The sequence below is a fragment of the Hypanus sabinus genome, chromosome 6, assembly GCF_030144855.1.
Source record: "Hypanus sabinus isolate sHypSab1 chromosome 6, sHypSab1.hap1, whole genome shotgun sequence".
NCBI lineage: Eukaryota > Metazoa > Chordata > Chondrichthyes > Myliobatiformes > Dasyatidae > Hypanus > Hypanus sabinus.
In genome coordinates this window covers 120,887,220-120,959,308 of record NC_082711.1, presented here as the reverse complement: position 1 = coordinate 120,959,308, position 72,089 = coordinate 120,887,220, and positions in this window count along the sequence as shown.

The window sequence follows — 72,089 nt, the reverse complement described above, 5'->3', positions numbered from 1 at the left end:
CCGGGGTACTGTGACACTGGGGTTCTGTGACACCGGGGTTCTTTGACACCGGGGTTCTGTGACACGGGGGTTCTGTGTCACCAGGGTTCTGTGACACCAGGTTTCTGTTACACCGGGGTTCTGTGACATCGGGGTTCTGTGACACCAGGGTTTTGTGACACGGGGGTACTGTGACACCGGGGTTCTGTGACACCGGGATACTTTGGCACTGGGATTTTGTGACACCAGGGTATTGTGACACCCGGGTATTCTGACACCGGTGTTCTGTGACACCGGGGTTTTGTGAGAGAGGGGTATTGTGACAACGGGGTTTTGAGACACCGGGGTACTGTGACACTGGGGTTCTGTGACACCAGGGTTTTGTGACACCGGGGTACTGTGACACCGGGGTACTTTGGCACCGGGGTTCTGTGACACCGGGGTACTGTGACACACGGGTATTCTGACACCGGTGTTCTGTGACACCGGGGTTTTGTGAGAGAGGGGTATTGTGACAACGGGGTTTTGAGACACCGGGGTACTGTGACACTGGGGTTCTGTGACACCAGGGTTTTGTGACACCGGGGTACTGTGACACCGGGGTATAGTGACACCGGGGTTCTGTGACACCAGGGTTCTGTGACACCGGGGTTCTGTGACACCAGGGTTCTGTGACACGGGGTTTCTGTGACACCGTCGTTTTGTGACACCAGGGTTCTGAGACACCGGACTTCTGTGACACCAGGGTTCTGTGACACCGTCGTTTTGTGACACCAGGGTTTTGTGACACCGGGGATACTGTTACGCTGGGGTACTGTGACACCGGGATATATTGGCACTGTGGTTTTGTAACACCGGGGTACTTTGGCACTGGGGTTTTGTGACACCAGTGTACTGTGACACCGGGCTACATTGGCACCGGGGTTCTGTGACACTGGGGTTCTGTGACACCAGGGTTTGGTGACACCGGGATACTGTGACACCAGGGTCCTGTGACACCGGGGTTCTGTGACACCAGGGTTCTGTGCCACGGGGGTTCTGTGACACTGTCGTTTTGTGACACCAGGGATCTGAGACACCGGACTTCTGTGACACGGGGGTTCTGTGTCACCAGGGTTCTGTGACACCAGGTTTCTGTTACACCGGGGTTCTGTGACACCGGGGTTCTGTGACACCAGGGTTTTGTGACACCGGGGTACTTTGGCACCGGGGTTCTGTTACACCGGGGTACTGTGACACCCGGGTACTCTGACACCGGGGTTCTGTGACACCCGGGTTTTGTAACAGAGGGGTATTGTGACAACGGGGTTTTGTGACACCGGGGTACTGTGAAACCGGGGTTCTGTGACACCAGGGTTTTGTGACACCGGGATACTATGACACCAGCGTCCTGTGACACCGGGGGTCTGTGACACCAGGGTTCTGTGACACGGGGGTTCTGTGACACCGTCGTTTTGTGACACCAGGGTTTTGTGACACCGGGATACTGTGACGCGGGGGAACTGTGACACCGGGATATATTGGCACTGTGGTTTTGTGACACCGGGGTACTTTGGCACTGGGGTTTTGTGACACCAGGGTTTTGTGACACCGGGGTACTGTGACACCGTCCATTTGTGACACCAGGGATCTGAGACACCGGACTTCTGTGACACGGGGGTTCTGTGTCACCAGGGTTCTGTGACACCAGGTTTCTGTTACACCGGGGTTCTGTGACACCGGGGTTCTGTGACACCAGGGTTTTGTGACACCGGGGTACTTTGGCACCGGGGTTCTGTTACACCGGGGTACTGTGACACCCGGGTACTCTGACACCGGGGTTCTGTGACACCCGGGTTTTGTAACAGAGGGGTATTGTGACAACGGGGTTTTGTGACACCGGGGTACTGTGAAACCGGGGTTCTGTGACACCAGGGTTTTGTGACACCGGGATACTATGACACCAGCGTCCTGTGACACCGGGGGTCTGTGACACCAGGGTTCTGTGACACGGGGGTTCTGTGACACCGTCGTTTTGTGACACCAGGGTTTTGTGACACCGGGATACTGTTACGCTGGGGTACTGTGACACCGGGATATATTGGCACTGTGGTTTTGTAACACCGGGGTACTTTGGCACTGGGGTTTTGTGACACCAGTGTACTGTGACACCGGGGTACTTTGGCACCGGGGTTCTGTACACTGGGGTTCTGTGACACCAGGGTTTGGTGACACCGGGATACTGTGACACCAGGGTCCTGTGACACCGGGGTTCTGTGACACCAGGGTTTTGTGACACCGGGGTACTGTGACACCGGGGTACAGTGACACTGGGGTTCTGTGACACCAGGGTTTTGTGACACCGGGGTACTGTGACACCGGGATACAGTGACACCGGGGTTCTGTGACACCGGGGTTCTGTGACACCAGGGTTCTGTGCCACGGGGGTTCTGTGACACCAGGTTTCTGTGACACCGGGGTTCTGTGACACCGGGGTACTGTGATACCAGGGTTTTGTGACAACGGGGTACTGTGACACCGCGGTACTGTGACACCGGGGTTTTGTGACACCGGGGTACTGTGACACTAGAGTTCTGTGACACAGGGGTTCTGTGACACCAGGGTTTTGTGACACCGGGGTACTTTGGCACCGGCGTTCTCTGACACCGGGGTACTGTGACACCGGGGTACTGTGACACCAGGGTTCTGTGACACCGGGGTTCTGTGACAAAGGGGTTTTGTGACACCGGGGTACTGTGAAACCAGGGTTCTGTGACACCAGGTTTCTGTGACACCCGGGTTCTGTGACACCGGGGTTCTGTGACACCAGGGTTTTGTGACAACGGGGTACTGTGACACCAGGGTTTTGTGACAACGGGGTTCTGTGACACCAGGGTTCTGTGACACCGGGGTTCTGTGACACCAGGGTACTGTGACACCGGGGTTCTGTGACACCAGGGTTTTGTGACACCGGGATACTGTGACACCGGGGTCATGTGAGACCAGGGTTCTGTGACACCAGGGTTTTGTGACACCGGGGTACTGTGACACCGGGGTACAGTGACATCGGGGTTCTGTGACACCAGGGTTCTGTGACACCGGGGTTTTGTTTCACCAGGGTTCTGTGACACCAGGGTACTGTAGCACCGGGGTACTCTGATACTGGGTTTCTGTAGCACCGGGGTACTGTGACACCGGGTTTCTGTAGCACAGGGGTGCTGTGACACCGGGTTTCTGTAGCACAGGGGTACTGTGACACCGGCGTACAGTGATGCCAGGGTTCTGTGACACCGGGATACTTTGGCACTGAGATTTTATGACACCGGGGTACTGTGATACCGGGGTTCTGTGACACAAGGGTTCTGTGACACGGGGGTTCTGTGACACCGTCCTTTTGTGACACCAGGGTTTTGTGACACTGGGATACTGTGACGAGGGGGAACTGTGACACCGGGATATATTGGCACTGTGGTTTTGTGACACCGGGGTACTTTGGCACTGGGGTTTTGTGACACCAGGGTTTTGTGACACCAGTGTACTGTGACACCGGGGTACTGTGACACCGGGGTACTGTGACACCGGGGTTATGTGACACCGGGGTTCTGTGACACGGGGGTTCTGTGTCACCAGGGTTCTGTGACACCAGGTTTCTGTTACACCGGGGTTCTGTGACACCGGGGTTCTGTGACACCAGGGTTTTGTGACACCGGGGTACTGTGACACCGTCCATTTGTGACACCAGGGTTTTGTGACACTGGGATACTGTGACGCGGGGGAACTGTGACACCGGGATATATTGGCACTGTGGTTTTGTGACACCGGGGTACTTTGGCACTGGGGTTTTGTGACACCAGGGTTTTGTGACACCAGTGTACTGTGACACCGGGGTACTTTGGCACCGGGGTTCTGTGACACCGGGGTACTGTGACACCGGGGTACTGTGACACTGGGGTTCTGTGACACCGGGGTTCTTTGACACCGGGGTTCTGTGACACGGGGGTTCTGTGTCACCAGGGTTCTGTGACACCAGGTTTCTGTTACACCGGGGTTCTGTGACATCGGGGTTCTGTGACACCAGGGTTTTGTGACACGGGGGTACTGTGACACCGGGGTTCTGTGACACCGGGATACTTTGGCACTGGGATTTTGTGACACCAGGGTATTGTGACACCCGGGTATTCTGACACCGGTGTTCTGTGACACCGGGGTTTTGTGAGAGAGGGGTATTGTGACAACGGGGTTTTGAGACACCGGGGTACTGTGACACTGGGGTTCTGTGACACCAGGGTTTTGTGACACCGGGGTACTGTGACACCGGGGTACTTTGGCACCGGGGTTCTGTGACACCGGGGTACTGTGACACCCGGGTATTCTGACACCGGTGTTCTGTGACACCGGGGTTTTGTGAGAGAGGGGTATTGTGACAACGGGGTTTTGAGACACCGGGGTACTGTGACACTGGGGTTCTGTGACACCAGGGTTTTGTGACACCGGGGTACTGTGACACCGGGGTATAGTGACACCGGGGTTCTGTGACACCAGGGTTCTGTGACACCGGGGTTCTGTGACACCAGGGTTCTGTGACACGGGGTTTCTGTGACACCGTCGTTTTGTGACACCAGGGTTCTGAGACACCGGACTTCTGTGACACCAGGGTTCTGTGACACCGTCGTTTTGTGACACCAGGGTTTTGTGACACCGGGGATACTGTTACGCTGGGGTACTGTGACACCGGGATATATTGGCACTGTGGTTTTGTAACACCGGGGTACTTTGGCACTGGGGTTTTGTGACACCAGTGTACTGTGACACCGGGCTACATTGGCACCGGGGTTCTGTGACACTGGGGTTCTGTGACACCAGGGTTTGGTGACACCGGGATACTGTGACACCAGGGTCCTGTGACACCGGGGTTCTGTGACACCAGGGTTCTGTGCCACGGGGGTTCTGTGACACTGTCGTTTTGTGACACCAGGGATCTGAGACACCGGACTTCTGTGACACGGGGGTTCTGTGTCACCAGGGTTCTGTGACACCAGGTTTCTGTTACACCGGGGTTCTGTGACACCGGGGTTCTGTGACACCAGGGTTTTGTGACACCGGGGTACTTTGGCACCGGGGTTCTGTTACACCGGGGTACTGTGACACCCGGGTACTCTGACACCGGGGTTCTGTGACACCCGGGTTTTGTAACAGAGGGGTATTGTGACAACGGGGTTTTGTGACACCGGGGTACTGTGAAACCGGGGTTCTGTGACACCAGGGTTTTGTGACACCGGGATACTATGACACCAGCGTCCTGTGACACCGGGGGTCTGTGACACCAGGGTTCTGTGACACGGGGGTTCTGTGACACCGTCGTTTTGTGACACCAGGGTTTTGTGACACCGGGATACTGTTACGCTGGGGTACTGTGACACCGGGATATATTGGCACTGTGGTTTTGTAACACCGGGGTACTTTGGCACTGGGGTTTTGTGACACCAGTGTACTGTGACACCGGGGTACTTTGGCACCGGGGTTCTGTACACTGGGGTTCTGTGACACCAGGGTTTGGTGACACCGGGATACTGTGACACCAGGGTCCTGTGACACCGGGGTTCTGTGACACCAGGGTTTTGTGACACCGGGGTACTGTGACACCGGGGTACAGTGACACTGGGGTTCTGTGACACCAGGGTTTTGTGACACCGGGGTACTGTGACACCGGGATACAGTGACACCGGGGTTCTGTGACACCGGGGTTCTGTGACACCAGGGTTCTGTGCCACGGGGGTTCTGTGACACCAGGTTTCTGTGACACCGGGGTTCTGTGACACCGGGGTACTGTGATACCAGGGTTTTGTGACAACGGGGTACTGTGACACCGCAATACTGTGACACCGGGGTTTTGTGACACCGGGGTACTGTGACACTAGAGTTCTGTGACACAGGGGTTCTGTGACACCAGGGTTTTGTGACACCGGGGTACTTTGGCACCGGCGTTCTCTGACACCGGGGTACTGTGAAACCAGGGTTCTGTGACACCAGGTTTCTGTGACACCCGGGTTCTGTGACACCGGGGATCTGTGACACCAGGGTTTTGTGACAACGGGGTACTGTGACACCAGGGTTTTGTGACAACGGGGTTCTGTGACACCAGGGTTCTGTGACACCGGGGTTCTGTGACACCAGGGTTCTGTGACACCGGGGTTCTGTGACACCAGGATACTTTGGCACTGGGGTTTTGTGACACCGGGATACTTTGGCACTGGGGTTTTGTGACACCAGGGTTCTGTGACACAGGGGTACTTTGGCAACGGGGTTCTGTGACACCGGGGTACTGTGACACCCGGGTACTCTGACACCGGGGTTCTGTGACACCGGGGTTTTGTGACAGAGGGGTATTGTGACAACGGGGTTTTGTGACACCGGGGTACTGTGACACCGGGGTTCTGTGACACCAGGGTTTTGTGACACCGGGATACTGTGACACCGGGGTCATGTGAGACCGGGGTTCTGTGACACCAGGGTTTTGTGACACCGGGGTACTGTGACACCGGGGTACAGTGACATCGGGGTTCTGTGACACCAGGGTTCTGTGACACCGGGGTTTTGTTTCACCAGGGTTCTGTGACACCAGGGTACTGTAGCACCGGGGTACTCTGATACTGGGTTTCTGTAGCACCGGGGTACTGTGACACCGGGTTTCTGTAGCACAGGGGTGCTGTGACACCGGGTTTCTGTAGCACAGGGGTACTGTGACACCGGCGTACAGTGATGCCAGGGTTCTGTGACACCGGGATACTTTGGCACTGAGATTTTATGACACCGGGGTACTGTGATACCGGGGTTCTGTGACACAAGGGTTCTGTGACACGGGGGTTCTGTGACACCGTCCTTTTGTGACACCAGGGTTTTGTGACACTGGGATACTGTGACGAGGGGGAACTGTGACACCGGGATATATTGGCACTGTGGTTTTGTGACACCGGGGTACTTTGGCACTGGGGTTTTGTGACACCAGGGTTTTGTGACACCAGTGTACTGTGACACCGGGGTACTTTGGCACCGGGGTTCTGTGACACCGGGGTACTGTGACACCGGGGTACTGTGACACCGGGGTTATGTGACACCGGGGTTCTGTGACACGGGGGTTCTGTGTCACCAGGGTTCTGTGACACCAGGTTTCTGTTACACCGGGGTTCTGTGACACCGGGGTTCTGTGACACCAGGGTTTTGTGACACCGGGGTACTGTGACACCGTCCATTTGTGACACCAGGGTTTTGTGACACTGGGATACTGTGACGCGGGGGAACTGTGACACCGGGATATATTGGCACTGTGGTTTTGTGACACCGGGGTACTTTGACACTGGGGTTTTGTGACACCAGGGTTTTGTGACACCGGGGTACTGTGACACCGTCCATTTGTGACACCAGGGTTTTGTGACACTGGGATACTGTGACGCGGGGGAACTGTGATACCGGGATATATTGGCACTGTGGTTTTGTGACACCGGGGTTTTGTGACACCAGTGTACTGTGACACCGGGGTACTTTGGCACCGGGGTTCTGTGACACCGGGGTACTGTGACACCGGGGTACTGTGACACCGGGGTTCTGTGACACCGGGGTTCTGTGACACCGGGGTTCTGTGACACGGGGGTTCTGTGTCACCAGGGTTCTGTGACACCAGGTTTCTGTTACACCGGGGTTCTGTGACATCGGGGTTCCGTGACACCAGGGTTTTGTGACACGGGGGTACTGTGACACCGGGGTTCTGTGACACCGGGATACTTTGGCACTGGGATTTTGTGACACCAGGGTATTGTGACACAGGTGTACTGTGACACCGGGGTACTTTGGCACCGGGGTTCTGTGACACCGGGGTACTGTGACACCCGGGTATTCTGACACCGGTGTTCTGTGACACCGGGGTTTTGTGAGAGAGGGGTATTGTGACAACGGGGTTTTGAGACACCGGGGTACTGTGACACTGGGGTTCTGTGACACCAGGGTTTTGTGACACCGGGGTACTGTGACACCGGGGTACAGTGACACCGGGGTTCTGTGACACCAGGGTTCTGTGACACCGGGGTTCTGTGACACCAGGGTTCTGTGACACGGGGTTTCTGTGACACCGTCGTTTTGTGACACCAGGGTTCTGAGACACCGGACTTCTGTGACACCAGGGTTCTGTGACACCGTCGTTTTGTGACACCAGGGTTTTGTGACACCGGGGATACTGTTACGCTGGGGTACTGTGACACCGGGATATATTGGCACTGTGGTTTTGTAACACCGGGGTACTTTGGCACTGGGGTTTTGTGACACCAGTGTACTGTGACACCGGGCTACATTGGCACCGGGGTTCTGTGACACTGGGGTTCTGTGACACCAGGGTTTGGTGACACCGGGATACTGTGACACCAGGGTCCTGTGACACCGGGGTTCTGTGACACCAGGGTTCTGTGCCACGGGGGTTCTGTGACACTGTCGTTTTGTGACACCAGGGATCTGAGACACCGGACTTCTGTGACACGGGGGTTCTGTGTCACCAGGGTTCTGTGACACCAGGTTTCTGTTACACCGGGGTTCTGTGACACCGGGGTTCTGTGACACCAGGGTTTTGTGACACCGGGGTACTTTGGCACCGGGGTTCTGTTACACCGGGGTACTGTGACACCCGGGTTTGGTGACACCGGGATATTGTGACACCAGGGTCCTGTGACACCGGGGTTCTGTGACACCAGGGTTTTGTGACACCGGGGTACTGTGACACCGGGGTACAGTGACACTGGGGTTCTGTGACACCAGGGTTTTGTGACACCGGGGTACTGTGACACCGGGATACAGTGACACCGGGGTTCTGTGACACCGGGGTACTTTGGCACCGGCGTTCTCTGACACCGGGGTACTGTGAAACCAGGGTTCTGTGACACCAGGTTTCTGTGACACCCGGGTTCTGTGACACCGGGGATCTGTGACACCAGGGTTTTGTGACAACGGGGTACTGTGACACCAGGGTTTTGTGACAACGGGGTTCTGTGACACCAGGGTTCTGTGACACCGGGGTTCTGTGACACCAGGGTTCTGTGACACCGGGGTTCTGTGACACCAGGATACTTTGGCACTGGGGTTTTGTGACACCGGGATACTTTGGCACTGGGGTTTTGTGACACCAGGGTTCTGTGACACAGGGGTACTTTGGCAACGGGGTTCTGTGACACCGGGGTACTGTGACACCCGGGTACTCTGACACCGGGGTTCTGTGACACCGGGGTTTTGTGACAGAGGGGTATTGTGACAACGGGGTTTTGTGACACCGGGGTACTGTGACACCGGGGTTCTGTGACACCAGGGTTTTGTGACACCGGGATACTGTGACACCGGGGTCATGTGAGACCGGGGTTCTGTGACACCAGGGTTTTGTGACACCGGGGTACTGTGACACCGGGGTACAGTGACATCGGGGTTCTGTGACACCAGGGTTCTGTGACACCGGGGTTTTGTTTCACCAGGGTTCTGTGACACCAGGGTACTGTAGCACCGGGGTACTCTGATACTGGGTTTCTGTAGCACCGGGGTACTGTGACACCGGGTTTCTGTAGCACAGGGGTGCTGTGACACCGGGTTTCTGTAGCACAGGGGTACTGTGACACCGGCGTACAGTGATGCCAGGGTTCTGTGACACCGGGATACTTTGGCACTGAGATTTTATGACACCGGGGTACTGTGATACCGGGGTTCTGTGACACAAGGGTTCTGTGACACGGGGGTTCTGTGACACCGTCCTTTTGTGACACCAGGGTTTTGTGACACTGGGATACTGTGACGAGGGGGAACTGTGACACCGGGATATATTGGCACTGTGGTTTTGTGACACCGGGGTACTTTGGCACTGGGGTTTTGTGACACCAGGGTTTTGTGACACCAGTGTACTGTGACACCGGGGTACTTTGGCACCGGGGTTCTGTGACACCGGGGTACTGTGACACCGGGGTACTGTGACACCGGGGTTATGTGACACCGGGGTTCTGTGACACGGGGGTTCTGTGTCACCAGGGTTCTGTGACACCAGGTTTCTGTTACACCGGGGTTCTGTGACACCGGGGTTCTGTGACACCAGGGTTTTGTGACACCGGGGTACTGTGACACCGTCCATTTGTGACACCAGGGTTTTGTGACACTGGGATACTGTGACGCGGGGGAACTGTGACACCGGGATATATTGGCACTGTGGTTTTGTGACACCGGGGTACTTTGACACTGGGGTTTTGTGACACCAGGGTTTTGTGACACCGGGGTACTGTGACACCGTCCATTTGTGACACCAGGGTTTTGTGACACTGGGATACTGTGACGCGGGGGAACTGTGATACCGGGATATATTGGCACTGTGGTTTTGTGACACCGGGGTACTTTGGCACTGGGGTTTTGTGACACCAGGGTTTTGTGACACCAGTGTACTGTGACACCGGGGTACTTTGGCACCGGGGTTCTGTGACAGCGGGGTACTGTGACACCGGGGTACTGTGACACCGGGGTTCTGTGACACCGGGGTTCTGTGACACCGGGGTTCTGTGACACGGGGGTTCTGTGTCACCAGGGTTCTGTGACACCAGGTTTCTGTTACACCGGGGTTCTGTGACATCGGGGTTCCGTGACACCAGGGTTTTGTGACACGGGGGTACTGTGACACCGGGGTTCTGTGACACCGGGATACTTTGGCACTGGGATTTTGTGACACCAGGGTATTGTGACACCGGGGTACTTTGGCACCGGGGTTCTGTGACACCGGGGTACTGTGACACCCGGGTATTCTGACACCGGTGTTCTGTGACACCGGGGTTTTGTGAGAGAGGGGTATTGTGACAACGGGGTTTTGAGACACCGGGGTACTGTGACACTGGGGTTCTGTGACACCAGGGTTTTGTGACACCGGGGTACTGTGACACCGGGGTACAGTGACACCGGGGTTCTGTGACACCAGGGTTCTGTGACACCGGGGTTCTGTGACACCAGGGTTCTGTGACACGGGGTTTCTGTGACACCGTCGTTTTGTGACACCAGGGTTCTGAGACACCGGACTTCTGTGACACCAGGGTTCTGTGACACCGTCGTTTTGTGACACCAGGGTTTTGTGACACCGGGGATACTGTTACGCTGGGGTACTGTGACACCGGGATATATTGGCACTGTGGTTTTGTAACACCGGGGTACTTTGGCACTGGGGTTTTGTGACACCAGTGTACTGTGACACCGGGCTACATTGGCACCGGGGTTCTGTGACACTGGGGTTCTGTGACACCAGGGTTTGGTGACACCGGGATACTGTGACACCAGGGTCCTGTGACACCGGGGTTCTGTGACACCAGGGTTCTGTGCCACGGGGGTTCTGTGACACTGTCGTTTTGTGACACCAGGGATCTGAGACACCGGACTTCTGTGACACGGGGGTTCTGTGTCACCAGGGTTCTGTGACACCAGGTTTCTGTTACACCGGGGTTCTGTGACACCGGGGTTCTGTGACACCAGGGTTTTGTGACACCGGGGTACTTTGGCACCGGGGTTCTGTTACACCGGGGTACTGTGACACCCGGGTACTCTGACACCGGGGTTCTGTGACACCCGGGTTTTGTAACAGAGGGGTATTGTGACAACGGGGTTTTGTGACACCGGGGTACTGTGAAACCGGGGTTCTGTGACACCAGGGTTTTGTGACACCGGGATACTATGACACCAGCGTCCTGTGACACCGGGGGTCTGTGACACCAGGGTTCTGTGACACGGGGGTTCTGTGACACCGTCGTTTTGTGACACCAGAGTTTTGTGACACCGGGATACTGTTACGCTGGGGTACTGTGACACCGGGATATATTGGCACTGTGGTTTTGTAACACCGGGGTACTTTGGCACTGGGGTTTTGTGACACCAGTGTACTGTGACACCGGGGTACTTTGGCACCGGGGTTCTGTACACTGGGGTTCTGTGACACCAGGGTTTGGTGACACCGGGATACTGTGACACCAGGGTCCTGTGACACCGGGGTTCTGTGACACCAGGGTTTTGTGACACCGGGGTACTGTGACACCGGGGTACAGTGACACTGGGGTTCTGTGACACCAGGGTTTTGTGACACCGGGGTACTGTGACACCGGGATACAGTGACACCGGGGTTCTGTGACACCGGGGTTCTGTGACACCAGGGTTCTGTGCCACGGGGGTTCTGTGACACCAGGGTTTTGTGACACCGGGATACTGTGACACGGGGTCATGTGAGACCGGGGTTCTGTGACACCAGGATTTTGTGACACCGGGGTACTGTGACACCGGGGTACAGTGACATCGGGGTTCTGTGACACCAGGGTTCTGTGACACCGGGGTTTTGTTTCACCAGGGTTCTGTGACACCAGGGTACTGTAGCACCGGGGTACTCTGATACTGGGTTTCTGTAGCACCGGGGTACTGTGACACCGGGTTTCTGTAGCACAGGGGTGCTGTGACACCGGGTTTCTGTAGCACAGGGGTACTGTGACACCGACGTACAGTGATGCCAGGGTTCTGTGACACCGGGATACTTTGGCACTGAGATTTTATGACACCGGTGTTCTGTGACACCGGGGTTTTGTGAGAGAGGGGTATTGTGACAACGGGGTTTTGAGACACCGGGGTACTGTGACACTGGGGTTCTGTGACACCAGGGTTTTGTGACACCGGGGTACTGTGACACCGGGGTACAGTGACACCGGGGTTCTGTGACACAGGGGTTCTGTGACACGGGGGTTCTGTGACACCGTCCTTTTGTGACACCAGGGTTTTGTGACACTGGGATACTGTGACGAGGGGGAACTGTGACACCGGGATATATTGGCACTGTGGTTTTGTGACACCGGGGTACTTTGGCACTGGGGTTTTGTGACACCAGGGTTTTGTGACACCAGTGTACTGTGACACCGGGGTACTTTGGCACCGGGGTTCTGTGACACCGGGGTACTGTGACACCGGGGTACTGTGACACCGGGGTTATGTGACACCGGGGTTCTGTGACACGGGGGTTCTGTGTCACCAGGGTTCTGTGACACCAGGTTTCTGTTACACCGGGGTTCTGTGACACCGGGGTTCTGTGACACCAGGGTTTTGTGACACCGGGGTACTGTGACACCGTCCATTTGTGACACCAGGGTTTTGTGACACTGGGATACTGTGACGCGGGGGAACTGTGACACCGGGATATATTGGCACTGTGGTTTTGTGACACCGGGGTACTTTGGCACTGGGGTTTTGTGACACCAGGGTTTTGTGACACCGGGGTACTGTAACACCGTCCATTTGTGACACCAGGGTTTTGTGACACTGGGATACTGTGACGCGGGGGAACTGTGACACCGGGATATATTGGCACTGTGGTTTTGTGACACCGGGGTACTTTGGCACTGGGGTTTTGTGACACCAGGGTTTTGTGACACCAGTGTACTGTGACACCGGGGTACTTTGGCACCGGGGTTCTGTGACAGCGGGGTACTGTGACACCGGGGTACTGTGACACCGGTGTTCTGTGACACCGGGGTTCTGTGACACCGGGGTTCTGTGACACGGGGGTTCTGTGTCACCAGGGTTCTGTGACACCAGGTTTCTGTTACACCGGGGTTCTGTGACATCGGGGTTCTGTGACACCAGGGTTTTGTGACACGGGGGTACTGTGACAGCGGGGTTCTGTGACACCGGGATACTTTGGCACTGGGATTTTGTGACACCAGGGTATTGTGACACAGGTGTACTGTGACACCGGGGTACTTTGGTACCGGGGTTCTGTGACACCGGGGTACTGTGACACCCGGGTATTCTGACACCGGTGTTCTGTGACACCGGGGTTTTGTGAGAGAGGGGTATTGTGACAACGGGGTTTTGAGACACCGGGGTACTGTGACACTGGTGTTCTGTGACACCAGGGTTTTGTGACACCGGGGTACTGTGACACCGGGGTACAGTGACACCGGGGTTTTGTGACACCAGGGTTCTGAGACACCGGACTTCTGTGACACCAGGGTTCTGTGACACCGTCGTTTTGTGACACCAGGGTTTTGTGACACCGGGGATACAGTTACGCCGGGGTACTGTGACACCGGGATATATTGGCACTGTGGTTTTGTAACACCGGGGTACTTTGGCACTGGGGTTTTGTGACACCAGTGTACTGTGACACCGGGCTACATTGGCACCGGGGTTCTGTGACACTGGGGTTCTGTGACACCAGGGTTTGGTGACACCGGGATACTGTGACACCAGGGTCCTGTGACACCGGGGTTCTGTGACACCAGGGTTCTGTGCCACGGGGGTTCTGTGACACTGTCGTTTTGTGACACCAGGGATCTGAGACACCGGACTTCTGTGACACGGGGGTTCTGTGTCACCAGGGTTCTGTGACACCAGGTTTCTGTTACACCGGGGTTCTGTGACACCGGGGTTCTGTGACACCAGGGTTTTGTGACACCGGGGTACTTTGGCACCGGGGTTCTGTTACACCGGGGTACTGTGACACCCGGGTACTCTGACACCGGGGTTCTGTGACACCCGGGTTTTGTGACAGAGTGGTATTGTGACAACGGGGTTTTGTGACACCGGGGTACTGTGAAACCGGGGTTCTGTGACACCAGGGTTTTGTGACACCGGGATACTATGACACCAGCGTCCTGTGACACCGGGGGTCTGTGACACCAGGGTTCTGTGACACGGGGGTTCTGTGACACCGTCGTTTTGTGACACCAGGGTTTTGTGACACCGGGATACTGTTACGCTGGGGTACTGTGACACCGGGATATATTGGCACTGTGGTTTTGTAACACCGGGGTACTTTGGCACTGGGGTTTTGTGACACCAGTGTACTGTGACACCGGGGTACTTTGGCACCGGGGTTCTGTACACTGGGGTTCTGTGACACCAGGGTTTGGTGACACCGGGATACTGTGACACCAGGGTCCTGTGACACCGGGGTTCTGTGACACCAGGGTTTTGTGACACCGGGGTACTGTGACACCGGGGTACAGTGACACTGGGGTTCTGTGACACCAGGGTTTTGTGACACCGGGGTACTGTGACACCGGGATACAGTGACACCGGGGTTCTGTGACACCGGGGTTCTGTGACACCAGGGTTCTGTGCCACGGGGGTTCTGTGACACCGTCGTTTTGTGACACCAGTGTACTGTGACACCGTGGTACTTTGGCACCGGGGTTCTGTGACACCGGGGTTCTGTGACACCGGGGTTCTGTGACACGGGGGATCTGTGTCACCAGGGTTCTGTGACACCAGGTTTCTGTTACACCGGGGTTCTGTGACACCGGGGTTCTGTGACACCAGGGTTCTGTGACACCGGGGTTCTGTGACACCAGGGTTCTGTGACACGGGGTTTCTGTGACACCGTCGTTTTGTGACACCAGGGTTCTGAGACACCGGACTTCTGTGACACCAGGGTTCTGTGACACCGTCGTTTTGTGACACCAGGGTTTTGTGACACCGGGGATACTGTTACGCTGGGGTACTGTGACACCGGGATATATTGGCACTGTGGTTTTGTAACACCGGGGTACTTTGGCACTGGGGTTTTGTGACACCAGTGTACTGTGACACCGGGCTACATTGGCACCGGGGTTCTGTGACACTGGGGTTCTGTGACACCAGGGTTTGGTGACACCGGGATACTGTGACACCAGGGTCCTGTGACACCGGGGTTCTGTGACACCAGGGTTCTGTGCCACGGGGGTTCTGTGACACTGTCGTTTTGTGACACCAGGGATCTGAGACACCGGACTTCTGTGACACGGGGGTTCTGTGTCACCAGGGTTCTGTGACACCAGGTTTCTGTTACACCGGGGTTCTGTGACACCGGGGTTCTGTGACACCAGGGTTTTGTGACACCGGGGTACTTTGGCACCGGGGTTCTGTTACACCGGGGTACTGTGACACCCGGGTACTCTGACACCGGGGTTCTGTGACACCCGGGTTTTGTAACAGAGGGGTATTGTGACAACGGGGTTTTGTGACACCGGGGTACTGTGAAACCGGGGTTCTGTGACACCAGGGTTTTGTGACACCGGGATACTATGACACCAGCGTCCTGTGACACCGGGGGTCTGTGACACCAGGGTTCTGTGACACGGGGGTTCTGTGACACCGTCGTTTTGTGACACCAGAGTTTTGTGACACCGGGATACTGTTACGCTGGGGTACTGTGACACCGGGATATATTGGCACTGTGGTTTTGTAACACCGGGGTACTTTGGCACTGGGGTTTTGTGACACCAGTGTACTGTGACACCGGGGTACTTTGGCACCGGGGTTCTGTACACTGGGGTTCTGTGACACCAGGGTTTGGTGACACCGGGATACTGTGACACCAGGGTCCTGTGACACCGGGGTTCTGTGACACCAGGGTTTTGTGACACCGGGGTACTGTGACACCGGGGTACAGTGACACTGGGGTTCTGTGACACCAGGGTTTTGTGACACCGGGGTACTGTGACACCGGGATACAGTGACACCGGGGTTCTGTGACACCGGGGTTCTGTGACACCAGGGTTCTGTGCCACGGGGGTTCTGTGACACCAGGGTTTTGTGACACCGGGATACTGTGACACGGGGTCATGTGAGACCGGGGTTCTGTGACACCAGGATTTTGTGACACCGGGGTACTGTGACACCGGGGTACAGTGACATCGGGGTTCTGTGACACCAGGGTTCTGTGACACCGGGGTTTTGTTTCACCAGGGTTCTGTGACACCAGGGTACTGTAGCACCGGGGTACTCTGATACTGGGTTTCTGTAGCACCGGGGTACTGTGACACCGGGTTTCTGTAGCACAGGGGTGCTGTGACACCGGGTTTCTGTAGCACAGGGGTACTGTGACACCGACGTACAGTGATGCCAGGGTTCTGTGACACCGGGATACTTTGGCACTGAGATTTTATGACACCGGTGTTCTGTGACACCGGGGTTTTGTGAGAGAGGGGTATTGTGACAACGGGGTTTTGAGACACCGGGGTACTGTGACACTGGGGTTCTGTGACACCAGGGTTTTGTGACACCGGGGTACTGTGACACCGGGGTACAGTGACACCGGGGTTCTGTGACACAGGGGTTCTGTGACACGGGGGTTCTGTGACACCGTCCTTTTGTGACACCAGGGTTTTGTGACACTGGGATACTGTGACGAGGGGGAACTGTGACACCGGGATATATTGGCACTGTGGTTTTGTGACACCGGGGTACTTTGGCACTGGGGTTTTGTGACACCAGGGTTTTGTGACACCAGTGTACTGTGACACCGGGGTACTTTGGCACCGGGGTTCTGTGACACCGGGGTACTGTGACACCGGGGTACTGTGACACCGGGGTTATGTGACACCGGGGTTCTGTGACACGGGGGTTCTGTGTCACCAGGGTTCTGTGACACCAGGTTTCTGTTACACCGGGGTTCTGTGACACCGGGGTTCTGTGACACCAGGGTTTTGTGACACCGGGGTACTGTGACACCGTCCATTTGTGACACCAGGGTTTTGTGACACTGGGATACTGTGACGCGGGGGAACTGTGACACCGGGATATATTGGCACTGTGGTTTTGTGACACCGGGGTACTTTGGCACTGGGGTTTTGTGACACCAGGGTTTTGTGACACCGGGGTACTGTAACACCGTCCATTTGTGACACCAGGGTTTTGTGACACTGGGATACTGTGACGCGGGGGAACTGTGACACCGGGATATATTGGCACTGTGGTTTTGTGACACCGGGGTACTTTGGCACTGGGGTTTTGTGACACCAGGGTTTTGTGACACCAGTGTACTGTGACACCGGGGTACTTTGGCACCGGGGTTCTGTGACAGCGGGGTACTGTGACACCGGGGTACTGTGACACCGGTGTTCTGTGACACCGGGGTTCTGTGACACCGGGGTTCTGTGACACGGGGGTTCTGTGTCACCAGGGTTCTGTGACACCAGGTTTCTGTTACACCGGGGTTCTGTGACATCGGGGTTCTGTGACACCAGGGTTTTGTGACACGGGGGTACTGTGACAGCGGGGTTCTGTGACACCGGGATACTTTGGCACTGGGATTTTGTGACACCAGGGTATTGTGACACAGGTGTACTGTGACACCGGGGTACTTTGGTACCGGGGTTCTGTGACACCGGGGTACTGTGACACCCGGGTATTCTGACACCGGTGTTCTGTGACACCGGGGTTTTGTGAGAGAGGGGTATTGTGACAACGGGGTTTTGAGACACCGGGGTACTGTGACACTGGTGTTCTGTGACACCAGGGTTTTGTGACACCGGGGTACTGTGACACCGGGGTACAGTGACACCGGGGTTTTGTGACACCAGGGTTCTGAGACACCGGACTTCTGTGACACCAGGGTTCTGTGACACCGTCGTTTTGTGACACCAGGGTTTTGTGACACCGGGGATACAGTTACGCCGGGGTACTGTGACACCGGGATATATTGGCACTGTGGTTTTGTAACACCGGGGTACTTTGGCACTGGGGTTTTGTGACACCAGTGTACTGTGACACCGGGCTACATTGGCACCGGGGTTCTGTGACACTGGGGTTCTGTGACACCAGGGTTTGGTGACACCGGGATACTGTGACACCAGGGTCCTGTGACACCGGGGTTCTGTGACACCAGGGTTCTGTGCCACGGGGGTTCTGTGACACTGTCGTTTTGTGACACCAGGGATCTGAGACACCGGACTTCTGTGACACGGGGGTTCTGTGTCACCAGGGTTCTGTGACACCAGGTTTCTGTTACACCGGGGTTCTGTGACACCGGGGTTCTGTGACACCAGGGTTTTGTGACACCGGGGTACTTTGGCACCGGGGTTCTGTTACACCGGGGTACTGTGACACCCGGGTACTCTGACACCGGGGTTCTGTGACACCCGGGTTTTGTGACAGAGTGGTATTGTGACAACGGGGTTTTGTGACACCGGGGTACTGTGAAACCGGGGTTCTGTGACACCAGGGTTTTGTGACACCGGGATACTATGACACCAGCGTCCTGTGACACCGGGGGTCTGTGACACCAGGGTTCTGTGACACGGGGGTTCTGTGACACCGTCGTTTTGTGACACCAGGGTTTTGTGACACCGGGATACTGTTACGCTGGGGTACTGTGACACCGGGATATATTGGCACTGTGGTTTTGTAACACCGGGGTACTTTGGCACTGGGGTTTTGTGACACCAGTGTACTGTGACACCGGGGTACTTTGGCACCGGGGTTCTGTACACTGGGGTTCTGTGACACCAGGGTTTGGTGACACCGGGATACTGTGACACCAGGGTCCTGTGACACCGGGGTTCTGTGACACCAGGGTTTTGTGACACCGGGGTACTGTGACACCGGGGTACAGTGACACTGGGGTTCTGTGACACCAGGGTTTTGTGACACCGGGGTACTGTGACACCGGGATACAGTGACACCGGGGTTCTGTGACACCGGGGTTCTGTGACACCAGGGTTCTGTGCCACGGGGGTTCTGTGACACCGTCGTTTTGTGACACCAGTGTACTGTGACACCGTGGTACTTTGGCACCGGGGTTCTGTGACACCGGGGTTCTGTGACACCGGGGTTCTGTGACACGGGGGATCTGTGTCACCAGGGTTCTGTGACACCAGGTTTCTGTTACACCGGGGTTCTGTGACACCGGGGTTCTGTGACACCGGGGTTCTGTGACACCAGGGTTTTGTGACACCGGGGTACTGTGACACCGGGATACTTTGGCACTGGGATTTTGTGACACCGGGGTATTGTGACACAGGTGTACTGTGACACCGGGGTACTTTGGCACTGGGGTTTTTTGACACCAGGGTATTGTGACACCTGTGTACTGTGACACCAGGGTAATTTGGCACCGGGGTTCTGTGACACCGGGGTACTGTGACACCGGGGTACTGTGACACCGGGGTTCTGTGACACCGGGGTTTTGTGACACCGGGGTACTGTGACACCGGGGTTCTGAGACACCAGGGTTTTGTGACACCGGGATACTGTGACACCGGGGTACTCTGACACCGGGGTTTTGTGACACCGGGGTTCTGTGACCCCAGGGTTTTGTGACACCGGGGTACTGTGACACCGGGGTACTGTGACACCGGGGTTCTGTGACACCAGGGTTCTGTGACACCGGTGTTTTGTTTCACCAGGGTTCTGTGACACCAGGGTACTGTAGAACCGGGGTACTGTGATACTGGGTTTCTGTTGCACCGGAGTACTGTGACAGCGGGTTTCTGTAGCACCTGGGTGCTGTGACACCGGGGTACTGTGACACCGGGTTTCTGCAGCACTGGGTTTCTGTGACACTGGCGTACAGTGATACCAGGGTGCTGTGACACCGGGATACTTTGGCACTGGTGTTTTTTGACACCGGGGTACTGTGACACCTGGGTTCTGTGACACCAGGATACTTTGGCACTGGGGTTTTGTGACACCAGGGTACTTTGGCACTAGGGTTTTGTGACACAAGGGTATTGTGACACCAGTGTACTGTGACACCGGGGTACTCTGACACCGGGGTTCTGTGACACAGGGGTTTTGTGACAGCGGGGTATTGTGACACCGGGGTATTGTGCCACCGGGGTACTGTGACACCGGGGTTCTGAGACACCAGTGTTTTGTGACACCGGGATACTGTGACACCGGGGTACTGTGACACCGGGGTCTGTGACACCAGGGTTTCGTGGCACCGGGTTACTGTGACACTGGGGTTCTGTGACACCGGGGTACTGGGACATCAGGGTTCTGTGACACCGGAGTTCTGTGACCCCAGGTTTCAGTGACACCGGGGTACTGTGACACCGGGGTACTGTGACACCGGGGTACTGTGACACCGGGGTTCTGTGACAGCAGGGTTTCGTGACACCGGGGTACTGTGATTCTGGGGTTCTGTGACACCAGGGTTTGTGACACCGGGGTTTTGTGACACCGGGGTTCTGTGACCCCAGGTTTTAGTGACACCGGGGTACTGTGACACCGGGTTAATGTGACACCGGGGTTCTGTGACACCAGGGTTCTGTGACACCAGGGTACTGTAGCACCGGGGTACTGTGACATCGGGTTTCTGTAGCACCTGGGTACCGTGACACCGGGTTTCTGCAGCACTGGGTTTCTGTGACACGGGCGTACAGTGATACCAAGGTGCTGTGACACCAGGATACTTTGGCACTTGTGTTTTTTGACACCGGGGTACTGTGACACTGGGGTACTGTGACCCCGGGGTACTGTGACACCAGGGTACTGTGACACCGGGTTTCTGTGACACCAGGGTACTGTGACACCGGGGTACTGTGACACCGGAGTACTGTGACACCGGGTTTCTGTAGCACCTGGGTACTGTGACACGGGCGTACAGTGATACCAGGGTGCTGTGACAACGGGATACTTTGGCACTGTTTTTTTTTGACTCCGGGGTACTGTGACACTTGGGCTCTGTGACACCAGGATACTTTGGCACCGGGGTACTGCGACACCGGGGTACTGTGACACCGGGGTACTGTGACACCGTGTTTCTGCAGCACTGGGTTTCTGTGACACGGGCGTACAGTGATACCAGTGTGCTGTGACAACGGGATACTTTGGCACTGGTGTTTTTTGACCGTGGTACTGTGACACCGGGGTACTGTGACACCGGGTTTCTCTGACACCGGGGTACTGTGATACCGGTGTTCTGTGATACCGGGATACTTTGGCACTGGGGATTTATGACACCGGAATACTGTGACACAGGGGTTCTGTGACACCGGGGTTCTGTGACACCAGGGTTCTGTGACACGGGGTTTCTGTGACACCGGCGTTTTGTGACACCAGGGTTCCGTGACACCGGGGTTCTGTGACACCGAGGTTCTGTGACACCAGGGTTTTGTGACACCGGGGTACTGCGACACCGGGTTGCTCCGACACCGGGGTTCTGTGACACCGGGGTTCTGTGACACCAGGGTTCTGTGACACGGGGTTTCTGTGATACCGGCGTTTTGTGACACCAGGGTTCCGTGACACCGGGGTTTTGTGACACCGGGGTACTGTGTCACCAGAGTTCTGTGACACCAGGTTAATGTTACACCGGGGTTCTGTGACACCGTGGTTCTGTGACAGCAGGATACTTTGGGACTGGGGTTTTGTGACACCGGGGTACTTTGGCACTGGGGTTTTGTGACACCAGGGTTTCGTGACACCGGGGTACTGTGACACTGGGGTTCTGTGACACCGGGGCACTGGGACATCAGGGTTCAGTGACACCAGGGTTCTGTGACACCGGGGTTCTGTGACACCGGGGTTCTGTGACCCCAGGTTTTAGTGACACCGGGGTACTGTGACACCGGGTTAATGTGACACCGGGGTTCTGTGACACCAGGGTTCTGTGACACCAGGGTACTGTAGCACCGGGGTACTGTGACACCGGGTTTCTGTAGCACCTGGGTACCGTGACACCGGGTTTCTGCAGCACTGGGTTTCTGTGACACGGGCGTACAGTGATACCAAGGTGCTGTGACACCGGGATACTTTGGCACTGGTGTTTTTTGACACCGGGGTTCTGTGACACCGGGGTTCTGTGACCCCAGGGTTCTGTGACACCAGGGTACTGTAGCACCGGGGTACTGTGACACCGGGTTTCTGTAGCACCTGGGTACCGTGACACCGGGTTTCTGTGACACGGGCGTACAGTGATACCAAGGTGCTGTGACACCGGAATAATTTGGCACTGGTGTTTTTTGACACCGGGGTACTGTGACACCGGGGTTTTGTGACACCAGGGTACTGTGACACCGGGGTACTGTGACACCGGAGTACTGTGACACCGGGTTTCTGTAGCACCTGGGTACTGTGACACCGGTGTACTGTGACACCGGGTTTCTGCAGCACTGGGTTTCTGTGACACGGGCGTACAGTGATACCAGTGTGCTGTGACAACGGGATACTTTGGCACTGGGGTTTTTTGACACCGGGGTACTGTGACACCGGGTTTCTCTGACACCGGGGTACTGTGATACCGGGGTTCTGTGACACCGGGATACTTTGGCACTGGGGATTTATGACACCGGAATACTGTGACACAGGGGTTCTGTGACACCGGGGTTCTGTGACACAAGGGTTCTGTGACACGGGGTTTCTGTGACACCGGCGTTTTGTGACACCAGGGTTCCGTGACACCGGGGTTCTGTGACACCGAGGTTCTGTGACACCAGGGTTTTGTGACACCGGGGTACTGCGACACCGGGTTGCTCCGACACCGGGGTTCTGTGACACCGGGGTTCTGTGACACCAGGGTTCTGTGACACGGGGTTTCTGTGATACCGGCGTTTTGTGACACCAGGGTTCCGTGACACCGGGGTTTTGTGACACCGGGGTACTGTGTCACCAGGGTTCTGTGACACCTGGTTAATGTTACACCGGGGTTCTGTGACACCGTGGTTCTGTGACAGCAGGATACTTTGGCACTGGGGTTTTGTGACACCAGGGTTTCGTGACACCGGGGTACTGTGACACTGGGGTTCTGTGACACCGGGGCACTGGGACATCAGGGTTCAGTGACACCAGGGTTCTGTGACACCGGGGTTCTGTGACACCGGGGTTCTGTGACCCCAGGTTTTAGTGACACCGGGGTACTGTGACACCGGGTTAATGTGACACCGGGGTTCTGTGACACCAGGGTTCTGTGACACCAGGGTACTGTAGCACCGGGGTACTGTGACACCGGGTTTCTGCAGCACTGGGTTTCTGTGACACGGGCGTACAGTGATACCAAGGTGCTGTGACACCGGGATACTTTGGCACTGGTGTTTTTTGACACCGGGGTTCTGTGACACCGGGGTTCTGTGACCCCAGGGTTCTGTGACACCAGGGTACTGTAGCACCGTGGTACTGTGACACCGGGTTTCTGTAGCACCTGGGTACCGTGACACCGGGTTTCTGTGACACGGGCGTACAGTGATACCAAGGTGCTGTGACACCGGGATAATTTGGCACTGGTGTTTTTTGACACCGGGGTACTGTGACACCGGGGTTCTGTGACACCAGGGTACTGTGACACCGGGGTACTGTGACACCGGAGTACTGTGACACCGGGTTTCTGTAGCACCTGGGTATTGTGACACCGGTTTCTGCAGCACTGGGTTTCTGTGACACGGGCGTACAGTGATACCAGGGTGCTGTGACAACGGGATACTTTGGCACTGTTTTTTTTTGACTCCGGGGTACTGTGATACCAGGGTTCTGTGACACCGGGATACTTTGGCACTGGGGATTTATGACACCGGAATACTGTGACACAGGGCTTCTGTGACACCAGGGTTCTGTGACACGGGGTTTCTGTGACACCGGCGTTTTGTGACACCAGGGTTCTGTGACACCAGGTTTCTGTTACACCGGGGTTCTGTGACACCGTGGTTCTGTGACACCGGGGTTCTGTGACACCGGGGTTCTGTGACACCAGGGTTTAGTGACAACGGGGTACTTTGACACCGGGGTTCTGTGACACCAGGATACTTTGGCACTGGGGTTTTGTGACACCGGGGTACTTTGGCACTGGGGTTTTTTGACACCAGGGTATTGTGACACCAGTGTACTGTGACACCAGGGTAATTTGGCACCGAGGCTCTGTGACCCCAGGGTTTTGTGACACCGGGGTACTGTGACACCGGGGTACTGTGACACCGGGGTTCTGTGACACCAGGGTTCTGTGACACCGGTGTTTTGTTTCACCAGGGTTCTGTGACACCAGGGTACTGTAGAACCGGGGTACTGTGATACTGGGTTTCTGTTGCACCGGAGTACTGTGACAGCGGGTTTCTGTAGCACCTGGGTGCTGTGACACCGGGGTACTGTGACACCGGGTTTCTGCAGCACTGGGTTTCTGTGACACTGGCGTACAGTGATACCAGGGTGCTGTGACACCGGGATACTTTGGCACTGGTGTTTTTTGACACCGGGGTACTGTGACACCTGGGTTCTGTGACACCAGGATACTTTGGCACTGGGGTTTTGTGACACCAGGGTACTTTGGCACTAGGGTTTTGTGACACAAGGGTATTGTGACACCAGTGTACTGTGACACCGGGGTACTCTGACACCGGGGTTCTGTGACACAGGGGTTTTGTGACAGCGGGGTATTGTGACACCGGGGTTTGTGACACCGGGGAACTGTGACACCGGTGTTCTGAGACACCAGTGTTTTGTGACACCGGGATACTGTGACACCGGGGTACTGTGACACTGGGGTTCTGTGACACCGGGGTGCTGGGACATCAGGGTACTGTGACACCGGGGTTCAGTGACACCAGGACACTTTGGCACTGGGGTTTTGTGACACCGGTGTACTTTGGCACTGGGGTTTTGTGACACCAGGGTATTGTGACACAGGGGTACTGTGACACCGGGGTACATTGGCACGGGGTTTCTGTGACACCGGTGTACTGTGACACCCGGGTACTCTCACACCGGGGTTTTGTGACAGAGGGGTATTGTGACAACGGGGTTTTGTGAACCGGGGTACTGTGACACCGGGGTTCTGTGACACCAGGGTTTTGTGACACCGGGATACTGTGACACCGGGGTTCTGTGACACCAGGGTTTTGTGACACCGGGGTACTGTGACACCGGGGTACTGTGACACCGGGTTTCTGCAGCACTGGGTTTCTGTGACACGGGCGTACAGTGATACCAGTGTGCTGTGACAACGGGATACTTTGGCACTGGTGTTTTTTGACACCGGGGTACTGTGACACTTGGGTTCTGTGACACCAGGATACTTTGGCACAGGGGTTCTGTGACACCGGGGTACTGTGACACCGGGTTAATGTGACACCGGGGTTCTGTGACACCAGGGTTCTGTGACACCAGGGTACTGTAGCACCGGGGTACTGTGACACCGGGTTTCTGCAGCACTGGGTTTCTGTGACACGGGCGTACAGTGATACCAAAGTGCTGTGACACCGGGATACTTTGGCACTGGTGTTTTTTGACACCGGGGTTCTGTGACACCGGGGTTCTGTGACCCCAGGGTTCTGTGACACCAGGGTACTGTAGCACAGTGGTACTGTGACACCGGGTTTCTGTAGCACCTGGGTACCGTGACACCGGGTTTCTGTGACACGGGCGTACAGTGATACCAAGGTGCTGTGACACCGGGATAATTTGGCACTGGTGTTTTTTGACACCGGGGTACTGTGACACCGGGGTTCTGTGACACCAGGGTACTGTGACACCGGGGTACTGTGACACCGGAGTACTGTGACACCGGGTTTCTGTAGCACCTGGGTATTGTGACACCGGTTTCTGCAGCACTGGGTTTCTGTGACACGGGCGTACAGTGATACCAGGGTGCTGTGACAACGGGATACTTTGGCACTGTTTTTTTTTGACTCCGGGGTACTGTGATACCAGGGTTCTGTGACACCGGGATACTTTGGCACTGGGGATTTATGACACCGGAATACTGTGACACAGGGCTTCTGTGACACCAGGGTTCTGTGACACGGGGTTTCTGTGACACCGGCGTTTTGTGACACCAGGGTTCTGTGACACCAGGTTTCTGTTACACCGGGGTTCTGTGACACCGTGGTTCTGTGACACCGGGGTTCTGTGACACCGGGGTTCTGTGACACCAGGGTTTAGTGACAACGGGGTACTTTGACACCGGGGTTCTGTGACACCAGGATACTTTGGCACTGGGGTTTTGTGACACCGGGGTACTTTGGCACTGGGGTTTTTTGACACCAGGGTATTGTGACACCAGTGTACTGTGACACCAGGGTAATTTGGCACCGGGGCTCTGTGACCCCAGGGTTTTGTGACACCGGGGTACTGTGACACCGGGGTACTGTGACACCGGGGTTCTGTGACACCAGGGTTCTGTGACACCGGTGTTTTGTTTCACCAGGGTTCTGTGACACCAGGGTACTGTAGAACCGGGGTACTGTGATACTGGGTTTCTGTTGCACCGGAGTACTGTGACAGCGGGTTTCTGTAGCACCTGGGTGCTGTGACACCGGGGTACTGTGACACCGGGTTTCTGCAGCACTGGGTTTCTGTGACACTGGCGTACAGTGATACCAGGGTGCTGTGACACCGGGATACTTTGGCACTGGTGTTTTTTGACACCGGGGTACTGTGACACCTGGGTTCTGTGACACCAGGATACTTTGGCACTGGGGTTTTGTGACACCAGGGTACTTTGGCACTAGGGTTTTGTGACACAAGGGTATTGTGACACCAGTGTACTGTGACACCGGGGTACTCTGACACCGGGGTTCTGTGACACAGGGGTTTTGTGACACCGGGATACTGTGACACCGGGGTACTGTGACACTGGGGTTCTGTGACACCGGGGTGCTGGGACATCAGGGTACTGTGACACCGGGGTTCAGTGACACCAGGACACTTTGGCACTGGGGTTTTGTGACACCGGTGTACTTTGGCACTGGGGTTTTGTGACACCAGGGTATTGTGACACAGGGGTACTGTGACACCGGGGTACATTGGCACGGGGTTTCTGTGACACCGGTGTACTGTGACACCCGGGTACTCTCACACCGGGGTTTTGTGACAGAGGGGTATTGTGACAACGGGGTTTTGTGAACCGGGGTACTGTGACACCGGGGTTCTGTGACACCAGGGTTTTGTGACACCGGGGTTCTGTGACACCAGGGTTTTGTGACACCGGGGTACTGTGACACCGGGGTACTGTGACACCGGGTTTCTGCAGCACTGGGTTTCTGTGACACGGGCGTACAGTGATACCAGTGTGCTGTGACAACGGGATACTTTGGCACTGGTGTTTTTTGACACCGGGGTACTGTGACACTTGGGTTCTGTAACACCAGGATACTTTGGCACAGGGGTTCTGTGACACCGGGGTTCTGTGACACCAGGGTTCTGTGACACGGGGTTTCTGTGACACTGGAGTTTTGTGACACCAGGGTTCCGTGACACCGGGGTTCTGTGACACCGGGGTTCTGTGACACCGGGGTTCTGTGACACCAGGGTTTTGTGACACCGGGGTACTGCGACACCGGGTTGCTCTGACACCGGGGTTCTGTGACACCGGGGTTTTGTGACACCGGGGTACTGTGTCACCAGGGTTCTGTGACACCAGGTTAATGTTACACCGGGGTTCTGTGACAGCAGGATACTTTGGGACTGGGGTTTTGTGACACCGGGGTCCTTTGGCACTGGGGTTTTGTGACACCAGGGTATTGTGACACCAGTGTACTGTGACACCAGGGTAATTTGGCACCGGGGTTCTGTGACACCGGGGTTCTGTGACACCAGGGTTTTGTGACACCGGGGTACTGTGACACAGGGTTCCTCTGACACCGGGGTTCTGTGACACCGGGGTTTTGTGACACCGGGGTACTGTGTCACCAGGGTTCTGTGACACCAGGTTTCTGTTACACCGGGGTTCTGTGACACCGTGGTTCTGTGACACCAGGGTTTTGTGACAACGGGGTACTTTGACACCGGGGTTCTGTGACACCGGGGTTCTGTGACACCAGGGTTTTGTGACAACGGGGTTCTTTGACACCGGGGTTCTGTGACACCAGGATACTTTGGCACTGGGGTTTTGTGACACCGGGGTACTTTGGCACTGGGGTTTTTTGACACCAGGGTATTGTGACACCAGTGTACTGTGACACCAGGGTAATTTGGCACCGGGGTTCTGTGACACCGGGGTACTGTGACACCGGGGTACTGTGACACCGGGGTTCTGTGACACCGGGGTTTTGTGACACCGGGGTACTGTGACACCGGGGTTCTGAGACACCAGGGTTTTGTGACACCGGGATACTGTGACACCGGGGTACTGTGACACCGGGGTTTTGTGACACCGGGGTTCTGTGACCCCAGGGATTTGTGACACCGGGGTACTGTGACACCAGGGTACTGTGACACCGGGGTTCTGTGACACCAGGGTTCTGTGACACCGGTGTTTTGTTTCACCAGGGTTCTGTGACACCAGGGTACTGTAGAACCGGGGTACTGTGATACTGGGTTTCTGTTGCACCGGAGTACTGTGACAGCGGGTTTCTGTAGCACCTGGGTGCTGTGACACCGGGGTACTGTGACACCGGGTTTCTGCAGCACTGGGTTTCTGTGACACTGGCGTACAGTGATACCAGGGTGCTGTGACACCGGGATACTTTGGCACTGGTGTTTTTTGACACCGGGGTACTGTGACACCGGGTTTCTCTGACACCGGGGTACTGTGATACCGGGGTTCTGTGACACCGGGATACTTTGGCACTGGGGATTTATGACACCGGAATACTGTGACACAGGGGTTCTGTGACACCGGGGTTCTGTGATACAAGGGTTCTGTGACACGGGGTTTCTGTGACACCGGCGTTTTGTGACACCAGGGTTCCGTGACACCGGGGTTCTGTGACACCGAGGTTCTGTGACACCAGGGTTTTGTGACACCGGGGTACTGCGACACCGGGTTGCTCCGACACCGGGGTTCTGTGACACCGGGGTTCTGTGACACCAGGGTTCTGTGACACGGGGTTTCTGTGATACCGGCGTTTTGTGACACCAGGGTTCTGTGACACCAGGGTTTTGTGACACCGGGGTACTGTGACACAGGGTTCCTCTGACACCGGGGTTCTGTGACACCGGGGTTTTGTGACACCGGGGTACTGTGTCACCAGGGTTCTGTGACACCAGGTTTCTGTTACACCGGGGTTCTGTGACACCGTGGTTCTGTGACACCAGGGTTTTGTGACAACGGGGTACTTTGACACCGGGGTTCTGTGACACCGGGGTTCTGTGACACCAGGGTTTTGTGACAACGGGGTTCTTTGACACCGGGGTTCTGTGACACCAGGATACTTTGGCACTGGGGTTTTGTGACACCGGGGTACTTTGGCACTGGGGTTTTTTGACACCAGGGTATTGTGACACCAGTGTACTGTGACACCAGGGTAATTTGGCACCGGGGTTCTGTGACACCGGGGTACTGTGACACCGGGGTACTGTGACACCGGGGTTCTGTGACACCGGGGTTTTGTGACACCGGGGTACTGTGACACCGGGGTTCTGAGACACCAGGGTTTTGTGACACCGGGATACTGTGACACCGGGGTACTGTGACACCGGGGTTTTGTGACACCGGGGTTCTGTGACCCCAGGGATTTGTGACACCGGGGTACTGTGACACCAGGGTACTGTGACACCGGGGTTCTGTGACACCAGGGTTCTGTGACACCGGTGTTTTGTTTCACCAGGGTTCTGTGACACCAGGGTACTGTAGAACCGGGGTACTGTGATACTGGGTTTCTGTTGCACCGGAGTACTGTGACAGCGGGTTTCTGTAGCACCTGGGTGCTGTGACACCGGGGTACTGTGACACCGGGTTTCTGCAGCACTGGGTTTCTGTGACACTGGCGTACAGTGATACCAGGGTGCTGTGACACCGGGATACTTTGGCACTGGTGTTTTTTGACACCGGGGTACTGTGACACCGGGTTTCTCTGACACCGGGGTACTGTGATACCGGGGTTCTGTGACACCGGGATACTTTGGCACTGGGGATTTATGACACCGGAATACTGTGACACAGGGGTTCTGTGACACCGGGGTTCTGTGATACAAGGGTTCTGTGACACGGGGTTTCTGTGACACCGGCGTTTTGTGACACCAGGGTTCCGTGACACCGGGGTTCTGTGACACCGAGGTTCTGTGACACCAGGGTTTTGTGACACCGGGGTACTGCGACACCGGGTTGCTCCGACACCGGGGTTCTGTGACACCGGGGTTCTGTGACACCAGGGTTCTGTGACACGGGGTTTCTGTGATACCGGCGTTTTGTGACACCAGGGTTCCGTGACACCGGGGTTTTGTGACACCGGGGTACTGTGTCACCAGGGTTCTGTGACACCTGGTTAATGTTACACCGGGGTTCTGTGACACCGTGGTTCTGTGACAGCAGGATACTTTGGGACTGGGGTTTTGTGACACCGGGGTACTTTGGCACTGGGGTTTTGTGACACCAGGGTTTCGTGACACCGGGGTACTGTGACACTGGGGTTCTGTGACACCGGGGTACTGGGACATCAGGGTTCAGTGACACCAGGGTTCTGCGACACCGGGGTTCTGTGACACCGGGGTTCTGTGACCCCAGGTTTTAGTGACACCGGGGTACTGTGACACCGGGTTAATGTGACACCGGGGTTCTGTGACACCAGGGTTCTGTGACACCAGGCTACTGTAGCACCGGGGTACTGTGACACCGGGTTTCTGCAGCACTGGGTTTCTGTGACACGGGCGTACAGTGATACCAAGGTGCTGTGACACCGGGATACTTTGGCACTGGTGTTTTTTGACACCGGGGTTCTGTGACACCGGGGTTCTGTGACCCCAGGGTTATGTGACACCAGGGTACTGTAGCACCGGGGTACTGTGACACCGGGTTTCTGTAGCACCTGGGTACCGTGACACCGGGTTTCTGTGACACGGGCGTACAGTGATACCAAGGTGCTGTGACACCGGGATAATTTGGCACTGGTGTTTTTTGACACCGGGGTACTGTGACACCGGGGTTCTGTGACACCAGGGTACTGTGACACCGGGGTACTGTGACACCGGAGTACTGTGACACCGGGTTTCTGTAGCACCTGGGTATTGTGACACCGGTTTCTGCAGCACTGGGTTTCTGTGACACGGGCGTACAGTGATACCAGGGTGCTGTGACAACGGGATACTTTGGCACTGTTTTTTTTTGACTCCGGGGTACTGTGATACCAGGGTTCTGTGACACCGGGATACTTTGGCACTGGGGATTTATGACACCGGAATACTGTGACACAGGGCTTCTGTGACACCAGGGTTCTGTGACACGGGGTTTCTGTGACACCGGCGTTTTGTGACACCAGGGTTCTGTGACACCAGGTTTCTGTTACACCGGGGTTCTGTGACACCGTGGTTCTGTGACACCGGGGTTCTGTGACACCGGGGTTCTGTGACACCAGGGTTTAGTGACAACGGGGTACTTTGACACCGGGGTTCTGTGACACCAGGATACTTAGGCACTGGGGTTTTGTGACACCGGGGTACTTTGGCACTGGGGTTTTTTGACACCAGGGTATTGTGACACCAGTGTACTGTGACACCAGGGTAATTTGGCACCGGGGCTCTGTGACCCCAGGGTTTTGTGACACCGGGGTACTGTGACACCGGGGTACTGTGACACCGGGGTTCTGTGACACCAGGGTTCTGTGACACCGGTGTTTTGTTTCACCAGGGTTCTGTGACACCAGGGTACTGTAGAACCGGGGTACTGTGATACTGGGTTTCTGTTGCACCGGAGTACTGTGACAGCGGGTTTCTGTAGCACCTGGGTGCTGTGACACCGGGGTACTGTGACACCGGGTTTCTGCAGCACTGGGTTTCTGTGACACTGGCGTACAGTGATACCAGGGTTCTGTGACACCGGGATACTTTGGCACTGGGGATTTATGACACCGGAATACTGTGACACAGGGGTTCTGTGACACCGGGGTTCTGTGATACAAGGGTTCTGTGACACGGGGTTTCTGTGACACCGGCGTTTTGTGACACCAGGGTTCCGTGACACCGGGGTTCTGTGACACCGAGGTTCTGTGACACCAGGGTTTTGTGACACCGGGGTACTGCGACACCGGGTTGCTCCGACACCGGGGTTCTGTGACACCGGGGTTCTGTGACACCAGGGTTCTGTGACACGGGGTTTCTGTGATACCGGCGTTTTGTGACACCAGGGTTCCGTGACACCGGGGTTTTGTGACACCGGGGAACTGTGACACCGGTGTTCTGAGACACCAGTGTTTTGTGACACCGGGATACTGTGACACCGGGGTACTGTGACACTGGGGTTCTGTGACACCGGGGTGCTGGGACATCAGGGTACTGTGACACCGGGGTTCAGTGACACCAGGACACTTTGGCACTGGGGTTTTGTGACACCGGTGTACTTTGGCACTGGGGTTTTGTGACACCAGGGTATTGTGACACCGGGGTACTGTGACACCGGGGTACATTGGCACGGGGTTTCTGTGACACCGGTGTACTGTGACACCCGGGTACTCTCACACCGGGGTTTTGTGACAGAGGGGTATTGTGACAACGGGGTTTTGTGAACCGGGGTACTGTGACACCGGGGTTCTGTGACACCAGGGTTTTGTGACACCGGGATACTGTGACACCGGGGTTCTGTGACACCAGGGTTTTGTGACACCGGGGTACTGTGACACCGGGGTACTGTGACACCGGGTTTCTGCAGCACTGGGTTTCTGTGACACGGGCGTACAGTGATACCAGTGTGCTGTGACAACGGGATACTTTGGCACTGGTGTTTTTTGACACCGGGGTACTGTGACACTTGGGTTCTGTAACACCAGGATACTTTGGCACAGGGGTTCTGTGACACCGGGGTTCTGTGACACCAGGGTTCTGTGACACGGGGTTTCTGTGACACCGGAGTTTTGTGACACCAGGGTTCCGTGACACCGGGGTTCTGTGACACCGGGGTTCTGTGACACCGGGGTTCTGTGACACCAGGGTTTTGTGACACCGGGGTACTGCGACACCGGGTTGCTCTGACACCGGGGTTCTGTGACACCGGGGTTTTGTGACACCGGGGTACTGTGTCACCAGGGTTCTGTGACACCAGGTTAATGTTACACCGGGGTTCTGTGACAGCAGGATACTTTGGGACTGGGGTTTTGTGACACCGGGGTCCTTTGGCACTGGGGTTTTGTGACACCAGGGTATTGTGACACCAGTGTACTGTGACACCAGGGTAATTTGGCACCGGGGTTCTGTGACACCGGGGTTCTGTGACACCAGGGTTTTGTGACACCGGGGTACTGTGACACAGGGTTCCTCTGACACCGGGGTTCTGTGACACCGGGGTTTTGTGACACCGGGGTACTGTGTCACCAGGGTTCTGTGACACCAGGTTTCTGTTACACCGGGGTTCTGTGACACCGTGGTTCTGTGACACCAGGGTTTTGTGACAACGGGGTACTTTGACCCCGGGGTTCTGTGACACCGGGGTTCTGTGACACCAGGGTTTTGTGACAACGGGGTTCTTTGACACCGGGGTTCTGTGACACCAGGATACTTTGGCACTGGGGTTTTGTGACACCGGGGTACTTTGGCACTGGGGTTTTTTGACACCAGGGTATTGTGACACCAGTGTACTGTGACACCAGGGTAATTTGGCACCGGGGTTCTGTGACACCGGGGTACTGTGACACCGGGGTACTGTGACACCGGGGTTCTGTGACACCGGGGTTTTGTGACACCGGGGTACTGTGACACCGGGGTTCTGAGACACCAGGGTTTTGTGACACCGGGATACTGTGACACCGGGGTACTGTGACACCGGGGTTTTGTGACACCGGGGTTCTGTGACCCCAGGGATTTGTGACACCGGGGTACTGTGACACCAGGGTACTGTGACACCGGGGTTCTGTGACACCAGGGTTCTGTGACACCGGTGTTTTGTTTCACCAGGGTTCTGTGACACCAGGGTACTGTAGAACCGGGGTACTGTGATACTGGGTTTCTGTTGCACCGGAGTACTGTGACAGCGGGTTTCTGTAGCACCTGGGTGCTGTGACACCGGGGTACTGTGACACCGGGTTTCTGCAGCACTGGGTTTCTGTGACACTGGCGTACAGTGATACCAGGGTGCTGTGACACCGGGATACTTTGGCACTGGTGTTTTTTGACACCGGGGTACTGTGACACCGGGTTTCTCTGACACCGGGGTACTGTGATACCGGGGTTCTGTGACACCGGGATACTTTGGCACTGGGGATTTATGACACCGGAATACTGTGACACAGGGGTTCTGTGACACCGGGGTTCTGTGATACAAGGGTTCTGTGACACGGGGTTTCTGTGACACCGGCGTTTTGTGACACCAGGGTTCCGTGACACCGGGGTTCTGTGACACCGAGGTTCTGTGACACCAGGGTTTTGTGACACCGGGGTACTGCGACACCGGGTTGCTCCGACACCGGGGTTCTGTGACACCGGGGTTCTGTGACACCAGGGTTCTGTGACACGGGGTTTCTGTGATACCGGCGTTTTGTGACACCAGGGTTCCGTGACACCGGGGTTTTGTGACACCGGGGTACTGTGTCACCAGGGTTCTGTGACACCTGGTTAATGTTACACCGGGGTTCTGTGACACCGGGGTACTGTGACACCGGGGTACTGTGACACCGGGGTTCTGTGACACCGGGGTTTTGTGACACCGGGGTACTGTGACACCGGGGTTCTGAGACACCAGGGTTTTGTGACACCGGGATACTGTGACACCGGGGTACTGTGACACCGGGGTTTTGTGACACCGGGGTTCTGTGACCCCAGGGATTTGTGACACCGGGGTACTGTGACACCAGGGTACTGTGACACCGGGGTTCTGTGACACCAGGGTTCTGTGACACCGGTGTTTTGTTTCACCAGGGTTCTGTGACACCAGGGTACTGTAGAACCGGGGTACTGTGATACTGGGTTTCTGTTGCACCGGAGTACTGTGACAGCGGGTTTCTGTAGCACCTGGGTGCTGTGACACCGGGGTACTGTGACACCGGGTTTCTGCAGCACTGGGTTTCTGTGACACTGGCGTACAGTGATACCAGGGTGCTGTGACACCGGGATACTTTGGCACTGGTGTTTTTTGACACCGGGGTACTGTGACACCGGGTTTCTCTGACACCGGGGTACTGTGATACCGGGGTTCTGTGACACCGGGATACTTTGGCACTGGGGATTTATGACACCGGAATACTGTGACACAGGGGTTCTGTGACACCGGGGTTCTGTGATACAAGGGTTCTGTGACACGGGGTTTCTGTGACACCGGCGTTTTGTGACACCAGGGTTCCGTGACACCGGGGTTCTGTGACACCGAGGTTCTGTGACACCAGGGTTTTGTGACACCGGGGTACTGCGACACCGGGTTGCTCCGACACCGGGGTTCTGTGACACCGGGGTTCTGTGACACCAGGGTTCTGTGACACGGGGTTTCTGTGATACCGGCGTTTTGTGACACCAGGGTTCCGTGACACCGGGGTTTTGTGACACCGGGGTACTGTGTCACCAGGGTTCTGTGACACCTGGTTAATGTTACACCGGGGTTCTGTGACACCGTGGTTCTGTGACAGCAGGATACTTTGGGACTGGGGTTTTGTGACACCGGGGTACTTTGGCACTGGGGTTTTGTGACACCAGGGTTTCGTGACACCGGGGTACTGTGACACTGGGGTTCTGTGACACCGGGGTACTGGGACATCAGGGTTCAGTGACACCAGGGTTCTGCGACACCGGGGTTCTGTGACACCGGGGTTCTGTGACCCCAGGTTTTAGTGACACCGGGGTACTGTGACACCGGGTTAATGTGACACCGGGGTTCTGTGACACCAGGGTTCTGTGACACCAGGCTACTGTAGCACCGGGGTACTGTGACACCGGGTTTCTGCAGCACTGGGTTTCTGTGACACGGGCGTACAGTGATACCAAGGTGCTGTGACACCGGGATACTTTGGCACTGGTGTTTTTTGACACCGGGGTTCTGTGACACCGGGGTTCTGTGACCCCAGGGTTATGTGACACCAGGGTACTGTAGCACCGGGGTACTGTGACACCGGGTTTCTGTAGCACCTGGGTACCGTGACACCGGGTTTCTGTGACACGGGCGTACAGTGATACCAAGGTGCTGTGACACCGGGATAATTTGGCACTGGTGTTTTTTGACACCGGGGTACTGTGACACCGGGGTTCTGTGACACCAGGGTACTGTGACACCGGGGTACTGTGACACCGGAGTACTGTGACACCGGGTTTCTGTAGCACCTGGGTATTGTGACACCGGTTTCTGCAGCACTGGGTTTCTGTGACACGGGCGTACAGTGATACCAGGGTGCTGTGACAACGGGATACTTTGGCACTGTTTTTTTTTGACTCCGGGGTACTGTGATACCAGGGTTCTGTGACACCGGGATACTTTGGCACTGGGGATTTATGACACCGGAATACTGTGACACAGGGCTTCTGTGACACCAGGGTTCTGTGACACGGGGTTTCTGTGACACCGGCGTTTTGTGACACCAGGGTTCTGTGACACCAGGTTTCTGTTACACCGGGGTTCTGTGACACCGTGGTTCTGTGACACCGGGGTTCTGTGACACCGGGGTTCTGTGACACCAGGGTTTAGTGACAACGGGGTACTTTGACACCGGGGTTCTGTGACACCAGGATACTTAGGCACTGGGGTTTTGTGACACCGGGGTACTTTGGCACTGGGGTTTTTTGACACCAGGGTATTGTGACACCAGTGTACTGTGACACCAGGGTAATTTGGCACCGAGGCTCTGTGACCCCAGGGTTTTGTGACACCGGGGTACTGTGACACCGGGGTACTGTGACACCGGGGTTCTGTGACACCAGGGTTCTGTGACACCGGTGTTTTGTTTCACCAGGGTTCTGTGACACCAGGGTACTGTAGAACCGGGGTACTGTGATACTGGGTTTCTGTTGCACCGGAGTACTGTGACAGCGGGTTTCTGTAGCACCTGGGTGCTGTGACACCGGGGTACTGTGACACCGGGTTTCTGCAGCACTGGGTTTCTGTGACACTGGCGTACAGTGATACCAGGGTTCTGTGACACCGGGATACTTTGGCACTGGGGATTTATGACACCGGAATACTGTGACACAGGGGTTCTGTGACACCGGGGTTCTGTGATACAAGGGTTCTGTGACACGGGGTTTCTGTGACACCGGCGTTTTGTGACACCAGGGTTCCGTGACACCGGGGTTCTGTGACACCGAGGTTCTGTGACACCAGGGTTTTGTGACACCGGGGTACTGCGACACCGGGTTGCTCCGACACCGGGGTTCTGTGACACCGGGGTTCTGTGACACCAGGGTTCTGTGACACGGGGTTTCTGTGATACCGGCGTTTTGTGACACCAGGGTTCCGTGACACCGGGGTTTTGTGACACCGGGGTACTGTGTCACCAGGTTTCTGTGACACCTGGTTAATGTTACACCGGGGTTCTGTGACACCGTGGTTCTGTGACAGCAGGATACTTTGGGACTGGGGTTTTGTGACACCGGGGTACTTTGGCACTGGGGTTTTGTGACACCAGGGTTTCGTGACACCGGGGTACTGTGACTCTGGGGTTCTGTGACACCGGGGTACTGGGACATCAGGGTTCAGTGACACCAGGGTTCTGCGACACCGGGGTTCTGTGACACCGGGGTTCTGTGACCCCAGGTTTTAGTGACACCGGGGTACTGTGACACCGGGTTAATGTGACACCGGGGTTCTGTGACACCAGGGTTCCGTGACACCGGGGTTTTGTGACACCGGGGTACTGTGTCACCAGGGTTCTGTGACACCTGGTTAATGTTACACCGGGGTTCTGTGACACCGGGGTACTGTGACACCGGGGTACTGTGACACCGGGGTTCTGTGACACCGGGGTTTTGTGACACCGGGGTACTGTGACACCGGGGTTCTGAGACACCAGGGTTTTGTGACACCGGGATACTGTGACACCGGGGTACTGTGACACCGGGGTTTTGTGACACCGGGGTTCTGTGACCCCAGGGATTTGTGACACCGGGGTACTGTGACACCAGGGTACTGTGACACCGGGGTTCTGTGACACCAGGGTTCTGTGACACCGGTGTTTTGTTTCACCAGGGTTCTGTGACACCAGGGTACTGTAGAACCGGGGTACTGTGATACTGGGTTTCTGTTGCACCGGAGTACTGTGACAGCGGGTTTCTGTAGCACCTGGGTGCTGTGACACCGGGGTACTGTGACACCGGGTTTCTGCAGCACTGGGTTTCTGTGACACTGGCGTACAGTGATACCAGGGTGCTGTGACACCGGGATACTTTGGCACTGGTGTTTTTTGACACCGGGGTACTGTGACACCGGGTTTCTCTGACACCGGGGTACTGTGATACCGGGGTTCTGTGACACCGGGATACTTTGGCACTGGGGATTTATGACACCGGAATACTGTGACACAGGGGTTCTGTGACACCGGGGTTCTGTGATACAAGGGTTCTGTGACACGGGGTTTCTGTGACACCGGCGTTTTGTGACACCAGGGTTCCGTGACACCGGGGTTCTGTGACACCGAGGTTCTGTGACACCAGGGTTTTGTGACACCGGGGTACTGCGACACCGGGTTGCTCCGACACCGGGGTTCTGTGACACCGGGGTTCTGTGACACCAGGGTTCTGTGACACGGGGTTTCTGTGATACCGGCGTTTTGTGACACCAGGGTTCCGTGACACCGGGGTTTTGTGACACCGGGGTACTGTGTCACCAGGGTTCTGTGACACCTGGTTAATGTTACACCGGGGTTCTGTGACACCGTGGTTCTGTGACAGCAGGATACTTTGGGACTGGGGTTTTGTGACACCGGGGTACTTTGGCACTGGGGTTTTGTGACACCAGGGTTTCGTGACACCGGGGTACTGTGACACTGGGGTTCTGTGACACCGGGGTACTGGGACATCAGGGTTCAGTGACACCAGGGTTCTGCGACACCGGGGTTCTGTGACACCGGGGTTCTGTGACCCCAGGTTTTAGTGACACCGGGGTACTGTGACACCGGGTTAATGTGACACCGGGGTTCTGTGACACCAGGGTTCTGTGACACCAGGCTACTGTAGCACCGGGGTACTGTGACACCGGGTTTCTGCAGCACTGGGTTTCTGTGACACGGGCGTACAGTGATACCAAGGTGCTGTGACACCGGGATACTTTGGCACTGGTGTTTTTTGACACCGGGGTTCTGTGACACCGGGGTTCTGTGACCCCAGGGTTATGTGACACCAGGGTACTGTAGCACCGGGGTACTGTGACACCGGGTTTCTGTAGCACCTGGGTACCGTGACACCGGGTTTCTGTGACACGGGCGTACAGTGATACCAAGGTGCTGTGACACCGGGATAATTTGGCACTGGTGTTTTTTGACACCGGGGTACTGTGACACCGGGGTTCTGTGACACCAGGGTACTGTGACACCGGGGTACTGTGACACCGGAGTACTGTGACACCGGGTTTCTGTAGCACCTGGGTATTGTGACACCGGTTTCTGCAGCACTGGGTTTCTGTGACACGGGCGTACAGTGATACCAGGGTGCTGTGACAACGGGATACTTTGGCACTGTTTTTTTTTGACTCCGGGGTACTGTGATACCAGGGTTCTGTGACACCGGGATACTTTGGCACTGGGGATTTATGACACCGGAATACTGTGACACAGGGCTTCTGTGACACCAGGGTTCTGTGACACGGGGTTTCTGTGACACCGGCGTTTTGTGACACCAGGGTTCTGTGACACCAGGTTTCTGTTACACCGGGGTTCTGTGACACCGTGGTTCTGTGACACCGGGGTTCTGTGACACCGGGGTTCTGTGACACCAGGGTTTAGTGACAACGGGGTACTTTGACACCGGGGTTCTGTGACACCAGGATACTTAGGCACTGGGGTTTTGTGACACCGGGGTACTTTGGCACTGGGGTTTTTTGACACCAGGGTATTGTGACACCAGTGTACTGTGACACCAGGGTAATTTGGCACCGAGGCTCTGTGACCCCAGGGTTTTGTGACACCGGGGTACTGTGACACCGGGGTACTGTGACACCGGGGTTCTGTGACACCAGGGTTCTGTGACACCGGTGTTTTGTTTCACCAGGGTTCTGTGACACCAGGGTACTGTAGAACCGGGGTACTGTGATACTGGGTTTCTGTTGCACCGGAGTACTGTGACAGCGGGTTTCTGTAGCACCTGGGTGCTGTGACACCGGGGTACTGTGACACCGGGTTTCTGCAGCACTGGGTTTCTGTGACACTGGCGTACAGTGATACCAGGGTTCTGTGACACCGGGATACTTTGGCACTGGGGATTTATGACACCGGAATACTGTGACACAGGGGTTCTGTGACACCGGGGTTCTGTGATACAAGGGTTCTGTGACACGGGGTTTCTGTGACACCGGCGTTTTGTGACACCAGGGTTCCGTGACACCGGGGTTCTGTGACACCGAGGTTCTGTGACACCAGGGTTTTGTGACACCGGGGTACTGCGACACCGGGTTGCTCCGACACCGGGGTTCTGTGACACCGGGGTTCTGTGACACCAGGGTTCTGTGACACGGGGTTTCTGTGATACCGGCGTTTTGTGACACCAGGGTTCCGTGACACCGGGGTTTTGTGACACCGGGGTACTGTGTCACCAGGTTTCTGTGACACCTGGTTAATGTTACACCGGGGTTCTGTGACACCGTGGTTCTGTGACAGCAGGATACTTTGGGACTGGGGTTTTGTGACACCGGGGTACTTTGGCACTGGGGTTTTGTGACACCAGGGTTTCGTGACACCGGGGTACTGTGACTCTGGGGTTCTGTGACACCGGGGTACTGGGACATCAGGGTTCAGTGACACCAGGGTTCTGCGACACCGGGGTTCTGTGACACCGGGGTTCTGTGACCCCAGGTTTTAGTGACACCGGGGTACTGTGACACCGGGTTAATGTGACACCGGGGTTCTGTGACACCAGGGTTCTGTGACACCAGGCTACTGTAGCACCGGGGTACTGTGACACCGGGTTTCTGCAGCACTGGGTTTCTGTGACACGGGCGTACAGTGATACCAAGGTGCTGTGACACCGGGATACTTTGGCACTGGTGTTTTTTGACACCGGGGTTCTGTGACACCGGGGTTCTGTGACCCCAGGGTTATGTGACACCAGGGTACTGTAGCACCGGGGTACTGTGACACCGTGTTTCTGTAGCACCTGGGTACCGTGACACCGGGTTTCTGTGACACGGGCGTACAGTGATACCAAGGTGCTGTGACACCGGGATAATTTGGCACTGGTGTTTTTTGACACCGGGGTACTGTGACACCGGGGTTCTGTGACACCAGGGTACTGTGACACCGGGGTACTGTGACACCGGAGTACTGTGACACCGGGTTTCTGTAGCACCTGGGTATTGTGACACCGGTTTCTGCAGCACTGGGTTTCTGTGACACGGGCGTACAGTGATACCAGGGTGCTGTGACAACGGGATACTTTGGCACTGTTTTTTTTTGACTCCGGGGTACTGTGATACCAGGGTTCTGTGACACCAGGATACTTTGGCACTGGGGATTTATGACACCGGAATACTGTGACACAGGGCTTCTGTGACACCAGGGTTCTGTGACACGGGGTTTCTGTGACACCGGCTTTTTGTGACACCAGGGTTCTGTGACACCAGGTTTCTGTTACACCGGGGTTCTGTGACACCGTGGTTCTGTGACACCGGGGTTCTGTGACACCGGGGTTCTGTGACACCAGGGTTTAGTGACAACGGGGTACTTTGACACCGGGGTTCTGTGACACCAGGATACTTAGGCACTGGGGTTTTGTGACACCGGGGTACTTTGGCACTGGGGTTTTTTGACACCAGGGTATTGTGACACCAGTGTACTGTGACACCAGGGTAATTTGGCACCGGGGCTCTGTGACCCCAGGGTTTTGTGACACCGGGGTACTGTGACACCGGGGTACTGTGACACCGGGGTTCTGTGACACCAGGGTTCTGTGACACCGGTGTTTTGTTTCACCAGGGTTCTGTGACACCAGGGTACTGTAGAACCGGGGTACTGTGATACTGGGTTTCTGTTGCACCGGAGTACTGTGACAGCGGGTTTCTGTAGCACCTGGGTGCTGTGACACCGGGGTACTGTGACACCGGGTTTCTGCAGCACTGGGTTTCTGTGACACTGGCGTACAGTGATACCAGGGTGCTGTGACACCGGGATACTTTGGCACTGGTGTTTTTTGACACCGGGGTACTGTGACACCTGGGTTCTGTGACACCAGGATACTTTGGCACTGGGGTTTTGTGACACCAGGGTACTTTGGCACTAGGGTTTTGTGACACAAGGGTATTGTGACACCAGTGTACTGTGACACCGGGGTACTCTGACACCGGGGTTCTGTGACACAGGGGTTTTGTGACAGCGGGGTATTGTGACACCGGGGTTTGTGACACCGGGGAACTGTGACACCGGTGTTCTGAGACACCAGTGTTTTGTGACACCGGGATACTGTGACACCGGGGTACTGTGACACTGGGGTTCTGTGACACCGGGGTGCTGGGACATCAGGGTACTGTGACACCGGGGTTCAGTGACACCAGGGCACTTTGGCACTGGGGTTTTGTGACACCGGTGTACTTTGGCACTGGGGTTTTGTGACACCAGGGTATTGTGACACAGGGGTACTGTGACACCGGGGTACATTGGCACGGGGTTTCTGTGACACCGGTGTACTGTGACACCCGGGTACTCTCACACCGGGGTTTTGTGACAGAGGGGTATTGTGACAACGGGGTTTTGTGAACCGGGGTACTGTGACACCGGGGTTCTGTGACACCAGGTTTTTGTGACACCGGGATACTGTGACACCGGGGTTCTGTGACACCAGGGTTTTGTGACACCGGGGTACTGTGACACCGGGTTTCTGCAGCACTGGGTTTCTGTGACACGGGCGTACAGTGATACCAGTGTGCTGTGACAACGGGATACTTTGGCACTGGTGTTTTTTGACACCGGGGTACTGTGACACTTGGGTTCTGTGACACCAGGATACTTTGGCACAGGGGTTCTGTGACACCGGGGTTCTGTGACACCAGGGTTCTGTGACACGGGGTTTCTGTGACACCGGCGTTTTGTGACACCAGGGTTCCGTGACACCGGGGTTCTGTGACACCGGGGTTCTGTGACACCGGGGTTCTGTGACACCGGGGTTTTGTGACACCGGGGTACTGTGTCACCAGGGTTCTGTGACACCAGGTTAATGTTACACCGGGGTTCTGTGACAGCAGGATACTTTGGGACTGGGGTTTTGTGACACCGGGGTACTTTGGCACTGGGGTTTTGTGACACCAGGGTATTGTGACACCAGTGTACCGTGACACCAGGGTAATTTGGCACCGGGGTTCTGTGACACCGGGGTTCTGTGACACCAGGGTTTTGTGACACCGGGGTACTGTGACACAGGGTTCCTCTGACACCGGGGTTCTGTGACACCGGGGTTTTGTGACACCGGGGTACTGTGTCACCAGGGTTCTGTGACACCAGGTTTCTGTTACACCGGGGTTCTGTGACACCGTGGTTCTGTGACACCAGGGTTTTGTGACAACGGGGTACTTTGACCCCGGGGTTCTGTGACACCGGGGTTCTGTGACACCAGGGTTTTGTGACAACGGGGTTCTTTGACACCGGGGTTCTGTGACACCAGGATACTTTGGCACTGGGGTTTTGTGACACCGGGGTACTTTGGCACTGGGGTTTTTTGACACCAGGGTATTGTGACACCAGTGTACTGTGACACCAGGGTAATTTGGCACCGGGGTTCTGTGACACCGGGGTACTGTGACACCGGGGTACTGTGACACCGGGGTTCTGTGACACCGGGGTTTTGTGACACCGGGGTACTGTGACACCGGGGTTCTGAGACACCAGGGTTTTGTGACACCGGGATACTGTGACACCGGGGTACTGTGACACCGGGGTTTTGTGACACCGGGGTTCTGTGACCCCAGGGATTTGTGACACCGGGGTACTGTGACACCAGGGTACTGTGACACCGGGGTTCTGTGACACCAGGGTTCTGTGACACCGGTGTTTTGTTTCACCAGGGTTCTGTGACACCAGGGTACTGTAGAACCGGGGTACTGTGATACTGGGTTTCTGTTGCACCGGAGTACTGTGACAGCGGGTTTCTGTAGCACCTGGGTGCTGTGACACCGGGGTACTGTGACACCGGGTTTCTGCAGCACTGGGTTTCTGTGACACTGGCGTACAGTGATACCAGGGTGCTGTGACACCGGGATACTTTGGCCCTGGTGTTTTTTGACACCGGGGTACTGTGACACCTGGGTTCTGTGACACCAGGATACTTTGGCACTGGTGTTTTTTGACACCGGGGTACTGTGACACCTGGGTTCTGTGACACCAGGGTACTTTGGCACTAGGGTTTTGTGACACAAGGGTATTGTGACACCAGTGTACTGTGACACCGGGGTACTCTGACACCGGGGTTCTGTGACACAGGGGTTTTGTGACAGCGGGGTATTGTGACACCGGGGTATTGTGACACCGGGGTACTGTGACACCGGGGTTCTGAGACACCAGTGTTTTGTGACACCGGGATACTGTGACACCGGGGTACTGTGACACCGGGGTCTGTGACACCAGGGTTTCGTGGCACCGGGGTACTGTGACACTGGGGTTCTGTGACACCGGTGTACTGGGACATCAGGGTTCTGTGACACCGGGGTTCCAGTGACACCGGGGTACTGTGACACCGGGGTACTGCGACACCGGGGTACTGTGACACCGGGGTTCTGTGACAGCAGGGTTTCGTGACACCGGGGTACTGTGACTCTGGGGTTCTGTGACACCAGGGTTTGTGACACCGGGGTTTTGTGACACCGGGGTTCTGTGACCCCAGGGTTTTGTGACACCGGGGTACTGTGACACCGGGGTTCTGTGACACCGGGGTTCTGTGACACCAGGGTACTGGGACATCAGGGTTCTGTGACACCGGGGTTTTGTGACACAGGGGTTCTGTGACCCCAGGGTTTTGTGACACCGGGGTACTGTGACACCGGGGTTCTGTGACACCGGGGTTCTTGACACCGGGGTTCTGTGACACCAGGGTACTGTGACACCGGGGTTCTGTGACACCGGGGTTTTGTGACCCCGGGGTACCGTGACACCAGAGTTCTGTGACACCAGGGTACTGTGACACCGGGATACTGTGACACCTGGGTTCCATGACACCAGGGTTTTGTGACACCGGTGTACTGTGATACCCGGGTACTGTGACATCGGGGTTCTGTGACGCCAGTGTTCTGTGACACCAGTGTTCTCTGAAACCAGGGTACTGTGACACCGGGGTTTGGTGACACAGGGGTACTGTGACACCGGGGTACTGTGACACCGGGGTTCCGTGATACCGGGATACATTGGCACTGGGGTTCTTTGACCCTGGGTTTCTGTATCACCGGGTTAATGTGACACCGGGTTTCTGTAGCACAGGGGTAGTGTGTACACCGGCGTACAGTGATACCAGGGTTCTGTGACACCGGGATACTTTGGGATTGTGATTTTATGACACCGGGGTACTGTGACACAGGCGTTCTGTTACACCAGTATACTTTGGCACGGGGGTTCTGTTACACCAGGTTTCTGTGACACCAGGGTTCTATGACACCGGCGTTTTGTGACACCGGGGTACTATGATACCCGGGTACTGTGACACCGGGGTTCTGTGACAACAGTGTTCTGTGACACCAGGGTTCTGTGACACCAGAGTACTGTGACACCGGGGTTCCGTGACACAGGGGTACTGTGACACCGGGGTTCCGTGACACCGGGATACATTGGCACTGAGGTTCTTTGACCCTGGGTTTCTGTCTCACCGGGGTAATGTGACACCGGGATTCTGTAGCATAGGGGTACTGTGTACACCGGCGTACAGTGATACCAGGGCTCTGTGACACCGGGATACTCTGGCACTGGGGTTTCATGACACCGGGGTACTGTGACACCGGTGTTCTGTGACACCGGGATACTTTGGCACTGGTGTTTTGTGACACCGGGTTTCTGTGACACAGGGGTACTGTGACACCGGGGTACTGTGACACCGGGGTACTGTGACACCGGGGTTCTGTGACACTGGTGTTTTGTGACACCGGGGTACTGTGACACCAGGAGTCTGTGACACCGGGGTTTTCTTGACACGGGGTACTGTGACACAGGGGTTTTGTGACACTGGCGTTCTGTGATATCGGGATACATTGGCACTGGGGTTCTTTGACCCTCGGTTTCTCTATCACCGGGGTAATGTGACACCGGGTTTCTGTAGCACAGGGGTACTGTGTATTCCGGCATACAGTGATACTAGGGTTCTGTGACACCGGGCTACTGTGACACAGGGGTTCTGTGACACCAGGAAACTTTGGCACTGGGGTTCTGTGACACCGGGGTCCTGTGACACCACGGTTCCATGACACCGGCGTTTTGTGACACCGGGGTTCTGTTATACCAGGGTTTTGTGACACCGGGTTTCTCTGACACCGGGGTACTGAGATACCGGGGTTCTGTGACACCGGGATGATTTGGCACTGGTGTTTTGTAACACCGGGGTTCTGTGACAACGGGATACTCTGGCACTGGGGTTTAATGACACCGGTGTTTTGTGCCACCGATGTACTGTGACTCCAGGGTTCTGTGCCACCAGGGTTCTGTGACACCAGTGTTTTGTGACACCGGGGTACTGTGACACCGGAGTACTGCGACAACGGGGTTCTGTGAAACCAGGGTTCTGTGACACAGGTGTTTTTCACCAGAGTTCTGTGACACCAGGGTACTGTGACACCGGTGTACTGTGACACCAGGATACTTTGGCACCGGGGTACTGTGACACAGGGGTTCTGTGACACCGGGGTTCTGTGACACCAGGGTTCTGTGACACCGGGGTACTGTGACACCGGGTTACTCTGACACCGGGGTACTGTGATACCGGTGTTCTGTGACACATGGATGCTTTGGCACTGGGGTTTTGTGATACCGCAGTTCTGTGACACAGGGGTACTGTGACACCGGGGTGCTGTGATACCGGGGTTCTGTGACACTGGTGTTTTGGGACACCGGGGTACTGTGACACCAGGAGTCTGTGACACCGGGGTTGTGTCACAACAGCGATCTGTGACCCCGGGGTTCTGTGACACCGGGGTAGTATGGCACTGGGTTTCTGTCACACCAGGGTTCTGTGACACCGGGGTTTTGAGACACGGGGTACTGTGACACAGGGGTTTTGTGACACCTGGGTAATGTGACACCGGGTTTCTGTAGCACAGGGGTACTGTGTACACCGGCATACAGTGATACCAGGGTTCTGTGACACCGGGGTTCTGTGACACCGGGGTTCTGTGACACCAGGGTACTGGGACATCAGGGTTCTGTGACACCGGGGTTTTGTGACACAGGGGTTCTGTGACCCCAGGGTTTTGTGACACCGGGGTACTGTGACACCGGGGTTCTGTGACACCGGGGTTCTTGACACCGGGGTTCTGTGACACCAGGGTACTGTGACACCGGGGTTCTGTGACACCGGGGTTTTGTGACCCCGGGGTACCGTGACACCAGAGTTCTGTGACACCAGGGTACTGTGACACCGGGATACTGTGACACCTGGGTTCCATGACACCAGGGTTTTGTGACACCGGTGTACTGTGATACCCGGGTACTGTGACATCGGGGTTCTGTGACGCCAGTGTTCTGTGACACCAGTGTTCTCTGAAACCAGGGTACTGTGACACCGGGGTTTGGTGACACAGGGGTACTGTGACACCGGGGTACTGTGACACCGGGGTTCCGTGATACCGGGATACATTGGCACTGGGGTTCTTTGACCCTGGGTTTCTGTATCACCGGGTTAATGTGACACCGGGTTTCTGTAGCACAGGGGTAGTGTGTACACCGGCGTACAGTGATACCAGGGTTCTGTGACACCGGGATACTTTGGGATTGTGATTTTATGACACCGGGGTACTGTGACACAGGCGTTCTGTTACACCAGTATACTTTGGCACGGGGGTTCTGTTACACCAGGTTTCTGTGACACCAGGGTTCTATGACACCGGCGTTTTGTGACACCGGGGTACTATGATACCCGGGTACTGTGACACCGGGGTTCTGTGACAACAGTGTTCTGTGACACCAGGGTTCTGTGACACCAGAGTACTGTGACACCGGGGTTCCGTGACACAGGGGTACTGTGACACCGGGGTTCCGTGACCCCGGGATACATTGGCACTGAGGTTCTTTGACCCTGGGTTTCTGTCTCACCGGGGTAATGTGACACCGGGATTCTGTAGCATAGGGGTACTGTGTACACCGGCGTACAGTGATACCAGGGCTCTGTGACACCGGGATACTCTGGCACTGGGGTTTCATGACACCGGGGTACTGTGACACCGGTGTTCTGTGACACCGGGATACTTTGGCACTGGTGTTTTGTGACACCGGGTTTCTGTGACACAGGGGTACTGTGACACCGGGGTACTGTGACACCGGGGTACTGTGACACCGGGGTTCTGTGACACTGGTGTTTTGTGACACCGGGGTACTGTGACACCAGGAGTCTGTGACACCGGGGTTTTCTTGACACGGGGTACTGTGACACAGGGGTTTTGTGACACTGGCGTTCTGTGATATCGGGATACATTGGCACTGGGGTTCTTTGACCCTCGGTTTCTCTATCACCGGGGTAATGTGACACCGGGTTTCTGTAGCACAGGGGTACTGTGTATTCCGGCATACAGTGATACTAGGGTTCTGTGACACCGGGCTACTGTGACACAGGGGTTCTGTGACACCAGGAAACTTTGGCACTGGGGTTCTGTGACACCGGGGTCCTGTGACACCACGGTTCCATGACACCGGCGTTTTGTGACACCGGGGTTCTGTTATACCAGGGTTTTGTGACACCGGGTTTCTCTGACACCGGGGTACTGAGATACCGGGGTTCTGTGACACCGGGATGATTTGGCACTGGTGTTTTGTAACACCGGGGTTCTGTGACAACGGGATACTCTGGCACTGGGGTTTAATGACACCGGTGTTTTGTGCCACCGATGTACTGTGACTCCAGGGTTCTGTGCCACCAGGGTTCTGTGACACCAGTGTTTTGTGACACCGGGGTACTGTGACACCGGAGTACTGCGACAACGGGGTTCTGTGAAACCAGGGTTCTGTGACACAGGTGTTTTTCACCAGAGTTCTGTGACACCAGGGTACTGTGACACCGGTGTACTGTGACACCAGGATACTTTGGCACCGGGGTACTGTGACACAGGGGTTCTGTGACACCGGGGTTCTGTGACACCAGGGTTCTGTGACACCGGGGTACTGTGACACCGGGTTACTCTGACACCGGGGTACTGTGATACCGGTGTTCTGTGACACATGGATGCTTTGGCACTGGGGTTTTGTGATACCGCAGTTCTGTGACACAGGGGTACTGTGACACCGGGGTGCTGTGATACCGGGGTTCTGTGACACTGGTGTTTTGGGACACCGGGGTACTGTGACACCAGGAGTCTGTGACACCGGGGTTGTGTCACAACAGCGATCTGTGACCCCGGGGTTCTGTGACACCGGGGTAGTATGGCACTGGGTTTCTGTCACACCAGGGTTCTGTGACACCGGGGTTTTGAGACACGGGGTACTGTGACACAGGGGTTTTGTGACACCTGGGTAATGTGACACCGGGTTTCTGTAGCACAGGGGTACTGTGTACACCGGCATACAGTGATACCAGGGTTCTGTGACACCGGGATACTTTGGCACTGGGGTTTTATGACACCGGGGTACAGTGACACAGGGGTTCTGTGACACCAGGAAACTTTGGCGCTGGTGTTCCGTGACACCGGGGTCCTGTGACACCAGGGTTCCATGACACCGGCGTTTTGCGACACAGGGGTTCTGTGACACCGGTGTTTTGTGACACCGAGGTACTGTGACACCAGCGTTCTGTGACACCGGGGTTCGGTGACACCACGGTTTTGTGACACCGGGGTACTGTGACACCGGGGTACTGTGTCACCGGGGTTCTGTGAAACCAGGGTTCTGTGACACCGGGGTTTTGTTTCACCAGAGTTCTGTGACACCAGGGTACTGTAGCACCGGGGTACTGTGATACTGGGTTTCTATAGCACCGGGGTACTGTGAGACCGGGTTTCTGCAGCACCTGGGTACTGTGACACCGGGTTTCTGTAGCACCGGTGTACAGTGACACGGGGGTTCTGTGACACCAGGATACTTTGGCACCGGGGTACTGTGATCCCAGGGTTTTGTGACACCGGGATACTTTGGCACTAGGGATTTATGACACCGGGGTACTGTGACACAGGGGTTCTGTGACACCAGGTTTCTGTTACACCGGGGTTCTGTCACACCGGGGTTCTGTGACACCAGGATTTTGTGACAACGGGGTACTGTGACACCGGGGTTCTGTCACACCAGGTTTCTGTTACACCGGGGTTCTGTCACACGGGGGTTCTGTGACACCGGGGTTTTGTGACACCGGGGTACTGTGACACCGGGGTTCTGTCACACCAGGTTTCTGTTACACCGGGGTTCTGTCACACGGGGGTTCTGTGACACCAGGATTTTGTGACAACGGGGTTCTGTGACACCGGGGTTCTGTGACACCAGGGTTCTGTGACACCGGGGTACTGTGACACCGGGTTACTCTGACACCGGGGTACTGTGATACCGGTGTTCTGTGACACATGGATGCTTTGGCACTGGGGTTTTGTGATACCGCAGTTCTGTGACACAGGGGTACTGTGACACCGGGGTGCTGTGATACCGGGGTTCTGTGACACTGGTGTTTTGGGACACCGGGGTACTGTGACACCAGGAGTCTGTGACACCGGGGTTGTGTCACAACAGCGATCTGTGACCCCGGGGTTCTGTGACACCGGGGTAGTATGGCACTGGGTTTCTGTCACACCAGGGTTCTGTGACACCGGGGTTTTGAGACACGGGGTACTGTGACACAGGGGTTTTGTGACACCTGGGTAATGTGACACCGGGTTTCTGTAGCACAGGGGTACTGTGTACACCGGCATACAGTGATACCAGGGTTCTGTGACACCGGGGTTCTGTGACACCGGGGTTCTGTGACACCAGGGTACTGGGACATCAGGGTTCTGTGACACCGGGGTTTTGTGACACAGGGGTTCTGTGACCCCAGGGTTTTGTGACACCGGGGTACTGTGACACCGGGGTTCTGTGACACCGGGGTTCTTGACACCGGGGTTCTGTGACACCAGGGTACTGTGACACCGGGGTTCTGTGACACCGGGGTTTTGTGACCCCGGGGTACCGTGACACCAGAGTTCTGTGACACCAGGGTACTGTGACACCGGGATACTGTGACACCTGGGTTCCATGACACCAGGGTTTTGTGACACCGGTGTACTGTGATACCCGGGTACTGTGACATCGGGGTTCTGTGACGCCAGTGTTCTGTGACACCAGTGTTCTCTGAAACCAGGGTACTGTGACACCGGGGTTTGGTGACACAGGGGTACTGTGACACCGGGGTACTGTGACACCGGGGTTCCGTGATACCGGGATACATTGGCACTGGGGTTCTTTGACCCTGGGTTTCTGTATCACCGGGTTAATGTGACACCGGGTTTCTGTAGCACAGGGGTAGTGTGTACACCGGCGTACAGTGATACCAGGGTTCTGTGACACCGGGATACTTTGGGATTGTGATTTTATGACACCGGGGTACTGTGACACAGGCGTTCTGTTACACCAGTATACTTTGGCACGGGGGTTCTGTTACACCAGGTTTCTGTGACACCAGGGTTCTATGACACCGGCGTTTTGTGACACCGGGGTACTATGATACCCGGGTACTGTGACACCGGGGTTCTGTGACAACAGTGTTCTGTGACACCAGGGTTCTGTGACACCAGAGTACTGTGACACCGGGGTTCCGTGACACAGGGGTACTGTGACACCGGGGTTCCGTGACACCGGGATACATTGGCACTGAGGTTCTTTGACCCTGGGTTTCTGTCTCACCGGGGTAATGTGACACCGGGATTCTGTAGCATAGGGGTACTGTGTACACCGGCGTACAGTGATACCAGGGCTCTGTGACACCGGGATACTCTGGCACTGGGGTTTCATGACACCGGGGTACTGTGACACCGGTGTTCTGTGACACCGGGATACTTTGGCACTGGTGTTTTGTGACACCGGGTTTCTGTGACACAGGGGTACTGTGACACCGGGGTACTGTGACACCGGGGTACTGTGACACCGGGGTTCTGTGACACTGGTGTTTTGTGACACCGGGGTACTGTGACACCAGGAGTCTGTGACACCGGGGTTTTCTTGACACGGGGTACTGTGACACAGGGGTTTTGTGACACTGGCGTTCTGTGATATCGGGATACATTGGCACTGGGGTTCTTTGACCCTCGGTTTCTCTATCACCGGGGTAATGTGACACCGGGTTTCTGTAGCACAGGGGTACTGTGTATTCCGGCATACAGTGATACTAGGGTTCTGTGACACCGGGCTACTGTGACACAGGGGTTCTGTGACACCAGGAAACTTTGGCACTGGGGTTCTGTGACACCGGGGTCCTGTGACACCACGGTTCCATGACACCGGCGTTTTGTGACACCGGGGTTCTGTTATACCAGGGTTTTGTGACACCGGGTTTCTCTGACACCGGGGTACTGAGATACCGGGGTTCTGTGACACCGGGATGATTTGGCACTGGTGTTTTGTAACACCGGGGTTCTGTGACAACGGGATACTCTGGCACTGGGGTTTAATGACACCGGTGTTTTGTGCCACCGATGTACTGTGACTCCAGGGTTCTGTGCCACCAGGGTTCTGTGACACCAGTGTTTTGTGACACCGGGGTACTGTGACACCGGAGTACTGCGACAACGGGGTTCTGTGAAACCAGGGTTCTGTGACACAGGTGTTTTTCACCAGAGTTCTGTGACACCAGGGTACTGTGACACCGGTGTACTGTGACACCAGGATACTTTGGCACCGGGGTACTGTGACACAGGGGTTCTGTGACACCGGGGTTCTGTGACACCAGGGTTCTGTGACACCGGGGTACTGTGACACCGGGTTACTCTGACACCGGGGTACTGTGATACCGGTGTTCTGTGACACATGGATGCTTTGGCACTGGGGTTTTGTGATACCGCAGTTCTGTGACACAGGGGTACTGTGACACCGGGGTGCTGTGATACCGGGGTTCTGTGACACTGGTGTTTTGGGACACCGGGGTACTGTGACACCAGGAGTCTGTGACACCGGGGTTGTGTCACAACAGCGATCTGTGACCCCGGGGTTCTGTGACACCGGGGTAGTATGGCACTGGGTTTCTGTCACACCAGGGTTCTGTGACACCGGGGTTTTGAGACACGGGGTACTGTGACACAGGGGTTTTGTGACACCTGGGTAATGTGACACCGGGTTTCTGTAGCACAGGGGTACTGTGTACACCGGCATACAGTGATACCAGGGTTCTGTGACACCGGGATACTTTGGCACTGGGGTTTTATGACACCGGGGTACAGTGACACAGGGGTTCTGTGACACCAGGAAACTTTGGCGCTGGTGTTCCGTGACACCGGGGTCCTGTGACACCAGGGTTCCATGACACCGGCGTTTTGCGACACAGGGGTTCTGTGACACCGGTGTTTTGTGACACCGAGGTACTGTGACACCAGCGTTCTGTGACACCGGGGTTCGGTGACACCACGGTTTTGTGACACCGGGGTACTGTGACACCGGGGTACTGTGTCACCGGGGTTCTGTGAAACCAGGGTTCTGTGACACCGGGGTTTTGTTTCACCAGAGTTCTGTGACACCAGGGTACTGTAGCACCGGGGTACTGTGATACTGGGTTTCTATAGCACCGGGGTACTGTGAGACCGGGTTTCTGCAGCACCTGGGTACTGTGACACCGGGTTTCTGTAGCACCGGTGTACAGTGACACGGGGGTTCTGTGACACCAGGATACTTTGGCACCGGGGTACTGTGATCCCAGGGTTTTGTGACACCGGGATACTTTGGCACTAGGGATTTATGACACCGGGGTACTGTGACACAGGGGTTCTGTGACACCAGGTTTCTGTTACACCGGGGTTCTGTCACACCGGGGTTCTGTGACACCAGGATTTTGTGACAACGGGGTACTGTGACACCGGGGTTCTGTCACACCAGGTTTCTGTTACACCGGGGTTCTGTCACACGGGGGTTCTGTGACACCGGGGTTTTGTGACACCGGGGTACTGTGACACCGGGGTTCTGTCACACCAGGTTTCTGTTACACCGGGGTTCTGTCACACGGGGGTTCTGTGACACCAGGATTTTGTGACAACGGGGTTCTGTGACACCGGGGTTCTGTGACACGGGGGTTCTGTGACACCGGGGTTTTATGACACCGGGGTACTGTGACACCGGGATACTTTGGTACCTGGGTTCTGTGACACCGGGGTACTGTGACACCGGGGTACTGTTACTCCGGGGTTCTGTGACACCGGGGTTTTGTGACACCGGGGTACTGTGACACCGTGGTTATGTGACTCCAGGGTTCTGTGACTCCGCGATACTTTGGCACTGTGGTTTTATGACACCGGGGTACTGAGACACAGGCGTTCTGTTACACCAGGATACTTTGGCACTGGGGTTCTGTGACACCGGGGTACTGTGACACCGGGGTACTGTTACTCCGGGGTTCTGTGACACCGGGGTTTTGTGACACCGGGGTACTGTGACACCGTGGTTATGTGACTCCAGGGTTCTGTGACTCCGCGATACTTTGGCACTGTGGTTTTATGACACCGGGGTACTGAGACACAGGCGTTCTGTTACACCAGGATACTTTGGCACTGGGGTTCTGTGACACCAGGGTTCTGTGTCACCAGGGTTCTATGACACCGGCGTTTTGTGACACCGGGGTTCTGTTATACCAGGGTTTTGCGACACCAGGGTACTGTGTCACCGGGGTTCTGTGATACCGGTGTTTTGTGACACCGGGGTACTGTGACACCGGGGTACTGTGACACCGGGGTTTTGTGACACCGGGGTACTCTGACACCATGGTTCTGTGACACCGGGGTTCTGAGACACCGGGGTTTTGTAACACCGGGGTACCGTGACACCAGAGTTCTGTGACACCAGGGTACTGTGACACCGGTGTTCTGTGACACCTGGTTTCTATGACACCAGGGTTTTGTGACACCGGTGTACTGTGATACCTGGGTACTGTGACACCGGGGTTCTGTGACGCCAGTGTTCTGTGACACCAGTGTTCTCTGAAACCAGGGTACTGTGACACCCAGGTTTGGTGACACAGGGGTACTGTGACACCGGGGTACTGTGACACCGGGGTTCCGTGATACCGGGATACATTGGCACTGGGGTTCTTTGACCCTGGGTTTCTGTATCACCGGGGTAATGTGACACCGGGTTTCTGTAGCACAGGGGTAGTGTGTATACCGGCGTACAGTGATACCAGTGTTCTGTGACACCGGGATACTTTGGGACTGTGGTTTTATGACACCGGGGTACTGTGACACAGGCGTTCTGTTACACCAGTATACTTTGGCACGGGGGTTCTGTTACACCAGGTTTCTGTGACACCAGGGTTCTATGACACCGGCGTTTTGTGACACCGGGGAACTATGATACCCGGGTGCTGTGACACCGGGGTTCTGTGACACCAGTGTTCTGTGACACCAGGGTTCTGTGACACCAGGGTACTGTGACACCGGGGTTCCGTGACACCAGGATACTTTGGCACCGGTGTACTGTGACACCGGGGTTCTGTGACACCAGGATACTTTGGCACCGGGGTACTGTGACACAGGGGTTCTGTGACACCGGCGTTTTGTGACACCAGGGTTCCGTGACACCGGGGTTCTGTGACACCGGGATTCGGTGACCCGAGGGTTTTGTGACACCGGGGTATTGTGACACCACGGTTCCATGACACCGGGTTTCACTGACACCGGGGTACTGTGATACCGGGGTTCTGTAGCATAGGGGTACTGTGTACACCGGCGTACAGTGATACCAGGGCTCTGTGACACCGGGATACTCTGGCACTGGGGTTTCATGACACCGGGGTTCTGTGACACCGGGGTTTTATGACACCGGGGTACTGTGACACCGGGATACTTTGGTACCTGGGTTCTGTGACACCGGGGTACTGTGACACCGGGGTACTGTTACTCCGGGGTTCTGTGACACCGGGGTTTTGTGACACCGGGGTACTGTGACACCGTGGTTATGTGACTCTAGGGTTCTGTGACTCCGCGATACTTTGGCACTGTGGTTTTATGACACCGGGGTACTGAGACACAGGCGTTCTGTTACACCAGGATACTTTGGCACTGGGGTTCTGTGACACCGGGGTACTGTGACACCGGGGTACTGTTACTCCGGGGTTCTGTGACACCGGGGTTTTGTGACACCGGGGTACTGTGACACCGTGGTTATGTGACTCCAGGGTTCTGTGACTCCGCGATACTTTGGCACTGTGGTTTTATGACACCGGGGTACTGAGACACAGGCGTTCTGTTACACCAGGATACTTTGGCACTGGGGTTCTGTGACACCAGGGTTCTGTGTCACCAGGGTTCTATGACACCGGCGTTTTGTGACACCGGGGTTCTGTTATACCAGGGTTTTGCGACACCAGGGTACTGTGTCACCGGGGTACTGTGTCACCGGGGTTCTGTGATACCGGTGTTTTGTGACACCGGGGTACTGTGACACCGGGGTACTGTGACACCGGGGTTTTGTGACACCGGGGTACTCTGACACCATGGTTCTGTGACACCGGGGTTCTGTGACACCGGGGTTTTGTAACACCGGGGTACCGTGACACCAGAGTTCTGTGACACCAGAGTACTGTGACACCGGCGTTCTGTGACACCTGGTTTCTATGACACCAGGGTTTTGTGACACCGGTGTACTGTGATACCTGGGTACTGTGACACCGGGGTTCTGTGACGCCAGTGTTCTGTGACACCAGTGTTCTCTGAAACCAGGGTACTGTGACACCGGGGTTTGGTGACACAGGGGTAATGTGACACCGGGGTACTGTGACACCGGGGTACTGTGACACCGGTGTTCCGTGATACCGGGATACATTGGCACTGGGGTTCTTTGACCCTGGGTTTCTGTATCACCGGGGTAATGTGACACCGGGTTTCTGTAGCACAGGGGTAGTGTGTATACCGGCGTACAGTGATACCAGTGTTCTGTGACACCGGGATACTTTGGGACTGTGGTTTTATGACACCGGGGTACTGTGACACAGGCGTTCTGTTACACCAGTATACTTTGGCACGGGGGTTCTGTTACACCAGGTTTCTGTGACACCAGGGTTCTATGACACCGGCGTTTTGTGACACCGGGGTACTATGATACCCGGGTACTGTGACACCGGGGTTCTGTGACACCAGTGTTCTGTGACACCAGGGTTCTGTGACACCAGGGTACTGTGACACCGGGGTTCCGTGACACCAGGATACTTTGGCACCGGTGTACTGTGACACCGGGGTTCTGTGACACCAGGATACTTTGGCACCGGGGTACTGTGACACAGGGGTTCTGTGACACCGGCGTTTTGTGACACCAGGGTTCCGTGACACCGGGGTTCTGTGACACCGGGATTCGGTGACCCGAGGGTTTTGTGACACCGGGGTATTGTGACACCACGGTTCCATGACACCGGGTTTCTCTGACACCGGGGTACTGTGATACCGGGGTTCTGTAGCATAGGGGTACTGTGTACACCGGCGTACAGTGATACCAGGGCTCTGTGACACCGGGATACTCTGGCACTGGGGTTTCATGACACTGGGGTACTGTGACACCGGTGTTCTGTGACACCGATGTTTTGTGACACCGAGGTACTGTGACTCCAGGGTTCTGTGCCACCAGGGTTCTGTGACACCAGTGTTTTGTGACACCGGGGTACTGTGACAACTGGGTTCTGTGAAACCAGGGTTCTGTAGCACCGGGGTACTGTGATACAAGGGTTCTGTGAAACCGGGATACTTTGGCACTGGTGTTTTTTGACACCGGGGTACTGTGACACCGGGGTTCTGTGACACCAGGATACTTTGGCACCGGTGTACTGTGACACCGGGGTTCTGTGACACCAGGATACTTTGGCACCGGGGTACTGTGACACAGGGGTTCTGTGACACCGGCGTTTTGTGACACCAGGGTTCCGTGACACCGGGGTTCTGTGACACCGGGATTCGGTGACACGAGGGTTTTGTGACACCGGGGTATTGTGACACCACGGTTCCATGACACCGGGTTTCTCTGACACCGGGGTACTGTGATACCGGGGTTCTGTGACACCGGGATACTTTGGCACTGGTGTTTTGTGACACCGGGGTACTGTGACACCGGGGTTCTGTGACCCTGGTGTTTTGTGACACCGGGGTACTGTGACACAGGGGTTTTGTGACACCGGCGTTCTGTGATATCGGGATACATTGGCACTGGGGTTCTTTGACCCTGTGTTTCTCTATCACCGGGGTAATGTGACACCGGGTTTCTGTAGCACAGGGGTACTGTGTACTCCGGCATACAGTGATACCAGGGTTCTGTGACACCGGGCTACTGTGACACAGGGGTTCTGTGACACCAGGAAACTTTGGCACTGGGGTTCTGTGACACCGGGGTCCTGTGACACCACGGTTCCATGACACCGGCGTTTTGTGACACCGGGGTTCTGTTATACCAGGGTTTTGTGACACCGGGTTTCTCTGACACCGGGGTACTGAGATACCGGGGTTCTGTGACACCGGGATGCTTTGGCACTGGTGTTTTGTAACACCGGGGTTCTGTGACAACGGGATACTCTGGCACTGGGATTTAATGACACCGGTGTTTTCGTGACACCGAGGTACTGTGACTCCAGGGTTCTGTGCCACAAGGGTTCTGTGACACCAGTGTTTTGTGACACCGGGGTACTGTGACACCGGGGTACTGCGACACCGGTGTACTGTGACACCAGGATACTTTGGCACCGGGGTACTGTGACACAGGGGTTCTGTGACACCGGGGTTCTGTGACACCAGTGTTCTGTGACACCGGGGTACTGTGACACCGGGTAACTCTGACACCGGGGTACTGTGATACCGGTGTTCTGTGACATAGGGATGCTTTGGCACTGGGGTTTTGTGATACCGCAGTTCTGTGACACAGGGGTACTGTGACACCGGGGTACTGTGATACCGGGGTTCTGTGACACTGGTGTTTTGGGACACCGGGGTACTGTGACACCAGGAGTCTGTGACACCAGGGTTGTGTCACACCAGCGATCTGTGACCCCGGGGTTCTGTGACACCGGGGTAGTATGGCACTGGGTTTCTGTCACAGCAGGGTTCTGTGACACCGGGGTTTTGTGACACGGGGTACTGTGACACAGGGGTTTTGTGACACCTGGGTAATGTGACACCGGGTTTCTGTAGCACAGGGGTACTGTGTACACCGGCATACAGTGATACCAGGGTTCTGTGACACCGGGGTTCTGTCACACCAGGTTTCTGTTACACCGGGGTTCTGTCACACCGGGGTTCTGTGACACCAGGATTTTCTGACAACGGGGTACTGTGACACTGGGGTTCTGTCACACCAGGTTTCTGTCACACCGGGGTTCTGTCACACCGGGGTACTGGGACATCAGGGTTCTGTGACACCGGGGTTTTGTTTCACCAGAGTTCTGTGACACCAGGGTACTGTAGCACCGGGGTACTGTGATACTGGGTTTCTATAGCACCGGGGTACTGTGAGACCGGGTTTCTGCAGCACCTGGGTACTGTGACACCGGGTTTCTGTAGCACCGGTGTACAGTGACACGGGGGTTCTGTGACACCAAGATACTTTGGCACCGGGGTACTGTGATCCCAGGGTTTTGTGACACCGGGATACTTTGGCACTGGGGATTTATGACTCCAGGGTACTGTGATAACAGGGTTCTGTGACACCGGGATAGTTTGGCACTGTGGATTTATGACACCGGGGTACTGTGAGACAGGGGTTCTGTGACACCAGGTTTCTGTTACACAGGGGTTCTGTCACACCGGGATTCTGTGACACCAGGGTTCTGTGACACCGGGGTTCTATGACACCGGGGTTCTGTGACACCAGGGTTTTGTGACACCGTGGTGCTGTGACACCAGGGTACTGTGACACCGGGGTTCTGTTACACCAGTATACTTTGGCACGGGGGTTCTGTTACACCAGGGTTCTGTGACACCAGGGTACTGTGACACCGGGGTTCCGTGACACCGGGATACATTGGCACTGGGGTTCTTTGACCCTGGGTTTCTGTCTCACCGGGGTAATGTGACACCGGGTTTCTGTAGCATAGGGGTACTGTGTACACCGGCGTACAGTGATACCAGGGCTCTGTGACACCGGGATACTCTGGCACTGGGGTTTCATGACACCGGTGTTCTGTGACACCGGTGTTCTGTGACACCGGTGTTTTGTAACACCGGTGTTTTGTGACACCGAGGTACTGTGACTCCAGGGTTCTGTGCCACCAGGGTTCTGTGACACCAGTGTTTTGTGACACCGGGGTACTGTGACACCGGGGTACTGTGACAACGGGGTTCTGTGAAACCAGGGTTCTGTAGCACCGGGGTACTGTGATACAAGGGTTCTGTGAAACCGGGATACTTTGGCACTGGTGTTTTTTGACACCGGGTTACTGTGACACCGGGGTTCTGTGATACCAGGATACATTGGCACCGGTGTACTGTGACACCGGGGTTCTGTGACACCAGGATACTTTGGCACCGGGGTACTGTGACACAGGGGTTCTGTGACACCGGCGTTTTGTGACACCAGGGTTCCGTGACACCGGGGTTCTGTGACACCGGGATTCGGTGACACGAGGGTTTTGTGACACCGGGGTATTGTGACACCACGGTTCCATGACACCGGGTTTCTCTGACACCGGGGTACTGTGATACCGGGGTTCTGTGACACCGGGATACTTTGGCACTGGTGTTTTGTGACACCGGGGTACTGTGACACCGGGGTTCTGTGACCCTGGTGTTTTGTGACACCGGGGTACTGTGACACAGGGGTTTTGTGACACCGGCGTTCTGTGATATCGGGATACATTGGCACTGGGGTTCTTTGACCCTGTGTTTCTCTATCACCGGGGTAATGTGACACCGGGTTTCTGTAGCACAGGGGTACTGTGTACTCCGGCATACAGTGATACCAGGGTTCTGTGACACCGGGCTACTGTGACACAGGGGTTCTGTGACACCAGGAAACTTTGGCACTGGGGTTCTGTGACACCGGGGTCCTGTGACACCACGGTTCCATGACACCGGCGTTTTGTGACACCGGGGTTCTGTTATACCAGGGTTTTGTGACACCGGGTTTCTCTGACACCGGGGTACTGAGATACCGGGGTTCTGTGACACCGGGATGCTTTGGCACTGGTGTTTTGTAACACCGGGGTTCTGTGACAACGGGATACTCTGGCACTGGGGTTTAATGACACCGGTGTTTTCGTGACACCGAGGTACTGTGACTCCAGGGTTCTGTGCCACAAGGGTTCTGTGACACCAGTGTTTTGTGACACCGGGGTACTGTGACACCGGGGTACTGCGACACCGGTGTACTGTGACACCAGGATACTTTGGCACCGGGGTACTGTGACACAGGGGTTCTGTGACACCGGGGTTCTGTGACACCAGTGTTCTGTGACACCGGGGTACTGTGACACCGGGTAACTCTGACACCGGGGTACTGTGATACCGGTGTTCTGTGACATAGGGATGCTTTGGCACTGGGGTTTTGTGATACCGCAGTTCTGTGACACAGGGGTACTGTGACACCGGGGTACTGTGATACCGGGGTTCTGTGACACTGGTGTTTTGGGACACCGGGGTACTGTGACACCAGGAGTCTGTGACACCAGGGTTGTGTCACACCAGCGATCTGTGACCCCGGGGTTCTGTGACACCGGGGTAGTATGGCACTGGGTTTCTGTCACAGCAGGGTTCTGTGACACCGGGGTTTTGTGACACGGGGTACTGTGACACAGGGGTTTTGTGACACCTGGGTAATGTGACACCGGGTTTCTGTAGCACAGGGGTACTGTGTACACCGGCATACAGTGATACCAGGGTTCTGTGACACCGGGGTTCTGTCACACCAGGTTTCTGTTACACCGGGGTTCTGTCACACCGGGGTTCTGTGACACCAGGATTTTCTGACAACGGGGTACTGTGACACTGGGGTTCTGTCACACCAGGTTTCTGTCACACCGGGGTTCTGTCACACCGGGGTACTGGGACATCAGGGTTCTGTGACACCAGGGTTCTGTGACACCGGGGTTTTGTTTCACCAGAGTTCTGTGACACCAGGGTACTGTAGCACCGGGGTACTGTGATACTGGGTTTCTATAGCACCGGGGTACTGTGAGACCGGGTTTCTGCAGCACCTGGGTACTGTGACACCGGGTTTCTGTAGCACCGGTGTACAGTGACACGGGGGTTCTGTGACACCAGGATACTTTGGCACCGGGGTACTGTGATCCCAGGGTTTTGTGACACCGGGATACTTTGGCACTGGGGATTTATGACTCCAGGGTACTGTGATAACAGGGTTCTGTGACACCGGGATAGTTTGGCACTGTGGATTTATGACACCGGGGTACTGTGAGACAGGGGTTCTGTGACACCAGGTTTCTGTTACACAGGGGTTCTGTCACACCGGGATTCTGTGACACCAGGGTTCTGTGACACCGGGGTTCTATGACACCGGGGTTCTGTGACACCAGGGTTTTGTGACACCGTGGTGCTGTGACACCAGGGTACTGTGACACCGGGGTTCTGTTACACCAGTTTACTTTGGCACGGGGGTTCTGTTACACCAGGGTTCTGTGACACCAGGGTACTGTGACACCGGGGTTCCGTGACACCGGGATACATTGGCACTGGGGTTCTTTGACCCTGGGTTTCTGTCTCACCGGGGTAATGTGACACCGGGTTTCTGTAGCATAGGGGTACTGTGTACACCGGCGTACAGTGATACCAGGGTTCTGTGACACCGGGATACTCTGGCACTGGGGTTTCATGACACCGGGGTACTGTGACACCGGTGTTCTGTGACACCGGTGTTTTGTAACACCGGTGTTTTGTGACACCGAGGTACTGTGACTCCAGGGTTCTGTGCCACCAGGGTTCTGTGACACCAGTGTTTTGTGACACCGGGGTACTGTGACACCGGGGTACTGTGACAACGGGGTTCTGTGAAACCAGGGTTCTGTAGCACCGGGGTACTGTGATACAAGGGTTCTGTGAAACCGGGATACTTTGGCACTGGTGTTTTTTGACACCGGGTTACTGTGACACCGGGGTTCTGTGATACCAGGATACATTGGCACCGGTGTACTGTGACACCGGGGTTCTGTGACACCAGGATAATTTGGCACCGGGGTTCTGTGACACCGGGGTTCTGTGACACCGGGATTCGGTGACACCAGGGTTTTGTGACACCGGGGTACTGTGACACCACGGTTCCATGACACCGGGTTTCTCTTCACCGGGGTACTGTGGTACCGGGGTTCTGTGACACCGGGATACTTTGGCACTGGTGTTTTGTGACACCGGGTTTCTGTGACACAGGGGTACTGTGACACCGGGGTAATGTGACACCGGGTTTCTGTGACACAGGGGTACTGTGACACCGGGGTAATGTGACACCGGGTTTCTGTAGCACAGGGGTACTGTGTACTCCGTCATACAGTGATACCAGGGTTCTGTGACAGCGGCCTACTGTGACACAGGGGTTCTGTGACACCAGGAAACTTTGGCACTGGGGTTCTGTGACACCGGGGTCCTGTGACACCACGGTTCCATGACACCGGCGTTTTGTGACACCGGGGTTCTGTTATACCAGGGTTTTGTGACACCGGGTTTCTCTGACACCGGGGTACTGAGATACCGGGGATCTGTGACACCGGGATGCTTTGGCACTTGTGTTTTATAACACCGGGGTTCTGTGACAACGGGATACTCTGGCACTGGGGTTTAATGACACCGGTGTTTTGTGACACCGAGGTACTGTGACTCCAGGGTTCTGTGCCACAAGGGTTCTGTGACACCAGTGTTTTGTGACACCGGGGTACTGTGACACCGGGGTACTGCGACAACGGGGTTCTGTGAAACCAGGGTTCTGTGACACAGGTGTTTTTCACCAGAGTTCTGTGACACCAGGGTACTGTGACACCGGTGTACTGTGACACCAGGATACTTTGGCACCGGGGTACTGTGACACAGGGGTTCTGTGACACCGGGGTTCTGTGACACCAGGGTTCTGTGACACCGGGGTACTGTGACACCGGGTTACTCTGACACCGGGGTACTGTGATACCGGTGTTCTGTGACACAGGGATGCTTTGGCACTGGGGTTTTGTGATACCGCAGTTCTGTGACACAGGGGTACTGTGACACCGGGGTACTGTGATACCGGGGTTCTGTGACACTGGTGTTTTGGGACACCGGGGTACTGTGACACCAGGAGTCTGTGACACCGGGGTTGTGTCACACCAGCGATCTGTGACCCCGGGGTTCTGTGACACCGGGGTAGTATGGCACTGGGTTTCTGTCACACCAGGGTTCTGTGACACCGGGGTTTTGTGACACGGGGTACTGTGACACAGGGGTTTTGTGACACCTGGGTAATGTGACACCGGGTTTCTGTAGCACAGGGGTACTGTGTACACCGGCATACAGTGATACCAGGGTTCTGTCACACCGGGGTTCTGTCACACCGGGGTTCTGTGACACCGGGGTTTTGTGACACGGGGTACTGTGACACAGGGGTTTTGTGACACCTGGGTAATGTGACACCGGGTTTCTGTAGCACAGGGGTGCTGTGTACACCGGCATACAGTGATACCAGGGTTCTGTGACACCGGGGTTCTGTCACACCAGGTTTCTGTTACACCGGGGTTCTGTCACACCGGGGTTCTGTGACACCAGGATTTTGTGACAACGGGGTACTGTGACACCGGGGTTCTGTCACACCAGGTTTCTGTTACACCGGGGTTCTGTCACACCGGGGTACTGGGACATCAGGGTTCTGTGACACCAGGGTTCTGTGACACCGGGGTTTTGTTTCACCAGAGTTCTGTGACACCAGGGTACTGTAGCACCGGGGTACTGTGATACTGGGTTTCTATAGCACCGGGGTACTGTGAGACCGGGTTTCTGCAGCACCTGGGTACTGTGACACCGGGTTTCTGTAGCACCGGTGTACAGTGACACGGGGGTTCTGTGACACCAGGATACTTTGGCACCGGGGTACTGTGATCCCAGGGTTTTGTGACACCGGGATACTTTGGCACTGGGGATTTATGACTCCAGGTTACTGTGATAACAGGGTTCTGTGACACCGGGATAGTTTGGCACTGTGGATTTATGACACCGGGGTACTGTGACACAGTGGTTCTGTGACACCAGGTTTCTGTTACACAGGGGTTCTGTCACACCGGGATTCTGTGACACCAGGGTTCTATGACACCAGGGTTCTGTGACGCCAGGGTTCTTTAGCACCGGCGTACTGTGATGCAAGGGTTCTGTGAAACCTGGATACTTTGGCACTGGTGTTTTTTGACACCGGGGTACTGTGACACCGGGGTTCTGTGACACCAGGATAGTTTGGCACCGGGGTACTGTGACACAGGGGTTCTGTGACACCGGGGTTCTGTGACACCAGGGTTCTGTGACACCGGGGTACTGTGACACCGGGTTACTCTGACACCGGGGTACTATGATACCGGTGTTCTGTGACACAGGGATGCTTTGGCACTGGGGTTTTGTGATACCGCAGTTCTGTGACACTGGTGTTTTGGGACACCAGGGTACTGTGACACCAGGAGTCTGTGACACCGGGGTTGTGTCACACCAGCGATCTGTGACCCCGGGGTTCTGTGACACCGGGGTAGTATGGCACTGGGTTTCTGTCACACCAGGGTTCTGTGACACCGGGGTTTTGTGACACGGGGTACTGTGACACAGGGGTTTTGTTACACCTGGGTAATGTGACACCGGGTTTCTGTAGCACAGGGGTGCTGTGTACACCGGCATACAGTGATACCAGGGTTCTGTGACACCGGGGTTCTGTCACACCAGGTTTCTGTTACACCGGGGTTCTGTCACACCGGGGTTCTGTGACACCAGGATTTTGTGACAACGGGGTACTGTGACACCGGGGTTCTGTCACACCAGGATTCTGTTACACCGGGGTTCTGTCACACCGGGGTACTGGGACATCAGGGTTCTGTGACACCAGGGTTCTGTGACACCGGGATTTTGTTTCACCAGAGTTCTGTGACACCAGGGTACTGTAGCACCGGGGTACTGTGATACTGGGTTTCTATAGCACCAGGGTTCTGTGACACCGGGGTTCTGTGACACCAGGGTTCTGTGACACCGGTGTTTTGTTGCACCAGGGTTCTGTGACGCCAGGGTTCTGTAGCACCGGCGTACTGTGATGCAAGGGTTCTGTGAAACCTGGATACTTTGGCACTGGTGTTTTTTGACACCGGGGTACTGTGACACCGGGGTTCTGTGACACCAGGATACTTTGGCACCGGTGTACTGTGACACCGGGGTTCTGTGACACCAGGATACTTTGGCACCGGTGTACTGTGACACCGGTGTTCTGTGACACCAGGATACTTTGGCACCGGGGTACTGTGACACAGGGGTTCTGTGACACCGGCGTTTTGTGACATCAGGGTTCCGTGACACCGGGGTTCTGTGACGCCGGGATTCGGTGACACCAGGGTTTTGTGACACCGGGGTACTGTGACACCACGGTTCCATGACACCGGGTTTCTCTGACACCGGGGTACTGTGATACCGGGGTTCTGTGACACCGGGATACTTTGGCACTGGTGTTTTGTGACACCGGGTTTCTGTGACACAGGGGTACTGTGACACCGGGGTACTGTGACACAGGGGTAATGTGACACCGGGTTTCTGTGACACAGGGGTACTGTGACACCGGGGTAATGTGACACCGGGTTTCTGTAGCACAGGGGTACTGTGTACTCCGGCATACAGTGATACCAGGGTTCTGTGACACCGGGCTACTGTGACACAGGGGTTCTGTGACACCAGGAAACTTTGGCACTGGGGTTCTGTGACACCGGGGTCCTGTGACACCACGGTTCCATGACACCGGCGTTTTGTGACACCGGGGTTCTGTTATACCAGGGTTTTGTGACACCGGGTTTCTCTGACACCGGGGTACTGAGATACCGGGGTTCTGTGATACCGGGATGCTTTGGCACTTGTGTTTTGTAACACAGGGGTTCTGTGACAACGGGATACTCTGGCCCTGGGGTTTAATGACACCGGTGTTTTGTGACACCGAGGTACTGTGACTCCAGGGTTCTGTGCCACCAGTGTTCTGTGACACCAGTGTTTTGTGACACCGGGGTACTGTGACACCGGGGTACTGCGACAACGGGGTTCTGTGAAACCAGGTTTCTGTGACACAGGTGTTTTTCACCAGAGTTCTGTGACACCAGGGTACTGTGACACCGGTGTACTGTGACACCAGGATACTTTGGCACCGGGGTACTGTGACACAGGGGTTCTGTGACACCGGGGTTCTGTGACACCAGGGTTCTGTGACACCGGGGTACTGTGACACCGGGTTACTCTGACACCGGGGTACTGTGATACCGGTGTTCTGTGACACAGGGATGCTTTGGCACTGGGGTTTTGTGATACCGCAGTTCTGTGACACTGGTGTTTTGGGACACCAGGGTACTGTGACACCAGGAGTCTGTGACACCGGGGTTGTGTCACACCAGCGATCTGTGACCCCGGGGTTCTGTGACACCGGGGTAGTATGGCACTGGGTTTCTGTCACACCAGGGTTCTGTGACACCGGGGTTTTGTGACACGGGGTACTGTGACACAGGGGTTTTGTTACACCTGGGTAATGTGACACCGGGTTTCTGTAGCACAGGGGTGCTGTGTACACCGGCATACAGTGATACCAGGGTTCTGTGACACCGGGGTTCTGTCACACCAGGTTTCTGTTACACCGGGGTTCTGTGACACCAGGATTTTGTGACAACGGGGTACTGTGACACCGGGGTTCTGTCACACCAGGTTTCAGTTACACCGGGATTCTGTCACACCGGGGTACTGGGACATCAGGGTTCTGTGACACCAGGGTTCTGTGACACCGGGGTTTTGTTTCACCAGAGTTCTGTGACACCAGGGTACTGTAGCACCGGGGTACTGTGATACTGGGTTTCTATAGCACCGGGGTACTGTGAGACCGGGTTTCTGCAGCACCTGGGTACTGTGACACCGGGTTTCTGTAGCACCGGTGTACAGTGACACGGGGGTTCTGTGACACCAGGATACTTTGGCACCGGGGTACTGTGATCCCAGGGTTTTGTGACACCGGGATACTTTGGCACTGGTGATTTATGACTCCAGGGTACTGTGATAACAGGGTTCTGTGACACCGGGATAGTTTGGCACTGTGGATTTATGACACCGGGGTACTGTGACACACGGGTTCTGTGACACCAGGTTTCTGTTACACAGGGGTTCTGTCACACCGGGATTCTGTGACACCAGGGTTCTGTGACACCGGGGTTCTGTGACACCGGGGTTCTGTGACACCAGGGTTTTGTGACACCGGGGTACTGTGACACCAGGGTACTGTGACACCGGGGTTCTGTGACACCAGGGTTCTGTGACACCGGTGTTTTGTTGCACCAGGGTTCTGTGACGCCAGGGTTCTGTAGCACCGGGGTACTGTGATGCAAGGTTTCTGTGAAACAGGGATACTTTGGCACTGGTGTTTTTTGAAACCGGGGTACTGTGACACCGGGGTTCTGTGACACCAGGATACTTTGGCACCGGTGTACTGTGACACCGGGGTTCTGTGACACCAGGATACTTTGGCACCGGTGTACTGTGACACAGGGGTTCTGTGACACCGGCGTTTTGTGACACCAGGGTTCCGTGACACCGGGATTCGGTGATACAAGGGTTCTGTGAAACCGGGATACTTTGGCACTGGTGTTTTTTGACACCGGGGTACTGTGACACCGGGGTTCTGTGACACCAGGATACTTTGGCACCGGTGTACTGTGACACCGGGGTTCTGTGACACCAGGATACTTTGGCACCGGGATACTGTGACACAGGTGTTCTGTGACACCGGCGTTTTGTGACACCAGGGTTCCGTGACACCGGGGTTCTGTGACACCGGGATTCGGTGACACCAGGGTTTTGTGACACCGGGGTACTGTGACACCACGGTTCCATGACACCGGGTTTCTCTGACACCGGGGTACTGTGATACCGGGGTTCTGTGACACCGGGATACTTTGGCACTGCTGTTTTGTGACACCGAGGTACTGTGACTCCAGGGTTCTGTGCCACCAGGGTTCTGTGACACCGGGGTACTGTGACACCGGGGTACTGTGACAACGGGGTTCTGTGAAACCAGGGTTCTGTAGCACCGGGGTACTGTGATACAAGGGTTCTGTGAAACCGGGATACTTTGGCACTGGTGTTTTTTGACACCGGGGTACTGTGACACCGGGGTTCTGTGACACCAGGATACTTTGGCACCGGTGTACTGTGACACCGGGGTTCTGTGACACCAGGATTCTTTGGCACCGGGGTACTGTGACACAGGGGTTCTGTGACACCGGCGTTTTGTGACACCAGGGTTCCGTGACACCGGGGTTCTGTGACACCGGGATTCGGTGATACAAGGGTTCTGTGAAACCGGGATACTTTGGCACTGGTGTTTTTTGACACCGGGGTACTGTGACACCGGGGTTCTGTGACACCAGGATACTTTGGCACCGGTGTACTGTGACACCGGGGTTCTGTGACACCAGGATACTTTGGCACCGGGATACTGTGACACAGGGGTTCTGTGACACCGGCGTTTTGTGACACCAGGGTTCCGTGACACCGGGGTTCTGTGACACCGGGATTCGGTGACACCAGGGTTTTGTGACACCGGGGTACTGTGACACCACGGTTCCATGACACCGGGTTTCTCTGACACCGGGGTACTGTGATACCGGGGTTCTGTGACACCGGGATACTTTGGCACTGCTGTTTTGTGACACCGAGGTACTGTGACTCCAGGGTTCTGTGCCACCAGGGTTCTGTGACACCGGGGTACTGTGACACCGGGGTACTGTGACAACGGGGTTCTGTGAAACCAGGGTTCTGTAGCACCGGGGTACTGTGATACAAGGGTTCTGTGAAACCGGGATACTTTGGCACTGGTGTTTTTTGACACCGGGGTACTGTGACACCGGGGTTCTGTGACACCAGGATACTTTGGCACCGGTGTACTGTGACACCGGGGTTCTGTGACACCAGGATTCTTTGGCACCGGGGTACTGTGACACAGGGGTTCTGTGACACCGGCGTTTTGTGACACCAGGGTTCCGTGACACCGGGGTTCTGTGACACCGGGATTCGGTGATACAAGGGTTCTGTGAAACCGGGATACTTTGGCACTGGTGTTTTTTGACACCGGGGTACTGTGACACCGGTGTTCTGTGACACCAGGATACTTTGGCACCGGTGTACTGTGACACCGGGGTTCTGTGAGACCAGGATACTTTGGCACCGGGGTACTGTGACACAGGGGTTCTGTGACACCGGCGTTTTGTGACACCAGGGTTCCGTGACACCGGGGTTCTGTGACACCGGGATTCGGTGACACCAGGGTTTTGTGACACCGTGGTACTGTGACACCACGGTTCCATGACACCGGGTTTCTCTGACACCGGGGTACTGTGATACCGGGGTTCTGTGGCACAGGGATACTTTGGCACTGGTGTTTTGTGACACCGGGTTTCTCTGACACAGGGGTACTGTGACACCGGGGTACTGTGACACCGGGGTTCTGTGACCCTGGTGTTTTGTGACACCGGGGTACTGTGACACCAGGAGTCTGTGACACCGGGGTTTTTTTGACACGGGGTACTGTGACACAGGGGTTTTGTGACACCGGCGTTCTGTGATATCGGGATACATTGGCACTGGGGTTCTTTGACCCTGGGTTTCTCTATCACCGGGGTAATGTGACACCGGGTTTCTGTAGCACAGGGGTAGTGTGTACACCGGCGTACAGTGATACCAGGGTTCTGTGACACCGGGGTAATGTGACACAGGGGTTCTGTGACACCAGGAAACTTTGGCACTGGGGTTCTGTGACAACGGGGTCCTGTGACACCACGGTTCCATGACTCCGGCGTTTTGTGACACCCGGGGTTCTGTTATACCAGGGTTTTGTGACACCGGGTTTCTCTGACACCGGGGTACTGAGATACCGGGGTTCTGTGACACCGGGATGCTTTGGCACTGGTGT